The 59,973-nt window shown below is 43.8% G+C and overlaps 1 protein-coding gene and 1 pseudogene across 7 annotated transcripts; one reads left to right on the top strand and one right to left on the bottom strand.

Moving 5' to 3' along the window:
- Positions 1 to 6,468: 6,468 nt before the first annotated feature.
- Positions 6,469 to 7,087, bottom strand: LOC109488699 (annotated as a pseudogene).
- An 11,266-nt stretch (positions 7,088 to 18,353) lies between these two features.
- Positions 18,354 to 47,023, top strand: LOC100474857 (signal-regulatory protein beta-1). 7 transcript variants are annotated; one of them, XM_034641525.1, is made up of 6 exons: positions 18,355 to 18,538; positions 19,893 to 20,246; positions 37,830 to 38,144; positions 42,512 to 42,823; positions 43,408 to 43,519; positions 43,857 to 47,023. In XM_034641525.1, exons 1-6 carry the CDS (start codon positions 18,430 to 18,432, stop codon positions 44,017 to 44,019), a joined length of 1,365 nt encoding a protein of 454 aa, XP_034497416.1. In that variant the 5' UTR covers positions 18,355 to 18,429; the 3' UTR covers positions 44,020 to 47,023. The 7 variants fall into 7 exon arrangements, with proteins under 7 accessions (XP_034497422.1, XP_034497416.1, XP_034497421.1 ...); XM_034641526.1 differs by having other exon boundaries at positions 18,356 to 18,538; positions 43,941 to 47,023; XM_034641527.1 differs by having other exon boundaries at positions 18,356 to 18,538; positions 43,876 to 47,023.
- Positions 47,024 to 59,973: the final 12,950 nt, after the last annotated feature.

Here is a 59,973-nt window from a genome sequence, read left to right as displayed (position 1 = left end):
CAGTCAAAACTAGAGGCTCTGACGGCCAGGGTCACCGAGGCAGAGGAACGCGTTAGCGAATTGGAGGATGGGTTAGTAGAAGAAAAAACGAAAATAGAAGCTGGTCTTAAAAAAATCCACGCCCACGAATGTAGATTACGGGAGATTACTGACTCTATGAAACGATCCAATGTCAGAATCATCGGCATCCCTGAAGGGGTGGAGAAAAACAGAGGTCTAGAAGAGATATTTGAACAAATTGTAGCTGAAAACTTCCCTAATCTAGCAAGGGAAACAAGCATTCGTGTCCAAGAGGCAGAGAGGACCCCATCCAAGCTCAACCAGGACAAACCTACGCCACGGCATGTCATAGTGCAATTCGCAAATATTAGATCCAAGGATACAGTATTGAAAGCGGCCAGGGCAAAGAAATTTCTCACGTACCAAGGCAAAGGTATCAGGATTACGTCAGACCTGTCTACAGAGACCTGGAATGAGAGAAAGGCTTGGGGGGGCATTTTTAAAGCTCTTTCAGAGAAAAACATGCAGCCAAGGATCCTTTATCCAGCAAAGCTGTCATTCAGAATTGATGGAGAAATAAAGACGTTCCAAAATCGCCAATCATTAACCAATTTCGTAACCACGAAACCAGCCCTACAGGAGATATTAAGGGGGGCTCTATAAAGGTAAAAAGGCCCCAAGAGTGATACAGAGCAGCAAGTCACAACCGATACAAAGACTTTAAAGAGAAATGGCATCATTAAAATCATATCTGTCAATAATCTCTATCAATCTAAATGGCTTAAACTCTCCCATAAAACGCCACAGGGTTGCAGATTGGATAAAAAGACATGACCCATCCATTTGCTGTCTACAAGAGACTCATTTTGAACCCAAAGATGCATTCAGACTTAGAGTAAGGGGATGGAGTACCATCTTCCACGCAAATGGACCTCAAAAGAAAGCTGGAGTAGCAATTCTCATATCAGATAGACTGGATTTTAAACTAGAGGCCATAGAGAGAGATACAGAAGGGCACTATATTATTCTTAAAGGAAGTATTCAACAAGTGGATATGACAATTATTAATATATATGCCCCCAACAGGGGAGCAGCAAGATACACAAGCCAACTCTTAACCAAAATAAAGAGACATATAGATAAGAACACAGTAATAGTAGGGGACCTCAACACCCCACTATCAGAAATAGACAGAACACCCTGGCAAAAACTAAGCAAAGAATCAAAGGCTTTGAATGCCATACTCGACGAGTTGGACCTCATAGATATATATAGAACACTACACCCCAGAACCAAAGAATACTCATTCTATTCAAATGCCCATGGAACATTCTCAAGAATAGATCATGCTCTGGGACACAAAACAGGTCTCAGCCAATACCAAAAGATTGAAATTATCCCCTGCATATTCTCAGACCACAACGCTCTGAAATTGGAACTCAACCACAAGGAAAAACCTGGAAGAAACTCAAACACTTGGAGGCTAAGAACCATCCTGCTCAAGAATGACTCGATAAACCAGGAAATCAAAAAACAAATTAAACAATTTATGGAGACCAACGAGAATGAATACACAACGGTCCAAAACCTATGGGATACTGCAAAGGCAGTCCTAAGGGGGAAATACATAGCCATCCAAGCCTCACTCAAAAGAATAGAAAAATCTAAAATGCAGTTTCTATATTCTCACCTCAAGAAACTGGAACAGCAACAGAGGGACAGGCCTAACCCACTGACAAGGAAGGAGTTGACCAAGATTAGAGCAGAAATCAATGAATTAGAGACCAGAACCACAGTAGAGCAGATCAACAGGACTAGAAGCTGGTTCTTTGAGAGAATCCATAAAATTGATAGACCACTGGCAAAACTTGTCCAAAAACAAAGAGAAAGGACTGAGATTATTAAAATTATGACTGAAAAGGGAGAGGTCACGACCAGCACCATTGAAATTGCAAGGATTATTAGAAACTTTTATCAACAGCTATATGCCAAAAAACTAAACAATCTGGAAGAGATGGAGGCCTTCCTGGAAACCTATAAACTACCAAGACTGAAACAGGAAGAAATAGATTTCTTAAATAGGCCAATTAACTATGAAGAAATTGAGTCAGTGATAAACAACCTTCCAAATAATAAAACTCCAGGCCCAGACGGTTTTCCTGGGGAATTCTACCAAACATTCAAAGAAGAAATAATACCTATTCTCCTAAAGCTATTTCAAAAAATAGAAACAGAAGGAAAGCTACCAAACTCATTCTATGAGGCTAATATTACCTTGATCCCCAAACCAGGCAAAGACCCCCTCAAAAAGGAGAATTACAGACCGATTTCTCTAATGAATATGGATGCCAAAATCCTCAACAAGATCCTTGCTAATAGAATCCAACAGTACATTAAAAGGATTATCCATCATGACCAAGTGGGATTCATACCTGGGATGCAAGCATGGTTCAACACTCGCAAATCAATCAATGTGATACATCATATCAACAAGAAAAGACTCAAGAACCATATGATCCTCTCAATTGATGCAGAAAAAGCATTTGACAAAATACAGCATCCTTTCCTGATTAAAACCCTTCAGAGTGTAGGAATAGAGGGTACATTTCTCAATCTCATAAAAGCCATCTATGAAAAGCCTACTGCAAGCATTATTCTCAATGGGGAAAAGCTGGAAGCCTTTCCCTTAAGATCAGGAACACGACAAGGATGCCCACTCTCGCCACTATTATTCAACATAGTACTAGAAGTCCTTGCAACAGCAATCAGAAGACAAAAAGGGATCAAAGGTATCCAAATCGGCAAAGAAGAAGTCAAACTGTCTCTCTTTGCAGATGACATGATACTCTATATGGAAAACCCAAAGGAATCCACTCCCAAACTATTAGAAGTTATAGAACAATTCAGTAAGGTGGCAGGATACAAAATCAATGCCCAGAAATCAGTTGCATTTCTATACACGAATAACGAGACTGAAGAAAGAGAAATTAGGGAATCCATCCCATTTACAATAACACCAAAAACCATGCGTTACCTTGGAATTAACTTAACCAGAGACGTAAAGGACCTATATGCTAGAAACTATAGATCACTTTTGAAAGATATTGAGGAAGACATAAAAAGATGGAAAAATATTCCATGCTCATGGATTGGAAGAATTAACATAGTTAAAATGTCCATACTACCCAGAGCAATCTACACTTTCAATGCTATCCCGATCAAAATACCGAGGACATTTTTCAAAGAACTGGAACAAATAGTCCTTAAATTTGTATGGAACCAGAAAAGGCCCCGAATCTCCAAGGAACTGTTGAAAAGGAAAAACAAAGCTGGGGGCATCACAATGCCGGATTTCGAGCTGTACTACAAAGCTGTGATCACAAAGACAGCATGGTACTGGCACAAAAACAGACACATCGACCAATGGAACAGAATAGAGAACCCAGAAATGGACCCTCGGCTCTTTGGGCAACTAATCTTTGATAAAGCAGGAAAAAACATCCGGTGGAAAAAAGACAGTCTCTTCAATAAATGGTGCTGGGAAAATTGGACAGCTACATGCAAAAGAATGAAACTTGACCACTCTCTCACACCATACACAAAAATAAACTCCAAATGGATGAAAGACCTCAATGTGAGACAGGAATCCATCAAAATTCTAGAGGAGAACATAGGCAACAACTTCTATGACATCGGCCAGAGCAACCTTTTTCACGACACATCTCCAAAGGCAAGAGAAATAAAAGATAAAATGAACTTATGGGACTTTATCAGGATAAAGAGCTTCTGCACAGCCAAGGAAACAGTCAAAAAAACTAAGAGACAGCCCACGGAATGGGAGAATATATTTGCAAAGGACACCACAGATAAAGGACTGGTATCCAAGATCTACAAAGAACTTCTCAAACTCAATACACGAGAAACAAATAAACAAATCATAAAATGGGCAGAAGATATGAACAGACACTTTTCCAATGAAGACATACAAATGGCTAACAGACACATGAAAAAATGTTCAAAATCATTAGCCATCAGGGAAATTCAAATCAAAACCACACTGAGATACCACCTTACGCCAGTTAGAATGGCAAAGATAGACAAGGCAAGAAACAACAATTGTTGGAGAGGATGTGGAGAAAGGGGATCCCTCCTACATTGTTGGTGGGAATGCAAGTTGGTACAGCCACTCTGGAAAACAGTGTGGAGGTCCCTTAAAAAGTTAAAAATTGAACTACCCTATGACCCAGCCATTGCACTACTGGGTGTTTACCCCAAAGATACAGACGTAGTAAAGAGAAGGGCCATATGCACCCCAATGTTCATAACAGCATTGTCCACAATAGCCAAATCGTGGAAGGAACCGAGATGCCCTTCAACAGATGACTGGATTAAGAGGATGTGGTCCGNTGGTCCATATATACAATGGAATATTACTCAGCTATCAGAAAGAACGAATTCTCAACATTTGCTGCAACATGGACGGCACTGGAGGAGATAATGCTAAGTGAAATAAGTCAAGCAGAGAAAGACAATTATCCTATGGTTTCTCTCATCTATGGAACATAAGAAGTAGGAAGATCGGTAGGAGAAGAAAGGGATAAAGAAAGGGGGGGGTAATCATAAGGGGAATGAAGCATGAGAGACTATGGACTGAGAAACAAACTGAGGGCCTCAGAGGGGAGGGGGTGGGGGAATGGGATAGGCTGGTGATGGGTACTAAGGAGGGCACATATTGCATGTTGCATTGGGTGTTACACGCAACTAATGAATCATCGAACTTTACATCAAAAACCAGGGATGTGCTGTATGGTAAATAACATAATACAATAAAAATATTATTATGAAAAAAACTGCCAAAATAATATACTGTTTGTTCTAACCAACACATGATGATAGGCTCATGATCCTTTTATTAAATATTTACTAAAAAAAGAAAAAAATCAAGCTTCCATATATGAGTAGGTCTGATTAGAGGCTCTGTAATTTGTTCCAATGTTTTGGGGGTTTTTTTGTTCATCTCTCCACTAATAACCATTATCTTAAGAAGTACAGCTCTATTATAAGTTCTACATGATAAAACAAGTGATCCCACCTTATTCTCTTCTTGGCTATGCTTGGCCTTTTTCATTGACATGAAAAGTTTAGAATAGCTTTGTTAAGTTCAGCACACACACACTTTCTAGCATTTTCACTGGAATTGCACTATCAATTAGGAACTGAAATGTTTATATCTTTTTTTTAAAGATTTTTATTTATTTATTTATTTGACAGAGATAGAGACAGCCAGTGAGAGAGGGAACACAAGCAGGGGGAGTGGGAGAGGAAGAAGCAGGCTCATAGCAGAGGAGCCTGATGTGGGGCTCGATCCCATAATGCCGGGATCACGCCCTGAGCTGAAGGCAGACGCTTAACTGCTGTGCCACCCAGGCGCCCCTGAAATGTTTTATCTTGATAGATGTCTAAATATATATCTCTTGGCAATATCATACATATCTGGACAATATCATCTTTCCATCAATGAGCAAGATACACCTTTTCATTCATTTAGGTCTTCTATGTTATTGAATAAAGCTTGGTTGTTGGTACTCTTTTTTGGGTGGGGGGTGGCACAGGGGGTGTAACTTTATTGAAGAAAAGTCAGTTACTAGCAGAGCTATTAGTCAACCACTAACCCCACTGACAGCTGGTTGTCACTTAGTGTTATATTAAACAGTGTACTGGAAGATAAACTCATAGCTCCAAGCCTTTTAACAATTTACATGAAAATTACAAAATGTTTGAGACCCTATTTTGGAAAGGGTGTCTGACTTCCAATTTCTATTCTCTGTAGAACAACAACAGATCATTCCTTCAGACATGCTTAAAATACATCACACTTTCTGTTCTGCTGATGCTATAAATTCAATACCAGTTCTCCAGCCACATCAGTTATGAGCATAAAGTACATTTTATAGCTTCAAATCCCTAACAGTGGAAAGCTTAAACAAGAACCGATGCTAGAAAAATGTGGCTTCCTTTGATGTGACAACTGAGTAAGCCCCTTTCCCTCAGATGGTTCCTTCAGCATGTGAGAGTCCTGAAGAATGGTTTGAGTCTCATAACCAAGTTAGTGCCACCTAATACACATGCTCCATTTTTAAAACAATTCTGAATCCTGTGTTCTTGTCACTACTTCATGGTTTCCTAAAGCAGCTATTGTCAGAGGCTGGAAGAACCTAAGTCTTCTCAGATGAGCATGTGAATGAACAGAGGGAGGTAAACAAAACACGTATCGCATGGAGCATTGTTATACGCAAACAATGAATCATGGAACTCTGCATCAAAAACCAATGATGTACAGTATGGTAACGAACATATCACAGTAAAAAAAAATTTTTTTAAGTGAGGTCTGATGGAGAAGCAGCCAGATAAGAAAAGCAAAAAAGGGAGAGTAACTTAAAGTTCACTCCAGCTATAATGCAGGTAGCGTCACATGGCATACACCTGAGTCCACTCCCGAGATATGAAATACTCTGTTGTTGTACTTCTCTCCGTCCATGTTGTAGATCCGTGCGGTCTCTGGCACTAGGGGGTCATCTGGGTTTGGATCAATCACACAACAGGGAACAGATGGATAAAAGTAAGAATATTGACCTTAGAGTATCGAGACAAATGCTATCATTACTATTATTATTCAGATGATAAATTCTTGTAAATGCAATGTTAGGTGGTTTGAAGAGGTAGTGTGTAGGAAAATGAACTGTCAAAAGAACATACCACTTTGGGGACCTGGGAGGTTCAATCAGTTAAATGTCTGCCTTCGGCTCGGAGTCCGGGGATGGAGCCTCGATGGGCTCCCTGCTCAGCAGGGAGTCTGCTTCTCCCTCTCCCTCTGCCCCTCACCCCCCTCCACTTGTGCTCTCTCTAACTCTCTCTCTCTCTCAAATAAATAAACTAAATTAAATTTTAAAAGAACATACCGTCTTGACGTGCGCTGTCATTAGGTCCCGTAATTGTGGCTCACCAATGAAACATACCCCAGCTGGAGCTGCAGAACATTGTGCTGGTCAGGGGCCAAATCACAAAGTTCCTTATTAATCTATCCCAACACTACAGTCTGTGTATTCTGGCCCCTCGCTCTCTCAGTAGGTGTGTGCTCAAAGGTTCAGCCAAAACTTGATTATCCCAGCAGCAGGGAAGGACTGTCTCTTGTCTCATGCCAGTTCTGCCAGACACAGGTGTAGAGGGACCTCGGTCTCCTCCCTACACAGCTGGTGCCTCCCCAGCCCTAGGGGTCTCATTGCAGAACACCCACATTTCCTGTTAGAACGATTCCTGTATAATATATTGGATGCTATTACGAAATGGTATCATTTTAAATTTTTTTCATTTTCTAATGTTTGTTACAATTAATTTGTGTGTATTGATTTTGTATCTAGCAAGCTTGCTAAATTTTCATATTATTTCTAAAAATGCCTTATAGATTCTTTTTTACTTTCTCGATGCATAATGATGGAATACAGTAATATGGTAACAATTTAGTGTATTCCATCCTAACCTTATACCTTTTATATATCCTTGTGACTTAATTAGCAATCCAGAATCTCTGACAAAACATTAAATTGAAGTTGTGGTAGCAAGCATGATTATATTGATGCAAAGTTTCCAGTGTTTCACACTAAGTATGATGCTCATTATATTTTTTAAACTAGGATGAACCATATGATATTGCCAATATTCCACCATTTTGCATGGGACAAAAATAATAATTGCATATGGTTCAATCTAAGAGATTATCAGATTAAATAATTTGCTTCTATTTTCAGTTTGCTAAGAATTTTTAAAGATGAATATTGATATTTTAATGTTTTTCCTGTATCTATTGAGATGATCATATGGTTTCTTTTGTCTTTCTTTCAATTTGTAAATGCAATGAATTGTATGATTTGATTTTCTAATATTAATTTAATTCTCCATTCCTGGAATAAAACTAACTTGGTGATAGTGCACTATTTCATTTGCCAAAGTTTTGTTTGGGATTTTTATATCTATATTCGTAAGTGAGAATGATCTAGGATTTTCCTTCTTTATATTATCCTTGCTGGAATTTTGCTATTGAGGTTATGCTAGCTTCAAAAAATTAGTTGGAAAGAGTACCTTCTTTTCCTATTCTCTAGAAAAGCTTGTGTAAGATTGAAATTATACCAGTTGAATGTTTGGCAGATATTGACTATGAAATCATCTAGATCTAAAATTTTCATTATAGGGGGATTTTTTAAATTACTAATTCAGTATCTTTAATGGTTTGGGGACTCCTCATGTCTTATTTTTATTCAGTTTTTTTAAAGATTTTATTTATTTATTTTGGAGAGAGAGAGTACACAAGCTGGGGAAAGGGCAGAGGGAGAGGGAGAGAGAAAATCCTCAAGCAGACTCCCCACTGAGTGTGAAGCCCAATGCAGGGCTTGACCCCAGGACCCTGAGATCACGACTTCAGCCGAAATCAAGAGTCAGACTTGGGGCACCTGGGTGGCTCAGTCGTTAAGCGTCTGCCTTTGGCCCAGGGCATGACCCCAGGGTCCTGGGATTGAGCCCCACATCAGGCTCCCTGCTCCTCTGGGAGCCGCTGGGAGCCTGATTCTTCCTCTCCCACTCCCCCTGCTTGTGTTCCCTCTCTCACTGGCTATCTCTCTCTGTCAAATAAATAAATAAAATCTTAAAAAAAGAAAAAAAAGAAAAAGAGTCAGACTTAACCGACTGAGCCACCCAGGTGCCCTTTATTCAGTTTTGATAAATTACATTTTCCAGGTAGTTTCCATTTCTTCTAAATTTTACATCTTATATTGGCAAAGCTGTTCATGATACTCTCTTTTCATCATTTTAATATCTGCGTGATCTATATTAATGCCCCTTTTTCACTCTGGTACTGACTGCATTCCTTTCCCTCCCTCTCTCTCTTCATTCCTCCCTCTTCCTTACCTCATTCCTCTCTCTCCCTTTCTTATCTTCACCAGGAGATTATAACTTTCAAAGAATTAACTTTTCGTTTTGTCAAACATCTCTCTTTCATGCTTGTTTTCTGTTACATTAACTTCTACTCTTACATTTATTTCCTTTCTCTTCCCTATTTATTGTTTGTCTTTAAATTTTGCTTATGGTGTTTCTCATCATATATAATTTTCATCGTTACAGTCACCTTTACAAACCTTTAAAATTGACTTTACAAATCTGTGGGGCTTTTATAGGACCTTAAAGTTCTTTCTCATCTCAAAGACATTCTTTTATTTTTTTCCTCTAATAGTTTTATTAAGTTTTAGATTTAAGAATGTAATCTGTTTGGAATTTATTTCTGTGCTCAATGAGAATTATAAAAAGATAACTTCTTCAACACTACATGTTGCCTGGTGCACTTTTTTCACTGATCTCCAAATTCCCATGTATATGTGGGTTTTCCAATCCATTAGTCTTTACGTTAACAAATTGACTTGTATTCTCTGCTTACATTACATTTTTTCTTCATTCCCAATTATTATTTATTCATTATTGTTTCTTGTCTTATTGCATTGGCCAGGATTGCCAGTACATTGTTGAACAGATGCAGTGAGAGTAGGTGTCCTGTTGCTCAATCTAAAGGATATTTTTCTAAAGTTGCACATTAGAGATGATATGCTGTTTTAAGATTTTGGTAGATACATGTCAGTTAAGAAAGTTCCCCTCTAGGCGCCTGGGTGGCACAGTGGTTAAGCAACTGCCTTCGGCTCAGGGCGTGATCCCAGCGTTATGGGATCGAGCCCCACATCAGGCTCCTCCGTTATGAGCCTGCTTCTTCCTCTCCCACTCCCCCTGCTTGTGTTCCCTCTCTCACTGGCTGTCTCTATCTCTGTCGAATAAATAAATAAAATCTTTAAAAAAAAAAAAAAAGAAAGTTCCCCTCTATTCATAGTTGTCTAAATTTTACTAAATGAGAATGAGTTGCAGGACTAATCAATACCAAAAGTGAGAAAGATATAGAAATATGGTTTCTGAACAGAGAAACAATGTGGCCTAAGAAAAGAGTATAAGCTATGTGATCAGAGAAACCTGCATTCTAGCTCTGCCCATTGCTAGTATGTTCCTTGACTCTATCAGCCTCCATTTCCTTATGTATAGAATGAACATTATCATACCTAATCACAGAGTTGTCAGAATTAAAATTATATAAAACACATATAATACTGCCTGGCTTACCAACATTAACTGTATATTATTCTTCCTTTTTGTAGCCCCACCCTCTCTGCCTGTGGTATTAGGCCCCTTGGAGAGGGCCCTAATTGGGCAAGCTGTGAATTACAGCTGCATGTCCTATGGCTTCTTTCCCAAAGATATCACCCTGCAGTGGTTCAAAAATGGGAAGGAAATCTCATCCCTCCAGACCCACATTGTCCAGATGAAGAACAGCAATGCCTACAAAATCTCCAGTACCACTGAGATAGTCCTGACTCTACAGGACTTCTCCTCTTATGTCACCTGCGATGTGAATCACCTAAGCCTACATTATCCTCTTCAAAAGAATGCTGATTTATCTAAGACTATACTAGGTAGGTGACACCACACATGGTCAAGCTTTGACCTAGCTTTGGAGAACAGCTATCCCCAGATTTACTTTGATGAACAGGCCTAAATAATACTAGGATCTTCCAGCTATTAAGCACCTACTATGTGCAAGGGATTGCCACATGCTAAGTAGGTGCTAACTAAATGGCCCCCGAGTAATAAGCAAGGTGGATCTGATTGTTTCATGGAGTCTGAGCCTTAGTCCTATGCTGTTTCCGTTCCACCCAACATGTATGTTTTTGAACACCATACTCCAAAGAACAAGATAAGTGTCATCTGCAAGGCAAAGAAGTTCTACCCCCAGGACATACAACTGACCTGGCTGAAGAATGGAAATGTCTCCCAGATAGACAAGACCCTGACCCCCACCAGGAGCCGTGATGGACTGTACACTGTGCAGAGCTCGATCCTGGTGGACAGAACTAACCAAGAGGACACTGTGCTCACCTGTCGGGTAGAACAAGATGGGTGGCAGGAGGCCACTGCAAAAATGACATTTTTGGTTTCTTATCTGGATAAGTCTGAGAAGTAGCCAATGGCAAGACCTCCATGACTTACTGAAGAAGGCACCATCATCTTTCCTTAAAACTTTCTTTCCTAAATCATGAAATTTTAAATTATGAAAGTAAAACCTGCTCCTTCTCTCCCTCTCTCTCTCTCACACACACACAATCCAAAAATTATATAAATACATACATTAGAAGCTAAATATCTATTAGAAATGAAGTACACCCAATCCCACTCCCCAGAGAGATCTACTTAAGATGTGCCACATTTCCTCTTAGGTCTCATCTACCCACAAAGTGGATTTCAGGACCTGGGCGGTGGGAGGACGAGGTAATGTCTGAGATCCCTAAGCCAGGGGGTCTATGTTCCCTTGAATGACCTCTTCGTTCTTTAAGAATGGCTTCTTTCCAGGGGGTGTTTTAGTATTTCCTCAGATTCTGTTGAACCCAAATCCCATGCTGAGCAGTGCAGCTTTGAAACTCTCCCAACAGAAACACGTCTATACGCCACTTACCACCAGTGTAGACAAACACCACTGTGCCTGATGCGGCGTTATCTCATATTCCCCCGTTGGATGTCTGGATATCCTGTCCTTTCTTGATCTAGAGGGGGCAGCCATGATCAGCATCGCATTTCGCAGACATGGTTTGGACCTCTTACTGCTTTGTGAGCCTGGAAAGTTTCCTCAAATTTCTGAGCCTGAATTTTCTCACCAACCTGGAGATAATAATACCCATGTCATAGGACTACGCTGGGGAGCAAACAAGGTAGTACAAGATAAGTAAATGACTAAGGCTGCTCTCCTCTCTCCTAGATAAGGCCCAGCCCAGCGGGGTGAGATGACGTGTGTTTGCCTGGCTGAGTGGCTGCCTCAGGCTTCTGTGCCAGGCAAAGCACAGTGCAGGACGGACAAACAGTTGTCACTAATGATGCGAAAGTGAAGACCCTGGAGTATGGACTCCCATGCCCTCTGATGGCTTCTGTTGCCCACCCTTCCTTTTGTGGCCCTCCTCCTATGCCACAAGGTGCTGCTGGTGACGGAGGTCTCAACCCTTCATTCTGCAGGAAGCAGAGGGCCTGACTGAAAGTTGAGAGGAGGCTCGGGGAAGGAAGACAAGGTGGTGGCCACAGCCTGGCCCAGGTGCAGGCGAAGGTCAGGAGGAGTCAGTCAAGGAAGGGCCCACAAGGTCAAGCAGGGCCTAGGTGCATCTGGAGGTAAGAGAGGGACGCACACCTCTCACCTCCCTAGGAATTTCCTGGAACCCTCTTAGAAGCTCCATCTCAGGTGTAATAAGGGGGGAAACGGGACTGGATCAAGGGTTTGCAGATGTCTGAGGAACAGTACAGGGGTTAGGGCCCAGGGAGAGGGCAGTGTCTGATCTCACAGAGCTGAACATCGATCCCCCCCCAACTCCTCCCCAGGCAGAGCACAGATGCTGGGGCGAGTAGACACTCAGAAAACCTGCACTGACTGACTGAACAGACACATGGACGTGCTGCCCACAGCTGCTCCCTTCCTGGCACTGCGGGAACATCAGTCTCTGTTGGCCCCTCCCCTCCGGAGGAACTAGGCCTGAGAGGAGCAGTGGAGGTCTGAGGAGCTCCACATGCCTCCGCTCACTGGGCACCTGCCCTGCACACAACTGTCCACACCACAGCCCCCAGGGAGGGGTCTCAGGACAAGGGCTGGGGCAGCTGAATAAGAGACCTTGGGGGGACACTCATCCCACCTCCCTAGAAGGGGAGAATGAGGGGTCCTGCGTCACTCTCCTAAGTTCTCCTGAGCTCTGCTCATTTCCTTCTCAGCCCAGCTCTACCTTCTCCACCTTGGTGGGCAGGGGGGTTACAAAGGGAAGAAACATTTTATAGCATGCTACATTCTTTCTATCCCTGCTTTTAAAGTATAAATGCTCTAAAATGCTGTACTAGTTTTCCATTGCTGCATAAAAAAACTACTCCACAACTCAAGGCTTAAAACAACAAACATTTTCTCACGGTTTATCTGGGTCAGGAATCTGAGTGCAGCCTAACTGGGTCCTCTGGCTCAGGTGAGGTCAGGTGTCAGCCACAGCTGCTGTCAACTCAAGGCTTGACTGGGGGCTGGGAATGTGCTTCCAAGCTCACTTCCTGTTGACAGGGCTCACACTCTTGCCGGCCACTGTCTAAAGACACTGACTGAAGACTGGTCCATTGCCTCATGGATCTCCCCCTAGGGCAGCTTACAACATGACAGCTGATTTTCCTTAGAGCAGTGAGAGAGAGAGGATAAGCAAGACAGGAGTCACAGACCGTTTGAGACCTAATTTGGGAAGTGACATCCCATCACTTTTGCTGTCTTCTATTCATTGAGAACTGAGTCGCTAGGTGCAGCCTGCACTCAAGGGGAAGAGACTGCACTTAGTTATGAATTCCAGGAGGCAGGGATCATTGGGAGCCATTTTCAAAACTGTCCACCACATACGTCAAAAATCTTGGAAAGATTCTTGATCTTCTTTTCCCTCATACCTCATGTCCAAGTAACACTCCACGTCTTATCATCTCTACATTCAAAACAGACCCGGAATCCAGTCACTCCCCACCACCTCCAAGGTACCGCCTTGGTCCATGTCAGTGTCTACTCACCTGGATTATTGCCGTAGTCTCCTAACTCTGGTCTCCCTGCTCCTACCCATGCACACCTCAGCCTCCTCCCCTCAGAGCAGCGACAGATCCTGTCAGTCTTCAAACCCGTCAGTGCCTGCCAATCTCAAGGAAAGCCAAGGGGAGTCCATGACAGCCTACCAGCCCCTGTCCAAGCTGCCCCACCCACCTCCTGTCACGTTCCCACCTACACACTGGGCTCTCGCCACAGTGGGCCACTGACTTTCACAGTCCTCCTCAGGAACCTTGCATTTGCTCTCCTCTCATCATGGAACACTCTTCTCCAGATATCTTCATAGCCCCCTCCTTCACTTCTTTCAAATCACTCCCAAACATCGTGTTATTTTTAAAAGATTCTGACTGACCTAGGCATGCCTGGCTGGCACAGTGGGTGGAGCGTGCAACCCTTGATCTTGGGGTTGTGAGTTCGAGCCCTACGTTAGGTGTAGAGATTACTTAGTCTTAAAAATAATAATACTTTAAAAATAAAAAATAAAGACTCTGACTGCCCTATATAAACCATCTTCTTGCAAGCTGAGCATCCCCTTCCCCAGTACACAGTCATATACTTCGTGTAGCACTCTTACCATCAGACAGTCTATGTATTCACTTGGTGGTTACTACATGACCCACTTACATGCATGTGAGCTCCTTGGGGACAAGGGTATTGCCTTTGTTCTTTCTCACTGTTATATCCCCAGTGCCCAGAGCCATGGCTAGACCCAACAAGATGCTCAACAAAGACTTGTTGCATGAATGACTGGGTGCTTCTTCAGAGCTTTGATTATTTGGGGGGGGGGGTGCCTGCCTAGTTCAGTCAATAAAGAATGTGACACTTGGTCTCTGGGTCATGAGTTCGAGCCCCACGTGGGGGGTAGTGTTTACTTAATTAAAAACATTTTTTTTTCAAAGACCTTGGTTACTTTTTTCAATGTAAAATTGTTGAAAATCAAAAACTGTTCTCCACAAGTCGATTGTTTCTCACATTCAAAAGCCTTAGGTCTACATTCTATTGCCTTGGCTTTGAGCTTAAATGACCCAACCAGGAACTCAACCACCTCTGTGTTCTTACCTGTGCCACCCTCACCCTTACTAATGGTGCCTGAGTCTCACAGGCTAATCCTAATGGGAGCTTGGGGGAATGGTCTGTACATATGTTGCATGGAAATTTTGGGCGGGGGTCTTCTGTGTTAATATCCCAAGATTTATCCCACCCCACAGGCATAAGGCTTACCCCCTTTCCTTTCTGTGATACCTACCAGGAGAGCTAGGCACCAAAATAGAGACCCAAGGGCGCCTGGGTGGCACAGCGGTTAAGCTTCTGCCTTCGGCTCAGGGCGTGATCCCAGCGTTCTGGGATCGAGCCCCACATCAGGCTCCTCTGCTATGAGCCTGCTTCTTGCTCTCCCACTCCCCCTGCTTGTGTTCCCTCTCTCGCTGGCTGTCTCTATCTCTGTCGAATAAATAAATAAAATATTTTAAAAAAAATAGAGACCCAAGAAGTCTGCCTTTTTATTCCCTGGTAACATCCACCCAGTGGAGCTTCCAACACTAAGAGGACAGCCCAGCCCTGACCAAGTGGGGTCAGAATGAAGTAGCTGTGAAGCCACCACTGTGGTTCACTCAGTAAGTGTCAGGCTCCAGGGGTTTCCAGGGATGGAGGAGCCCAGGAAGGAGCAAAGGGAGGAGAAAACAGCTGTAAGATGCCAGGGAAGGTCAGCATCCTGTGGCTCTAGTGCTTCTGGGAAGAACCAGACCAGAGGCCGACACCTGGGGTCACCGCACACAGGCTTACCATGATCCACCATCCCCTCCTGAGTGTAAAAACACCTGTTGAGTGTTCTCAATGCGAGACAGAGCAGACCCAACCCCTGCTCTCGCTGAGGCATATACTCTAGTGGGCAAGCCAGACAGTGAAAATAAATACATGATTACAAATTCTGATAGGTAACAAAGGGTGCTTTGGGTCTATCTATAATGAAGAAGAGAAGTGGGTGGACATCCCCAGTTCGCGGAACAGAGGGAGGAGTATGGGGCCTGAGTCAGCGTGAAAGGCCAGTGCAGCTGAGCCCAAACATGAGAGCAGAGCGAGGAGGTGAGGCTGGCAGAGCAGTCAGATCAGTCAGGTGCATGAGGAGAACCCCATGTGACCATAAGAGCCCTGAGAAGCCATTGAAAGAGAGCGACAAGATCAGATGTCTCGTTTAAAAGTAGCACTCTGGGGGCGCCTGGGTAGTGCAGTCGTTAAGCGTCTGCCTTCGGCTCAGGGCGTGATCCCGGCGTTCCGGGATCGAGTCCCACATCGGGCTCCTCCGCTGGGAGCCTGCTTCTTCCCTCTCCCACTCCCCTGCTGTGTTCCCTCTCTCGCTGGCTGTCTCTCTATCACATAAATAAATAAAATCTTTAAAAAAAAAAAAAAAGTAGCACTCTGGCTCCAGTGTGATGAGAAGACCACATGCAACAGGGGAACAGAGGGGGAGGCGAAGTGACAGGCTAGCCAAGCAGATGTGACAGTGGAGAGACAGACACAGGAGGATTTAAGAAGTGTTTAGATGAAAAGATGTTGGGGGGGAGGGGTGTCATGTAAAATGACACCAATGTCTCCGGCTGGACTAAGTGGCTCACTGGGGGTGTCAGACCCTGAAATGGGGACACAGGCGGAGAGCCCGATGGGAGGTGAATGATGAGAAGAGTTTGCAGGTGCTAAGCAGACAGTACAATACAGGCATGTAGATGACTTGGCCACGGTCCTGCAGGGCCCGGGTGGGCGCAGGATTCCAACCGAGGTCCTATTGGCCCCTCAGTCTGTCTCCTAAGGCCACGTTCCATGGGCCCTGCCAGCAAGGAGCCCCAGGCCCAGTGAAGGAGGTAGACACTAATGAGTGGGGACGGGGAAGAAGGTTGCCGAGGGCAGCGTTAGAGCAACTACTGCTGTGTAACAGAACACTCCAAAACAGGGGTAGCAAACAACAATTTCATTATTTTTTTGAAGATTTTATTTATTTATTTACTTGAGAGAGAGAGTGAGCATGAGCAGGGGAAGACACAGAGGGAGAGAGAGAGGGAGAAGCAGGCTCTCCACTGAGCAGAAAGCCCAATGTGGGGCTTGATCCCAGGACCCTGGAATCATGACCAAAGCTGAAAGTAGACGCTTAACCGACTGAGCCACCCAGGTGCCCCAACAACCATTTCATTATGATCAGTGCTACCGTGGTCAGAAATTCACACAGGGCACAAGAATGGCTTGTCTCCTCTGAATGATGTCTGGGTGCTCAGCTAGGGGTGACAACTTCTAGGGTCTGGAACCATCCAGAAGCTTTCTTATTTACATGTCTAACGATTGATGCTGGCAACTGGCTGGACCCTTAGCTGGGCTTTCAGTAGAACTCCTACATGTGTGGTCTGTGTTTGTGCTAGTTTGGGCTTCCTCCTAGCCTGGCGACAAGATTCCAAAAAGGAGCATCACGGGAGAGCAGGGTAGAAGCACAGGGAAGTTCTATGGTCTAGCCTTGGAAGTTACCTCATACCATGTGTTCTCACAAGCCTGCCCAGGGGGAGGGGATATTTACCCACTCCTCAATGGGAGGCGTGTCAAGCGGCATGAGGAAGAGTATTGCGGCAGTCAGCTCTGCAAAATACAGTCTGTCACCACTGAAAAGAGGAAGTGGGTTGGAATAACGGAGCCAAAGGGAACACTCTGGCCAGTGCCTTGTTAAGGGTCCTACAGTCAAGCTCTCTCAGGGAGGACAAAATAAAAAGCTAGAATAACAACAGCACCTCAGGGTAAGAGGATGTATTTTATGAAAGAACACTCTAATCCCATCTCCGACCCCCCCCTTTGGTTCTGCCACTTCACATCATCCACATACAGTCAGCTGCTGGGATGGAGGCAAGGGCTGGGAGCAGTGGGGAAACTAAGTCACAGAAGGCAGGGTCCCACAGAAGTGAAGAGCTCACAGCTTCTCAGGCTCTGGACACAATCCTGAGTGCTGGTTGTTGCTGCTCAGGAGAAAAGAGGGGGTGCATTTTTGATGTGGGGTTTCTCCTTGTGCACTCCCTCTGCCCAGAGCTGGGCCCAGGGCCGGGGAAACAGAAGAGGCACCCCTCCTCCTCCTGGGCCTGGACTGTGTTGTTGTCGCTGAAGGATGAGCATGCTGGCGTCCCTTCCCCACCCTCTACACCAGAAGCCATCCTCGCCCTCCGAAGACCTAGCTCTTGGCTCACCTGAAGCCCCTTCCCCTGCAAGTATACTCTCAAAGCTGGGGCGTCCATCCGACGCGGCTCATGTTTACCACTGACCCCTCTGGGGTGGGGAAAACAGGGCCCCCCTTCCCTGGAGGCCCGCTTCCCAGGAGCCTTCCTCCCGGACAGCTGGGCGGTGCATCGGAGCCCACGGTGTTGCCCTGTTCCCAAAGACGGAAAACACCCTCGCTCTAGGGCGAGGAAGGGCCAGCAGGGCCTCTGACATGGACCAGGGGGGCCAAGGGACACAGCCCCTGCCCTAAAAGGGGGTCTGCCACATTTCCCCAAGCATCTTGGGAGCCTTCTCTCGGTAATTTCGTAGCAGAGTCTGATTCTTATTTCACAAGCTAGAAGCAGAAACTGTGAAAACCCCACAGCTCGTTCCACCCATCACTGTCACTTCCTCTTCCGTGAGGGACACAAGGCTTCCCCTCTCGTCGCAGAGTGGCATCCCGAGGCCTCTCCAGGATGACATTCAGACAGAGCGAGCTCCGGGCCACCACGATGCCCGCACCTGCCACCCCACCCCGCCTGCCTCGGCCCTCCCTGCTGCTGCCTCTGCTGCTGGGCCTCACAGGTGAGTGCCGCCCTCGGGGAGCACTGTGCGAGAATGCTCACGTGAGGGCGGCGGCCGAGGTACCGCTTCCCCATTGGCAGCGGGGTGGATGGATCTCAGTTCCAGGCTCTCCTTCTTCACTGCGGCTTCCTCTTGAAGACATGTCTCTAAATGTTTTCTTTTACAACAAATCCCCCCAGAATGCTTATTACTCGGAGGGGTCCCTTCCTCGCCCACTCAGGTGCAGACAGGATTTACCCCACCAGGCATTTCTCAGTGCGGGGGGGTGGGGGAGGGTTCCCAGTCCCACCTCACTTCCCACACTCCTGTCACCTGTGAAGCCTCCATGACCCCGTGTGGCTTGACTTGTAGGACCTGGGGCCATGCTGAGGGAGGAGGTGGGGGTGCAGCATCTGAGTCCTGCTGAAAACCCTAGGACCTGGGAGTCAGAGCTGCCCTAATTAAGGTGGAGATGATGACAGGTAGGTAGATAGGTAGATAGATCGCAAGTACTCCATATGCCATGCTGAGCGATTAGAAAACTGCTAAGTGGTACTATGTAGACTATTAAGTCTCCCCAAATCTCAGCATTCTAAAATTACATTCTTGATTGGGAGTTAATCCTGCTCCTTTCTCCCCAGAGCTGACCCCAGACCCCGCAGACAGGTGAAGCGCCCCTCCTCCTCCCCAGGGGGTTGACATCTCAGTTGAGAGGCTAACCAGTAAAGTGGTTAAAGGCACAGATATTTTTTGAAACGGATCTGCCAGAGTTCAAATCCAAGTTCATCACTTATACCCTATATTTGGCTTGGAACAAGTTATGAGTTTCTCTGTGCCTCCATTTTCTTGCCTGGAAGCAGGGATGACTAATAATGCCCTTCTCACAGAGTAGTGGTGGGAACTGAATGAGTCAGTTAGTGTATTTAAGTGCTTAGAGTGATGTCTGGTACACAGAAGCGTCTATGGAAACTCGCTGTCGAATCCTTCTAGGGTTTAGTGAATGCAGATACGAACACTGAAAATGGTCCTGCTGGTTCTACCCATTACAGCACTCACTCCGTGTCCTTGACAACCATGTCTTCCTTGAAAATTCACAGCACTGATTGGGAAAGGTTTGATCCATCCTGCTTGACAGAGGAAACCACCGAAAGCAAAGGACGGAGGGGCTTCCCCCAAAGAGCAGCAGGCTTGTCCGAGCAGGAGTCGGGCCTTGAGCCCACAGCAGCCTGACTCCCAGTCCACACACTCCAGGCCCTTCAGGCACAGTCCTGAGTGTTTTTCAACGGTTTCCAGTTTCAGTCTCACAGCAAAGCCGTAAGAGAGGTCCCCTGGGCCAGGCAGGGGACACCTGGTGCTGACTTGTGTTTCCCTCCAGGTGTGGCAGGTGAGCTGGAGCTGCAGGTGATCCAGCCTGACAAGTCCATGTCTGTCGCAGCCGGACAGACAGCCACTCTGCGCTGCACCGTGACCTCCCTGCTCCCCATTGGGCCGGTTGAGTGGTTCCGGGGGACAGGGCCAACCCGGGAGTCAGTCTACAATTTCAAAGGAGGCCACTACCCCCGAGTAACATATGTTTCAGACGCCACAAGGAGAAACAACACGGACTTTTCCATCCACATCAGTGACATCACCCCAGCAGACGCCGGTACCTACTACTGTGTGAAGTTCCAGAGAGGCAGCCCGGATGTGGAGTTTAAGTCTGGACCAGGCACCAGGATGTTTGTACCTGGTAAGTCCAGATCCCTGAAAACCCAGCCTGTTGCTCTAAAACAATCCACAAGTTCCAGGCTCTCAGCACAAGGCTCCCCCTTTGTCAGCCCTTGTGTTAAAGTTGAGTATAGAAGATGGGGATAGTGAGAAATCACAGCAAAGAAGTAGAGTTAAATACAATCCCAGGGCCCCTAGCAATAGAGTCCTACCCTTTAGAATCTCACATTTTCAAAAGCCATAAAACAGACCGGAAAGCAGAGTGAGTAGAATTACAGACACTGGGCCACATGGCCTGGATTCAACTTCTAATTCTGCCATTTTCAAGCTGTGTGACTTCAGTGACTTTCTTAAATTCTCTGTGCCTCCATTTCCTCATCTGTAAGATAGGGATAATAATAGTACCCGCCTCATAGATTTGTTGTGAGGAGTACAAATGTAAATGAGTTTATAAATGTAAAAACACTTGTTTTACATTTACATCTTACATTTATAGAAGATCACCCATAACATAATTATTGAATTAGTGTATATTGTCACTATTCAGCATATTAAAACCAATCAGGTATTACAGAGGGCACGTATTGCATGGAGCACTGGGTGTTATACGCAAGCAATGAATCATGGAACACTACATCAAAAGCTAATGATGAACTGTATGGTGACTAACATATAATAATTTTTAAAAAACCAATCAGACTTAAAAACATAATCTTAAAGGCATGGAACCATGGATTCACAGAAACAAAGAATGAAAGAATTGTTGAAGCAGAAAATTATAAAAATTACATTTGGGAATGTGGACTATGTAATCCATATATTTCTTAAATTTTGCCCTGGAGTCTTTAAAACCTGTGTATTTTTGGATTTGGTCCTGGCTGATAGAATTGTGTCTCAAGACAAAGCCCACAAGACTCTAAACAGCATCTCTACAGCGGAGCCTGGGAAGCAGAGCAGTTAGTGCAGGCCTGTTCATACTGATGACTTAATGATCATGTTGTTTTCTCCGTAAAAAAAAAAAAAATGAGTGTGATAACTTACTCTAACAGAATAGAATGGAAACACACATCAACAGAATTTGAATTAAAATTTTAGCACCTCAGGGCCACGGAGAAGCAAAGGGAACTGGTAGGCAGTCTTCTGAGACAAAGAGAAGGTCATCTGATTTTCAAGAATCAAAAATAAAAAGCAAGTGGGATGTGAACCATTTGAATGAGATCAGCATGAGATCTATACAGGCAGCATTAGATGCTAGAAGACAAGGAGTGGTACCTTCAAAATTCTTAAGGAAAATGATGCCCAACTTAAAATTCTAGACCCAACCAGTCTGCTCAATTCGTGACATCACCAAGAGATACCTTTCAATGTACCCTTTCTGTTTTAGCAAGATACAAAGTTAAACAAAGAAAAGTAAGAATGGGAACCAGAAAAGGGAACAGGAGACTCCAAGATAAGAGCTGTGCAGGAGGCACAGAAATAGCCACTATGCCATTCCAGAACAGGAGGACTGAGGGCTTTAAGAGGGACATCTCAAAAAGATTGAATTGCTAGAACATTAGTCTTCAAACTCATGCCCATTTCTAATATTATTTAAGAATATATTGAAGTATTGCCAATGCTTTCAGGAAGGAGAAAATAATAGAAAGCATACAAATTATAAAGGAAGTGGAAAAACTATCTCTCTTTGTAGATGATATGGTATCTGGAAAACTTTACGGACACAACATTAAGCTATTACAAACTATAAGATACTTTGTAATGTAGCAAGTTATACAATCAATAAACAGAAATCAATAACTTTCATATAAGTAAAGGAAAAGCAGTTAGTAGATATAATGGAATAGATGACCACATTCACAATAGCAAATTTAACACTTTGGGCACCTTCTATCAAAACAGTGATAGGGACTGGATTCACTTTCCCACAAAAAATCCTGGCAAACTACATGAAACAATGGTTGACAAGACATTGCACAACAGTGTTCAAAGGACAGTGATCCCTGAGAGATGAGAGACAAATGACATGGAACCCAAGGTCGCCTCCAGCTTACTCTGTGAGAAAGCTTCCGTGCCACCATGCAATAGAAGAGAACTCAGATGGAGCATGGAGGTCTCCTCGAGTTGAAAGAAGGAGCTAGAAGTCCAAAAAGGGCAAAGTGGCTGGAGTTTTCAGAGGAAACACCAAATATGAGAAAGCTATACAGAGAGAGAACTCCAAAGATCTTCAGTATTTGGCTGAGTACTGAAGAGTGTGTTCATGAGAACATACATGCACATGAGTATAATATGCACATGGCCTCAAGGGAAGATATCCCTGGAGCTCACGTAAGGCCAAGAACGGTGCCTGTTCCCACCAACCTGAGTGAAAAACCTCATAATTCATGGGGCATCTGGTAGAGTATGCAGAAGGATTCTGCCTCAGTAAGAGAAAAAAGAAAAAAAAAATTACCCCTAGACCAAATGAAGTTATGGTCCTGCATCGCAAAGCTTAAATACAACGCATGAAAACATCAAATTGTTTCCAGGTAATTTAACCAGGCCCCAAAACAAGTTCAAGTGCATTTATAGGATTACAAAATATCCAACACCAAACCAAGTAAAATTCACAGCTTCTGGCCTGCAATAAGAAATTACCAAGCTGACAGATGCTAACTACAGGTATCATGGGGAGCACAGAACAATATATAGAATTATGGGATCACTGTGTTATACACCTGACACTAATATAACACTGTATGTCAACTATACTGCAATAAAATCTTTTCAATTACCAAGCATGAAAGAAACAGGAAAACACAATTTATAATGTGAATCAGTCATCTGAAACCTAGCCAGAAAAGACAGATGACAGGATTAGTACGCAAAGACATTAAAGTTAGTATAACTACACTACGTATAGTCAAATAGATAGACGAAGGACTGAATATGTGAAGTAGAGGCAGGAAAAATGTTTTCAAAGATCAGTATTGAACTTTTCGAGACGAAAACTGCAACACCTAGATGAAAAATATAGACTGGATGGGATTCATGGCAGATGAGGCACTGAAAAAAATTAATGAACTTAAAATACAGCAACAGAAACTATCCAAAAGTATACACAAAAAGGTAGAAGACTGAGAAAAGATAAAGAGAGCATCAATCAGCTATGGGAAAACCTCAAGTGGCCTACTAAATATGTATTAGAGACTCGAAAGGAAGAAGGGGACAGAAAGAGTATTTGAAGAAATAATGGTTGCATTTTTCCAAATATGATGAAAACTATGAACCCGTGGATCCAAAAATCTCAGGGAACCCCAAGCACAAGAAACCTGAAGAAAACTACAGAAAGTGCATCATACTCCAATTGCATAAAATCAGTAATCAAGAAAAGATCTTAAAAACAACCAGAAGAAAAGGGAAATATTAGATACAAAGGAACAAAGATAAATTTGACAGCAAATTTCTCATTGAAAAATGATGTAAGCCAAAAGATAGTGGAGAAACATCTTTAAAGCATTTTTAAATGAGATAATATAACAATCCTAGATGTTTATTCACCCAATAAGAGAGCTTTAAAATACATGACACAAAAACTCATAGAATAGCAAGGATGGAGAGACAAATCCACAGCTCTAGTTTCAGATTTCAACACTCCTCTTTCAATAACTGGTAAGACAAGTAGGCAGAGCATCACTAAGTACGTAGAAGACTGAACAGCATCATTAAACAATCTGAATTAACTGACATTTATAGAACACATCACCCCAAAACAGCAGAATACACATTCTTTTCAAATGCAAAGGGAACACTTACCAAGATGCATCATATCCTGGGCTATAAATTGTCTCAGTAAATTTAAAATGAGTCAAGTCATACAAAATGTGTTCTCATTGGAATTATATTGATAATAACAAAATGATCTCTGGAAAATCCCCAGATATTTGGAAACAAAATGATACACTTCTGAAAAACATGTTATCAAAGAAGTATAAGGAAAATGAGAGTATATTCTAAACTGAATGAACATGAAAGCACAACACACCAAATTTGTGGATGCAGCCAAAACAGTGCTGAAGGGGAAATTTTTGGCACTAAATGCCTGTATTAGCACAGAAGAAAAGTTTCAACTTGTGACCTTAAAAATTAGAACAAGAAAAATGAGTGAAACCCAAAGTAACCAGAAGAAAGGAAATAATAAAGAACAGAGCAGAAATCAGAAATAGAAAATGGAAAAGTAGGAGAAAACCAGTAAAATTAAAGGCTGGTTCTCTGAGAAAATCAGTAAAATTTATAAACTCTAGCCACACAGTCAGCCAAGAAAAAAGAGAGAGTATACAAATTGCCAATATCAAGACTGAGAGATGGGGTGTTAGGCTGGCTCAGTCAGAAGGACATGTGACTGTTGATCTCAGGGCCATGAGTTTGAGCCCCACCCTGGGTGTGGAGATTACTAAAAATAAATAAATAAGTAAACTTAAAAAGAAAGAGTGAGGGGCGCCTGGGTGGCACAGCGGTTAAGCATCTGCCTTCAGCTCAGGGCGTGATCCCAGCGTTATGGGATCGAGCCCCACATCAGGCTCTTCTGCTATGAGCCTGCTTCTTCCTCTCCCACTCCCCCTGCTTGTGTTCTCTCTCTCGCTGGCTGTCTCTATCTCTCTGTCGAATAAATAAATAAAATCTTAAAAAAAAAAAAAGAAAGAAAGAGTGAGAGAGGTAACATCCCTACAGCTGCCACAGATATTAAAAAGATTATAAGGAAACTTCATGAAAAATTTTATACCTATAAACTCAACAACTTAGATGAAATGCACAAATTCCTTGGAAGATACGGGCTACCAAAGCTCACTCCAGAAGAAGTCAATAGCCTGATTATTTCTATATTTATTAAAGAAATTGGATTTGTAGTTTAAAAAACCTCCCACAAACAGTCCAAGCTCAGATGACGTCACTGAGGAACTCTACCAAACATTTAAGAAAGAAATGCTAACAATTATACACAAATTCTTCCAGAAGACTGGAGAGAGAGTGATGCTTTCCCATCAATCCTCAAAACCAGCATTACTGTGATACTAAAACCAGATTAAAAAAAAAACTTGAGGCCAATATCCCTCATGAACATAGAATTATTATAAAGCTACAAAAATCCTACAGTGTAGTATTGGCATCAAGATAGACAAGTAGAGAGGGGTGCCTCTCTAGCTCAGTCAGAAGAGCATACAACTCTTGATTTTTGGGGTCATGAGTTTGAACCCCACACTGGGTGTACAGATTACTAAAAATAAATAAGCAAAAGACAGACAAATAGATCAATGAAAAAGAACAGATTCCAGAAATAATACCATATATATAGTCAATTGATTTCCTAAAAGAAAAAAAAAGTAAAGGCAATTTCATGATGAAAGAAGTCTTCAACAATAGTGGTGGACTGATTGGAACATTAGTAAGCAAACCAATGGAACAGAATAAAAACTCTAGTACGGTTCCTCCCACCACACCCCAAAATTAATTCCACATGGATCAGATATTTAAATAATGAAACTGTGCAAGTATGAGAAGCAATCATGTCTGGATTCTTTTGTAATCCAGAAATGGGGGAAACCTTCCCAACTATAATTCAAAATGCAGAAACAAAAAGAGAAAAAAAATGACAATTTGATCATTTTGTACAAAAGAAACTTGTGCATGGAAGTGTGTGTGCGTACACTATTTTGCAACTTGTAATACAAAGAATCACCCCTAATGTATATAGAGAGCTTCTAAAATTTTACAACAAGCAACTTTATAGAATTATGGGCAATAAATATGAAAAGACAATTTACAGAAAGTGAAATAGAAACATCTCCTAGATATATAAGACTATGTTCAATCACCCTCACATAAAAGGATATGCGATTTAAAACTACATTGGAACACAACTTCTCACCTCTCTACTTCGCCAAAAATCCAAAAATTTGACAATATGCTGTATTGGAGGAGCTGTGGGGAAACTGATACTTCCATATTTTGTATGTAGAAATTCAAAATCATGTAAGTCATAAGGAAGTGGATTTGGCAATACTTAGCAAAATTACATATTAAATATATATACATACATTACCCTGTGACCTAACAATCTTACTTCTAGGGGCGCCTGGGTGGCACAGCGGTTAAGCGTCTGCCTTCGGCTCAGGGCGTGATCCTGGCTTTATGGGATCGAGCCCCACATCACTCCTCCGCTATGAGCCTGCTTCTTCCTCTCCCACTCCCCCTGCTTGTGCTCCCTCTCTTGCTGGCTGTCTCTATCTCTGTCGAATAAATAAATAAAATCTTTAAAAAAAAAAAAACAATCTTACTTCTAGAAACTTATCTCAAAGATATACTAACAAAAGTGCAAGATGATTTATGGTTAGGCTCTTGATTACAACACTGTGTGTAAGAATAAAAGACAAGCTGCTAAATAAATTATGGTAGAGTCACCCATTGGAGTACCGTAACTTTAAAAAGACATGAGAAGTCAGCACTTTGCTTCAGCATGACCCACAGGATATCATTAAACAAGAAAAGTAATGTGAGGAAGAGTGTGTGGAGCACACTATCTTTTAGTTAAGAAGAGTGGGAAATACAAACATATCCATATTTGGTTATATTCTTTTAAAAGAGGAATAAAAGCGCAGAGGACCACAGGGGAAGGGAGGGAAAACTGAATGGGAAGAAATCAGAGAGGGAGACAAACCATGGGAGACTCTTGACTCTGGGAAACAAACTGAAGGTTGCGGAAGGGGAGGTGGGTTGGGGGATGGGGATAACTGGGTGATGGGCATTAAGCAAGGCCTGTGATGTGATGAGCACTGGGTGTTATATGCAACTAATGAATCACTGAACACACAACAAAAAATAATGATGTGCTATATGTTGGCTAATTGAATTTAAATAAATAAATAGGAAAAAAAATTTACCTATAGGGGAAAAAGGCAACAGGGTAGAAGGGACAGGGATGAAAGTTAGACTTCTCTGACTGTCCTTTGCCTGAGGTTTTGATTTTATAAACATATGCACATTTTAAATAATTAATAAACAAAATTAAAAATTATAAAATTCCTAATATCTAGATTGTTAAATCTAAAATTTAACTAATTAGCCTAACTATATATTGATGGTTTACCCAGATAACGAGAAATTATTTCAAGAGACTTTGAAACATAGGGTTTTAGCTTAGACTCACCAAGCAGATCCCGAGACAAATTATTTGAGTGCAAGGAACCCCAGTAGGGAAGTGGTGAAGTCAGACAGTTAGTGAAGGGTGTGTCATCAAGTCCACCACCACTGTGGGCAAATGGAGCTCAATCAGATGAGAAACTATGGGAAATGATACAGAACGTGTCTCAGATGTAGCCCTCTTGAAAGGAAAGGAGTTTGGGCTAATTATATACCAACTCCCTCTCACTCATAGATTGACAGCTGTTCTCAGAGGGTGTTAGATGCCCCGTATTTCCAGTGTTCCATGTGCACAGGCAACCTGCCATAAAAGCAACCTTCTCAAAAAGCATTCAGGAGAAAACATGCATGTACGGGCATTTGGAAGTAGTCCTGAGTGCACTGGAGTGGTCAAGCTCAAAGAATCTGGATATGCACTGGAGAATGCATGTTACAAATAATATGTATCTATATCCTGAGTGAAACATATCCTAAGAACAAGGAGAACCATGAAGAAACCCAAAACTCTATTCAATAATTTGGTAATAATATTTGGTGTTGGTGTTTATAAGTATTGCATGTGTTGTAGGATAAAGCAAATAACTCTTTTGATGTCCTCAGAAACTGGAATTTGCAGGATGAGAGACTGATACAGAGAAGAAACAAAGAAGTTAGGTTTAAAAACTGCATTTTTTAAAAAGATTTTACTTATTTATTTGAGAGAGAGAGAGCACGTGAGAGAGAGAGAGTGCACACAAGCAGAATGGAGGGATAGAGAGGGAAACAGACTCCCAGCCGAGCAGGGAGTCTGATGCACAACTCGATCCCAGGACCCTGGGATCATGACCTGAGCTGAAGGCAGTCGCTTAACCAACTGAGCCACCCAGGGGCTCTAAAAACTGCATTCTTAAAATTGGATTATAACTATCAGAATTAACCTGTTTCATTGTCTCCCTCCTTAAAAAATACTTACTTCATAGCCCTGTCCCCCAAAAGGACCTGGAAGCAGTGACAAGCTAGTAGTAATGAGCACTGCTACTACACAGATTATGATCTCTTAATAGCACTTCCACAAAAAAAAACAACCAGGGCTGCATAGGGTAATGACTGATTCCGGATCCTGGACAGGAAATGGGTGAAATGGGCATGAATATTTTGTTGTGTGAAAAGCAAGGAAGCTATCGGTGTCTACTGAAATTATATAAAAAACTCAGGAACTAATTTCAAGGAGGCGTCCACTGGCCAAAGATGAGATGATTTGAGCATTAGAAAGTACAAAGGAAACAGTCAACAAAACCAAGAGGCAACCCACGGAATGGGAGAAGATACTTGCAAATGGCACTACAGATAAAGGGCTGGTATCCAAGATCTATAAAGAACTTCTCAAACTCAACACCCAAAAAACAAATATTCAAGTCCAAAAATGGGCAGAAGACATGAACAGACACTTTTCCAATGAAGACATAAGAATGACTAATAGACACATGAAAAAATGTTCAACATCATTAGCCATCAGGGAAATTCAAATCAAAACCACACTGAGATACCACCTTACACCAGGCAGAATGGCTAAAATTGACAAGGCAGGAAACAACAAATGTTGGAGAGGATGTGAAGAAAGAGGAACCTTCTTACACCGTTGGTGGGAATGCAAGTTGGTACAGCCACTTCGGAAAACAGTGTGGAGGTTCCTCAAAAAGTTAAAAATAGAGCTACCCTATGACCCAGCAATTGCACTACTGGGTATTTACCTCAAAGATACAGACGTCGTGAAGAGAAGGGCCATATGCACCCCAATGTTCATAGCAGCAATGTCCACAATAGCCAAACTGTGGAAGGAGCTGAGATGCCCTTCAACAGATGAATGGATAAAGATGATGTGGTCCATATATACATGGAATATTACTCAGCCATCAGAAAGGATGATTACCCAACATTTGCATCGACATGCATGGAACTGGAGGGGATTATCCTAAGTAAAATAAGCCAAACAGAGAAAGACAATTATCATATGGTTTCACTTATTTGTGGAACATAAGGAATAGCATGGGGGACATTAGGAGAAGGAAGGGAAAAATGAAGTGGGGGGGAATCGGAGGGGGAGATGAGGAGACTATGGACTCTGGGAAACAAACTGAGGGCTTTGGGGGGTGGGGGTGAGAGGATGGGCTAGCCTGGTGAAGGGTATTAAAGAGGGCACATATTGCATGGAGCCCTGAGTGTTACAAGCAAACAATGAAATCATGGAACACAACATCAAAAACTAATGATGTATGGTATGGTGACTAACATAACATAAAAAAAATTTTTTTAATAAAATTAAAATTGAAATAGATTGACATCTATCAATCCATGTTAAAAACCCAGATTTTATAATGATACGAAAATAAAAGAAACTTCATTGGTCACCTCTGGGGGCTACTAAGGCACCAACTCATTGTTCTGAAATCCAAAGAATAGGAAGCAAAGGCATTTTTACCCTGCCTTTCCTATACGAACTATATGTCAGAATAACCAAAAATTGTTGGAAGGAAAAAATAATTTCAACTGATAGAGACAGAAGGAATGGTAGCATTAGTCAGGCACCAGTGTGCAACCCCTGGTGGAATGATGGGTCTAGACATTATTATCTACATTCGTTAAAGACATTGGGCTAAAGGCTGGTAGAGAACTTCACAGCAGATAGATCAAGCTGACAACGCCCAAAGCCACTAGTCAATCTGAACACCATGAAAGGAAAGAGCCAGATACCACGCGCCTCCTAACGTAATGCATTAGGAAGTTGTTGGCAACACCTGTGAAGCATTCTTGCCAAAATTATGGTTCTAACCAACTAGATGTTTTAGATTTAACTGCAGGCAATATAAGGGAAAGAGGATTATTTCAAATGATACAACAGGAATATATGCAGGAATATGGAAAATGCTGCAGGTTTTTCCAGGAGACTTGGGATTTTTCAATAAATAGATGTTAAGAAAAATAAGAGGGAAGGGAAACTCTTTTAGAAAAGGAGATGTAGAAGATGGCGGAGGAGTAGGGGACCCCTTTTTCAGCTGGTCCCCTGAGTCGAGCTGGATAGGTACCAGACCAGCCTGAACATCCACGGAATCAGCCTGAGATGCAGGAAGATACATCTGGATCTCTACAAGTGAACATCTCCAGCGCTGAGTATTGAGGAACGAAGTGGGGAGCCGTGAAACCACGCACAGATAAATGGAAGGGGGAGGGAGCCCGCGTTTGGGCACCGGGAAGTGGTAGCCACCTGCGCGGGGGAGCGGGCGGACTCGCGAGACTGTGAGCCCCCGTGCCACCGGACTTCTCATGGAACTCCAGTGTGCTCACTGGATCCAGACTGAGACTGGGAGCTCCGGGAGCACGCGGGGGCGGCTGGCGGCTGGTGGCTGGCGGTGTTAGAAACACAAAGGACAGAGACGCGCCGGCACTGGAAGTGAGGGCTGGGATGCCAGGTGTGGGGCGCACATCCAGGGACGCTGCAGGGTTGAGCAGCACCAACAGTAACAGAGTTAAAGTGGCCAGAACATCAGTGGAGAACGGGCGGTGATCCCTCTGTTCTGAGACAGAGGCTGAGATTCGGCCGCTGCTGCTCTGACTTTCAGAAGAGGCACAGCAGACCGCCAGGGAAAGCCGCCAGAGAACAAAAGCCTGGAAATACCAGCTCACAGCGTGCCCATTCCCATACCCCCTCGCAGGGGACAAGGAGAATCTACCCAAACAGGGTAGCCTGAGTATCGGCGCGGCAGGCCCCTCCCCCAGAAGGCAGGCGGAAAAATCAAGAAGCCCACATCCCTAAGATCCCTATAAAACAAGGGCGCATGGCCTGGGTCCCGGTCAATAATTTGGGCTCTGGACAACCCCGCAACCTCTCCTCATCAGAATGACAAGAAGGAGAAATCCCCCCCAACAAAGNATGACGAGAAGGAGAAATCCCCCCCAACAAAGAAAAGACAATGAGTCTGTGGCCTCTGCCACAGAAATAATGGATATGGATGTAACCAAATTATCAGAAATGGAATTCAGAGTAACAATGGTCAAGATGATGAGTAGACTTGAAAAAAGTATTAATGAAAATGTTAATGAGAATATAGAATCCGTAAGGGTGGAAATGAGATCAATCTAAATGGCTTAAACTCTCCCATAAAACGCCACAGGGTTGCAGATTGGATAAAAAGACATGACCCATCCATTTGCTGTCTACAAGAGACTCATTTTGAACCCAAAGATGCATTCAGACTTAGAGTAAGGGGATGGAGTACCATCTTCCACGCAAATGGACCTCAAAAGAAAGCTGGAGTAGCAATTCTCATATCAGATAGACTGGATTTTAAACTAGAGGCCATAGAGAGAGATACAGAAGGGCACTATATTATTCTTAAAGGAAGTATTCAACAAGTGGATATGACAATTATTAATATATATGCCCCCAACAGGGGAGCAGCAAGATACACAAGCCAACTCTTAACCAAAATAAAGAGACATATAGATAAGAACACAGTAATAGTAGGGGACCTCAACACCCCACTATCAGAAATAGACAGAACACCCTGGCAAAAACTAAGCAAAGAATCAAAGGCTTTGAATGCCATACTCGACGAGTTGGACCTCATAGATATATATAGAACACTACACCCCAGAACCAAAGAATACTCATTCTATTCAAATGCCCATGGAACATTCTCAAGAATAGATCATGCTCTGGGACACAAAACAGGTCTCAGCCAATACCAAAAGATTGAAATTATCCCCTGCATATTCTCAGACCACAACGCTCTGAAATTGGAACTCAACCACAAGGAAAAACCTGGAAGAAACTCAAACACTTGGAGGCTAAGAACCATCCTGCTCAAGAATGACTCGATAAACCAGGAAATCAAAAAACAAATTAAACAATTTATGGAGACCAACGAGAATGAATACACAACGGTCCAAAACCTATGGGATACTGCAAAGGCAGTCCTAAGGGGGAAATACATAGCCATCCAAGCCTCACTCAAAAGAATAGAAAAATCTAAAATGCAGTTTCTATATTCTCACCTCAAGAAACTGGAACAGCAACAGAGGGACAGGCCTAACCCACTGACAAGGAAGGAGTTGACCAAGATTAGAGCAGAAATCAATGAATTAGAGACCAGAACCACAGTAGAGCAGATCAACAGGACTAGAAGCTGGTTCTTTGAGAGAATCCATAAAATTGATAGACCACTGGCAAAACTTGTCCAAAAACAAAGAGAAAGGACTGAGATTATTAAAATTATGACTGAAAAGGGAGAGGTCACGACCAGCACCATTGAAATTGCAAGGATTATTAGAAACTTTTATCAACAGCTATATGCCAAAAAACTAAACAATCTGGAAGAGATGGAGGCCTTCCTGGAAACCTATAAACTACCAAGACTGAAACAGGAAGAAATAGATTTCTTAAATAGGCCAATTAACTATGAAGAAATTGAGTCAGTGATAAACAACCTTCCAAATAATAAAACTCCAGGCCCAGACGGTTTTCCTGGGGAATTCTACCAAACATTCAAAGAAGAAATAATACCTATTCTCCTAAAGCTATTTCAAAAAATAGAAACAGAAGGAAAGCTACCAAACTCATTCTATGAGGCTAATATTACCTTGATCCCCAAACCAGGCAAAGACCCCCTCAAAAAGGAGAATTACAGACCGATTTCTCTAATGAATATGGATGCCAAAATCCTCAACAAGATCCTTGCTAATAGAATCCAACAGTACATTAAAAGGATTATCCATCATGACCAAGTGGGATTCATACCTGGGATGCAAGCATGGTTCAACACTCGCAAATCAATCAATGTGATACATCATATCAACAAGAAAAGACTCAAGAACCATATGATCCTCTCAATTGATGCAGAAAAAGCATTTGACAAAATACAGCATCCTTTCCTGATTAAAACCCTTCAGAGTGTAGGAATAGAGGGTACATTTCTCAATCTCATAAAAGCCATCTATGAAAAGCCTACTGCAAGCATTATTCTCAATGGGGAAAAGCTGGAAGCCTTTCCCTTAAGATCAGGAACACGACAAGGATGCCCACTCTCGCCACTATTATTCAACATAGTACTAGAAGTCCTTGCAACAGCAATCAGAAGACAAAAAGGGATCAAAGGTATCCAAATCGGCAAAGAAGAAGTCAAACTGTCTCTCTTTGCAGATGACATGATACTCTATATGGAAAACCCAAAGGAATCCACTCCCAAACTATTAGAAGTTATAGAACAATTCAGTAAGGTGGCAGGATACAAAATCAATGCCCAGAAATCAGTTGCATTTCTATACACGAATAACGAGACTGAAGAAAGAGAAATTAGGGAATCCATCCCATTTACAATAACACCAAAAACCATACGTTACCTTGGAATTAACTTAACCAGAGACGTAAAGGACCTATATCCTAGAAACTATAGATCACTTTTGAAAGATATTGAGGAAGACATAAAAAGATGGAAAAATATTCCATGCTCATGGATTGGAAGAATTAACATAGTTAAAATGTCCATACTACCCAGAGCAATCTACACTTTCAATGCTATCCCGATCAAAATACCGAGGACATTTTTCAAAGAACTGGAACAAATAGTCCTTAAATTTGTATGGAACCAGAAAAGGCCCCGAATCTCCAAGGAACTGTTGAAAAGGAAAAACAAAGCTGGGGGCATCACAATGCCGGATTTCGAGCTGTACTACAAAGCTGTGATCACAAAGACAGCATGGTACTGGCACAAAAACAGACACATCGACCAATGGAACAGAATAGAGAACCCAGAAATGGACCCTCGGCTCTTTGGGCAACTAATCTTTGATAAAGCAGGAAAAAACATCCGGTGGAAAAAAGACAGTCTCTTCAATAAATGGTGCTGGGAAAATTGGACAGCTACATGCAAAAGAATGAAACTTGACCACTCTCTCACACCATACACAAAAATAAACTCCAAATGGATGAAAGACCTCAATGTGAGACAGGAATCCATCAAAATTCTAGAGGAGAACATAGGCAACAACTTCTATGACATCGGCCAGAGCAACCTTTTTCACGACACATCTCCAAAGGCAAGAGAAATAAAAGATAAAATGAACTTATGGGACTTTATCAGGATAAAGAGCTTCTGCACAGCCAAGGAAACAGTCAAAAAAACTAAGAGACAGCCCACGGAATGGGAGAATATATTTGCAAAGGACACCACAGATAAAGGACTGGTATCCAAGATCTACAAAGAACTTCTCAAACTCAATACACGAGAAACAAATAAACAAATCATAAAATGGGCAGAAGATATGAACAGACACTTTTCCAATGAAGACATACAAATGGCTAACAGACACATGAAAAAATGTTCAAAATCATTAGCCATCAGGGAAATTCAAATCAAAACCACACTGAGATACCACCTTACGCCAGTTAAGAATGGCAAAAATAGACAAGACAAGAAACAACAATTGTTGGAGAGGATGTGGAGAAAGGGGATCCCTCCTACATTGTTGGTGGGAATGCAAGTTGGTACAGCCACTCTGGAAAACAGTGTGGAGGTCCCTTAAAAAGATAACAATTGAGCTACCCTATGATCCAGCCATTGCACTACTGGGTGTTTACCCCAAAGATACAGACGTAGTGACGAGAAGGGCCATATGCACCCTAATGTTCATAGCAGCATTGTCCACAATAGCTAAATTGTGGAAGGAGCTGAGATGCCCTTCAACAGATGACGGATTAAGAAGTTACGGTCCATATATACAATGGAATATTACTCAGCAATCAGAAAGAACGAATTCTCAACATTTGCTGCAACATGGACGGCACTGGAGGAGATAATGCTAACTGAAATAAGTCAAGGAGAGAAAGACAATTATAATATGATTTCTCTTATCTATGGAACATAAGAACTAGGAAGATCAGTAGGGGAAGAAAGGGATAAAGAAAGAGGGGGTAATCATAAGAGGAATGAAACATGAGAGACTATGGACTATGAGAAACAAACTGAGGGCCTCAGAGGGGAGGGGGGTGGGGGAGTGGGATAGGCTGGTGATGGGTAGTAAGGAGGGCACGTATTGCATGGTGCACTGGGTGTTATACGCAACTAATGAATCATCGAACTTTACATCGGAAACCGGGGATGTACTGTATGGTGACTAACATAATATTATAAAAAATCATTAAAAAAAAAATTAAAAAAGAAAATGAGATGTAAAAGACATAGCAAGGGGTGCCTGGCTGGCTCAGTCAGTACCGCATTCCACTCTTGATCTCAGGGTCCTGAGTTCAAACCCCACATTGGGCACGGAGCCTACTCAAAAAAAAAAAAAAAATAGCAAAAAAATGTAACATATGGATCTTGTTTGCATCCTGATTCAGACAAACCAATTATAAAATGATATTTGTGAGACAAGCAGGAAAATTTGAATACTGACAGGTATTGGATAATATTAAAAGAATTATTGTTAAATTTTAAGTGTGATAATGGGATTTTGATTATGTTTAAAAATAATTTTTTTTAAGAGGGGAGAGGGAGAGAGCACAAGCGGGGGGTGGTGGACAGAGGGAGAGGGAGAGAGAGAATCTTAAGCAGGCTCCATGCCCAGCATGGAACCCAACATGGGGCTGGACCTCACAACCCTGAGATCATGACATGAGCCGAAATCAAGAGTTGGACACTTAACCAACTGAGCCACCCAGGCACCCCTTGGTTATGTTTTAAAAATAATTCTTAACTGTGAACAAAATGACAGTGTCTAGCTTTGCTCTAAAATACAGCAGTGGAAGGTAGAAGTAGAAATGAAACATTTGTTGATAATTGGTAAAGTCCCAGGATGAGTACTTTGTATTTTTCTTTTGAGAGAGCAAACATGTTTGAGCAGTGGGGGGCGGTGGGGGAAGGGAGAAGAGAGAATCTTAAAACAGGCTCCACGCCCAGCATGGAGCCAGACTTGAGGCTTGATCTCATGACCCTGAGAACATGACCTGAGCCAAAATCAAGAGTTGGACACTTAACTGACTGAATCACCCAGGAAACCGTGTACTTTGTATTTTTAAGGTGTGTTATAAAGGGTTGTTTTTTTTTTTTAACCCAAGCCTGTATACTCTCTGAAAAGTCTTTGTGCATTCCCGGGGGGTTCATGTACCCTGAACTGAAGTCCACTACTGTACTTAGCAGTATCAAACAATCTGGAAGGCGTTATACCTATCTGGCAGAAAGTTTAGGAATGAATTTGTCATAGGTTCATAAAAACTAAGCAAATAAAAAGAATAAGACAATTAGGGGCACCGGGCTGGCTCAGTTGAAAGAGCATGTGACGCTTGATCTCAGGGTCATGAGTTCAAGCCCCACATTGGGTGTAGAGATTACTTAAATAAATAAAACTTAAAAAAAAAAAAAGAAAGAGACAATTAAAAACTGTGAAAGCAAAAAGCTGTACAAGAAAGGAAATGTAATCATGATATATTTCATGGCCCAGTTATGAACAATGCTCTTTTGGTCATAATAATATAAATGCTGAATACTGATAAAATAAAAGATTTTGATGTGTCTGTGATAAGAGGATGTAAGGAAAGGAAGTGTGAATGGCAGGTGGAGGGAGATGTACAAGAGCTAAGCCAGAGTAGTAGGTATCTTCATAATACATAAAACTGAAAAAAAGATAAATAATTGTATATGAATCTTATTTAGAAACACAGAGAGGGGGCACCTAGGTAGCTCAGTCAGTTAAGCATCCAACTCTTGATGTCAGCTCAGGTCATGATCTCGGGGTCATGGGATCAAAGCCCACGTCAGCCTCCACGCTGAGTGTGGAGCCTGCCTGAGATTCCTTCTCCCTCTACCCCTCCCTGCTCACACTCATGCACTCTCTCTCAAAAAAAAAAAAGAAAGGAAGAAAGGAAGGAAAGAAAAGGAAAAAAAAAAGAAAATAGAAACACAGAAATGTCCAAAGAATCAGCTAAAATAGTTAAAAGTTGTTGGTCTGTAATTTTTTTCTAGAAGCGAAAGCAAGGGATATGATGTTTTTAGTTCTATACCTTATATGACTTCTTAAACAATGTAGCTCAGGAAGGAGGGGGGAGTGGGAGGGGAAATTACAAATTCTGACCCACATTTTAACATGATCGCCATGGTCTGATGTCCAGTGCTGCTGGCAAAGGTTGAGAAGCAGTCAGTGAGGTCAGCTGGCAAGCTGTTACAGAAAGAAGTGTCCTAATGAAAATTACACAGAGGAGAAAACTGGAGATGAGACATTGGGGTACGTCTAGCTGGGTGAACCCTAAGGGCGGGTATCACACTAGAAAGTAACTTGCCCGGGGATGTACTGTATGGTGACTAACATAATATAATAAAAAATCATTAAAAGAAAAAAAAAAGAAAGAAAGTAACTTGCCATCTTCATTTTTCTCTCTTCTCTCCCAACTTTGCCTTGACCAAAGCTAAGCCCTCCCTTCCAGAGATTTCTGGCCCCTCCAACAGAGCCAGCCCAGGCCAGAGAGTGAATCTCACCTGCACAGCAACTGGCTTCTTTCCCAAAAACATATACCTGAAATGGTTTGAAAATGACATGGAGTTACCAGCCTTACAGACCCTGGTCTTCCTGCCTAGAGACGCTGGATCCTACACCATCATCAGCACAGTGCTGGTGACCCTTGACTTATCCTCACTCCACTCCCAGCTCACCTGCCAAGTGGCTCACAGTATGTTGCAGCGCCCCCTCAGTAGGCACGTGAACATCTCCAAATTCCTGCAAGGTAAGGGCCCCCACCCACCCAAATGGCCAACCCTTGGTGACCACCACCGGTTCCCTTTTTGGAGCCCTTCACCGGCATCCTCCCATTTATTCTTCACCAAACCCCATGTGAGATGGGTACGAGGTTCCCTATTTTACCCGACCATCCTCTTTTTACGAGATGCCATGGTCGGGTCCTTCTCTTTCAGAGCTCCCTTCGCTCTCTTGTATATGGGAAGTGGAAGTTCATTCATTCATTCAATAAGTGTTTAGTGAGCACCTGCTATGTGGGAGCTTATTCTAGGTGCTGGGGATTCCATGGTAAACAGAACAGACCTGATTCTGCTCTACTGAGCTCACAGTCACATATGCCCCATCAACAAGATGCAAAAACTATGCAGCTCTAACTTTTTTAAAAGGATTTATTTATTTGAGAGAGAGAGTGTGGGGAGGAGGAGCAGAGGGAGAGGGAGAGAGAGAGAGATCCCAAGCAGACTCCCCACCGAGCACGGAGCCCAATGCAGGGCTCAATCTCATGACCCTGAGATCGTGACCTGAGCCAAAACCAAGAGTCAGACGCTTAACCACTCAGCCACCCAGGCGCCCCCCACGGTTCGAACTTATAACATGTGCTATAAGAGAAAAGAACTGAGTATTAAAATAGATGAAAACTGGAGAAATGTAGTTCATGGAGGAAATGCCATTTTGGAGAAGTGATGTTTGAGCCATGGCATGAAAGATGAAAGGGGGTCAGCCAAGGAAAAAGTGGAATGTTCCAGTAAGAAGAAACAGGGTATGCAAAGGCCCTGTGACGGGAGCAGGGAGCGAGACATGTTTGAGCAGCAGAGGGGAGGAGGAGGTCCATGTGGTCAGGACTTAGTGAGAAGGGTGCATGGAGAAGGAGGAGGCTGGAAAGAGAGGGGCAGGGACCAGACCACACAGGGCTTCAAGCCACAGCAAGGAAGTTTCTCCCTCTTGCATGGTCCACGTGAACTCCTAACACCCTTGTGCAAACCACCTCGCCGCCATTGCTTTGCTGCCAGTCGTTGCATTTGAAATATCCTTCTTAAACCCACCCCAACATCAGGGGAGGGGACAACACAGGGGACAATGCAAGACTACGCCCCTGCCGTCCTTGCTCTGACTGCATAAAGATGAAGCCGTTACTGTAGTGTTCAATATGGAAGGACAAGGGAAGGAAGGAAATCACCCTCCCTGCTCTGAAAGTCCACAGCCTGGCCTTCGCAAGGGTGTCCCCAAGGGGTCTGCACTCTCCTCAGCCACCACCACCCAGCAACCTCAGAGGGCAGAGACCCATTCACCTCCTGCGGATGGGCACTTCCCTTCCAGGGCTCCAGAGCCCCAGTGCTCCTTCCAGAGCAAAGCAAAGGAAAACCCATTAACAGCATCACAATCCCCACAACAAGCCCCCTCCCATTGGAGATAATTTGTGGTACCAAGATAAAGAGTTTAGCTCCTCATTTCAGAAATGCCTCCCTCCCTAAATAGTAGTCTGCCCTTATATCACAAGAGGGTTTCAGCTTGGAAACGGAACGCTAGCCTCCACCTAGAGCATCCCAAAGAAGCTATGTGTCCGTGCTTCATGCAGATGAGGAAATCAAGGCTCAAAGAGGTGAAATGACTTGTCCAAGGTCACCCGGCTCTTAAGTTCATGAGCTGGAATTTGAACCCAGTAATACACCTCTTGGATGACCATGTCGGACCTCCTTCCTGTAAGAAGTCCCCACACAGAGATACCAGAGCGAGGCAAGGTCCCCCTTCCCCCAAGGAAGGTGCTCTGGTCATGGTCAGCTAAGAGGTGGGCATTGTGTTGCTCTCTGCATTCTCTCCAAACCTGGCACCTCCTCCTTCCCCATACCAATGAACAGACACTCACTCCACCAACCCAACTGTCCAAGCCAGAGACCTGTTTTACCCAACCCATCACCAAGTTCTATCAAATTCACTTCTCACAGCCCTCTGACCCCATCCATTTCTTCCTAGTGTCACTGCCCAGGTTCATCCCCAAGTTCAAGTCAACATCATCTCTTACCTGGACGCCACAGCCCCTTCTCTCATATCCACCATTACCCTCAACAGTGCAGCCCCCAAATCCCCAGCAGTCAAAGACATTTTATAAAGGAAGCCAAGTCTTGTCCCTTGGACAAGGGACTCTTCCTTTCCTTAAAACCCTTTGGCGGCTCACCACTGCTCTAATAAAAATAAAACAAAATAAAATCCTTATCAGGGCATTCGATAGCAATCTTCAAACATTTTTGTTCATATAGCCCTGAGATAATTCTGAAGAACTATGTAGTTCCTCATATATTTTAAAGTTAACATCCAGAATTGTTCATCACAGACTTAAATAGTTGCATGGGCCAGAACCCCTGGAATATTACAAATGTTACATCTCTCTGAAATGTTCAACGGAAAAATAAAGTCATGTTGATTTGATTTCCACCATCATCCATTACGACACACATAAATATGCTCTTCTTTAATAATCAGGAATTTTATAACGTTCCTTTTTCTTCCTAAATTTGTATTTCCATTCGAATTCCTGGGGAGAACTTTATCCTACTGTAAATATATTTTATATTTGAAAGTCCTTATCGACCACATCACACATATCATAGAGAACTATGAGAAAACAGAGAACTACCATAAATATATATATATTGAATTTTATATATAAAAAATAACATAATTTATTTTTATATATGTATTATAATACATTATAATATCATAACCATATATATAATATTAATATAATTAATATTATATATAATATATATATATAGAATTTTCAAAACTTTTTCTTATGACCATAGGCTCTAAGTGTTAAAAAAATTCTTTTGGTGAATTACACAATTGATCCAAACAATCTATATATCCAACAAATTCTGATAAACAATTATTAGAATAACCATTAAAATGTTACCAGAAACGCAGCTCAGTAAGCTAGATGGGGGAGGTTATGATGCTTTGATTAAAGTAGGCTTTCCGGCCAGCAGGATTTTGAACCGTCCTTTTATTTTGTGTCCCAGAGTCTTTACAGCAAGGGCACTGCAGCACAGCTGGATTCGGGACGTGTGGGAGGAAGGCATTCCCTCTGTCATGTTGGGAGAAGGACTGAGGAGTGGGAGACAGGAGTAGGCATTCTCAGGCAGATCAATTTCAGGAAAGAATCCTATGAGGGCTCAGGATCTGGAAACTGATTGTATTAAACTACCAAAGTATGGACTCCTTAGGATGTCATTATGCACCCCCAGGAGTAAGTGTAGCACCAGTAAAGGCAGACAGTGTTCACCGCCACTGGCTGTGAATTTGGCTTCCTCTCGCCCATGATTCCCCCTCCCCCTCACTCACTCTGATCACCGTTCTGTCCTAGGACACGCTAGGCTTCGCCTCAGGGCCTCTACCCATGCCCTTCCCTCTGCCTGAGGTGCACCTCCCTACACCCAGGCTCTCCCAGAGCCTTCCTTCCTCTGGCCCTCCACCAAACCCTCGCCTGATGTTCCAGTTACCAGGACTGCATAACAAATTTTCCCCAAACATATTCCAATGCTCTCAGCTTGCTCCAAATCTCCCAAATTATTATGCTCACATATTCTGTAGGGCAGGAATTTGGAGACAGCCTGGCAGGGATGGCCTGTCTCTGCTCCATGGTGTCTGGGACCTCACCTAAATGATTCCAAGGCTGAGATCATCACAAAGCTGCCTCACTAACATGTCTGGCCCTTGGTGCTGGCTCCGGGCTTGGGGCTTCAGTTCTTCTTGACATTGGCCTCTCCTGATCGTCTTTCCACATGGGCTAGTTTGAGCATCCTTGTAGCTTAGCGGCTGTGTCCCAAAAGTGAATGTCCCAAGAGTCCCAAGGAGAAGTCACATCAACTTTGACGTCCAACCTTAGAAGTCACACTGTCACCTCTGCTATACTCTCCTCATCAGGCAGGCCCCACCCAGGTTCCAGAGAAGTAGACTCCCCTTCCGGTGGGGAGTGGCAAGGTTCTGGGAGACATCTGGGGACTCGCTGTGGCCATTTCTGGGAAAACACAATCTGCCACAAATAGTTAACTCCTATTTATCTTTCATACTTCTGCTGAAGGGTCACTTCTTCCAGAAACTCTTCCTTACCCTGCCCCATCTCCAGACCAGGTCATGTGCCCCCGTGTAGGTTCCCAGAACCCCTACAAGGATCACGTGACCGCTTTTCTTCTCCCTGTCCTCCCCGCCAGAAGAGGAGCTCTGTGAGGCAGGGACTCTGTCTGTCTTGCTCACTGCTCTATCCCAATAACCAAGGGCAGTGCCTAGAAAGGTAAGGATGCTCCTTGAGCGTCTTTTGCTTGAGCGAAGGAAAGAACAAAGGAAGGGCTATTGTTTCAGTTATACCCACAGTGACTATATTGGCACACCGGGTCCCAAGCCTCCAGCTGGCCATCCTCACCTGCCACGTGCAAAGGTTCTACCCCGAAGTCATACGAATCACCTGGCTAGAGATGAACGGATGCTTTAAGGCCTGTGAGGCTCCCGCCCGCACCAGGAACCCAGACGGCACGTTCAACGAAGACGGTCATATCCTGGTTTACACCTCAGGGAACAAAACGCAGTTTACCTGCCAAGTGCAGCAAGAGGCCCAGCCCCTGCTCCAAGCCAGCGTGCCCCTGAGTGAGCTCAGAGAAGAGCCAGCGTGTCTGGGTGAGTAGCGGGGAGGAATAACCAAGCAGTTCAAGGTGCAGACCTGGACACAGACATGCCAGGTTCCCATGCTGGCTCTGCCATGTTGGCATGTGTGACCTTGAGGGAGTCACTTCCCCTTTCTGTACCTCCGTTCCTTCATCTGTAAAATGGGACAGCAATTAGAGCAACCTCTGCAGAGTGTGTTGGGTTAGGGACCAAATAGCAGTAAGCTCGGCCTTCGCCACGCAGCTGGATCCTGACCACGCCCCCACAGACGGCACCAGCTCTTCCAGGGAATAACTAAGTTCACATGAATTATCTGCCCCCATTGCCACCCACCCTCTCAAAAGCCGTTCAGAGTCAACAATTACTGAGTGCCTATTAGGTACCCTGTTTGGGTGTTCTCATTTGATACAGAAACGTTCTAAGGTGTATGCTATCATCCCCATTTTAAAGACAAGGAGACTGCAGCTTAGAGAGGTGCAGGGATTCCCTCTCTGTCCAAGGTGTAGTCTTGGTACCTGAGTCTGGGGTGAGGCTGGGCCTGCCCAGGGGTTGCATGGTGGGAGCCGGAAGCCACGTTCATCCTGGTATCTTTCCAGATGCCAGAGCATCCAGCTCCCTGTCTGGAATCCTCATCCTGCTTGGCTGGAAGTTGTTTCCCCTGACAGCACTCTGCATCATCTATGTCCTCAAGAGAAGAGTCCCTTCCAAGTAAGGGAGACCTCAGATAGGGGCTGGGCTTCCCTCCGGGGGGTGGAGAGACTTCAGGCCAACAGGCGGCTCTGTGAGGAGAAGCCACGCAGCATTTCCATTTCACACCGACCTTGGAGGCACATGGAATCCAGAGTGTCCCTAAGGGCCGCACCCCCATCCCTTCAGCCTGCTCCTCTGCCCCTCACAGCTCCAGGCTGAAGGTGCACAAAGATGCAGGCTCCCCGGGTCTGGGTAGGGGGAGCGGGGAGCGCTGAAGGAGGGAGAGTTAATATGGCGACAACACTCCTGAGGTGGTCTTGTGAGGAGAAGTCTGAGAACAAGGGCTTTGTCCCAGCTTCCTGCTTCCCCTGCAGGTCACAGACACAGCAAGGCCCTCCTCAGTGACACAGGACCCTCAGTCCCCTCCTGTTTTATTCAGGAGGACTGATCCAGGAGAGGCCCTGGCCGTGAAGTCTGCAGCCACTACCAAAGCTTCTCCCGCCTCACCAGCCTTCTGAGACCTGGCCTGCACCGGCTGTCCCTCGCTGTGTCCTGCAGCCCCCAGAGAAAGGGAGAGCCTGGACCGGGAGGGTCAGTAGTGAGAGGTATGAAGGAAAGAAGCTTCTCTGGGGATTCTGGCCATGAAGTTCATGAACAAGAAACCCAGTAGAGACAAAACAATTTCCTACCCAGGGAGAAACACAAACCCGCGATTCTGAAGGCCCCTTCCCAACTCCTCAAGGAAAGCCCATGGTGGGCACCCAAAATGGTATGACACCTTCACAGCTCCATCATTAAAATGGGATTAAAAGAAACATTTATGGCCAAAAAACATATGAAGAGATGTCCAATCTCATTAGTAATCAGGAAAAGCCAGAGCAAAACCACACTGAGATCCCACTTTGTTCCTACTCCAAAAGAAAAGATAAAGAGGCAACTGGCTCCGTCTTATGTTGCTGATAGGTATGTAAAAATTGGCACTGGTGCTTTGGAAAACAGTTTGGAAAATTTGAACTTGAACATTCACATACTCCATAACCTGCTATTTCCGCCTTTAAGTTATATATATTCCCCAGAGAAACTCTTCACATGTGCTCCCGGAGGTATATTCAAGTATATACATGGTAGCATGGTTTCAAACTAGCAAAACCTGAGAGAACGATCCAAACGCGCATCCACAGGATGATGGGTGAATAATTCAGTACAATCCCAGAATGGAACGTTATACAGCAATAAAAATGAAGGAACACAATAATACAGATAAGTCTTAGCAAAAAAATTTAAGGAGTAAGCCCCAAAAGATTTCATACAGCATGATACTATGTTTATAAAGCTAAAAACAGCTAACAGATGGTTTTTAGGGATACATATAAATATGATAAACCCATATTTTTTCCAAAAGGATGAACTCAAGATTTTAAATAGTAGTTACCTGAGGTGGGGGAAGGGAAAAGGATGAGAAGGGTGGGTATGTATAGGTAGATGGAAGTTAATATCAGGATTCTAGCTTCCATGCTGGATGGTGGCTTCATGAATGTTTTTATCATCATACATTTAAAATGGAAAGAATAACAATATAAGATTGATAAGTAGGTATATCAATAGATAGGTAGAGAGATGGGCAGATTATTGGAAGGAAAGGAGGGAGGGATGGGGGTGGATGGATGGATAAGAAGATTAATAAAAGAGGGCCATGCATGGATCAATGATGAGGGTGTGATGAAGCAAGAATTGTGATAGGTACAATTCCACGTACTTAAGATCCAAAGGAGAAATAAATAGAAGGACAATCCCTAAGGAACCTCCAAGTTCCCTTTATTACCACATTTACAAATCCACCTTAGGAGGAAAGCATAGTTAATGGGTGTCACCAGGGTGTCTAGCACTTCTCAAGCAGTATCTTATTTCATCCTCATACCAGTCCCACAAGGTAGGCACCATTCCCCACCCTGCAGGTGAAGAATCTGAAGGAAAAAAAAAAAAAAAGAATCTGAAGGAACCGACTCAGTGTTACTCAGATGACAAGTGGTGGAACCAAAAAGCCCGGATTCAAACTCAGCTCTGCTCAGTGCTTTCCAGGGAGCCACACTGCCTACTGTCTATGGACAGATGGGGAGACCTTGATCCATCCTCATTCTACTACTTCCCGATGTCCCAGGCCTGCTGTTCTACACGAAAGCCCACTCTGTGCCTCCAAGTAGGGAGCAGAAGGGAAGAACACATGCACTTTGCCAGTCGTGGAGTAGATCTAGGGTTAGTCCTGAGCCCCAAAATAGCCCTGGTAAAGATCTGGGGGAGGTAGTGTAGGCCAAGTTCTGGAGAAAGGCTCTCTGTAGAAGGATGAACAGGCATCCTACTGTGTTTGTTTCACTGTGGTCTTGAACCTTCGTAGTCACAAAAATAGGGGTGCTGAGCCCAACCTCCATTACCCCTTAGACATGAATCTCCTCTTCAACGTTTTCTACTCGCAGTAGAGAGGCTTCCACTTGAACATCCCCATCCCCAGACTCCCATGCTGGGAGCCTTGGGATGTCCTGGCCTCCCTCCCCACACACACCTCCCCCCAGAAGCGGGCCAGGAGAAGGATGAGGCCAGCAAAGTGCCTAGGGAGCAAAATTTACAGGGACACTCTCTCTGGGTTGAGCAAGGACTTGCCACGTCCTATTTTGGGTCCTAGACGCCCTAGATGTCGAAGCCCCATGACTTCTGCCCTCTCCTGTTCGTCTTCACGGTTGCTCAGCCCCTGATCAGCATATACCTCGATCACACTAATAGCCTCCTTACGATTCTCACTCTGGAGTCTCTAAGCCATACACTTCAAAGACCTCAGAATGGTCTTTTCCAAACATTTGCTCATCTATACTTCAATTAAAAAAAATACATTAAAAAAACCTTCAAATAGTTCCTTAGTCCCTAAATCATACCTCAAGAAGGTGACAGCGACTACCCCAGGTGTCCCATATTTTGTCACCAGAGGGAAAATGAAGCAGTCAGAAGAGTCCCAGTTTGGACATGATGATGCCTCACCCCTTTAGGAGAGAGCTCATGTCCTGAGCAAGCCTGTAGCTTCCACGCAAATAATGGCTCAATGCAAAGAAGGTGATGCCTTCCTTTATTCCACAAATATTACTGAGTTTATACAGGCACCGTTTAGACACAAGGAAACACTGGTAAACACTGGTAGGGATGGTCCTTACCCTTACGGAGTTTACAGTCTGATGAAGACAGACACAAAAGAAAGAAGAGAGGGAAGGCGACAGGGAGGGAGGGAGGAAGGGAAAAAGCAGGAAGGAAGAAAGAAGAAAATGATACGTGTCCTGAAGAAAATAAAAGGGTGCACAAGATACTGCAGATTGCCACGACAGAGAGCTCCATGGAATCAGGAATTAAATGGCAGCTGTCTAGAAAAAAACAGTGGAGAAAGCCTTTCTGAAAAGGGACTATTTGAGCTGCTATCTGAAAGTTACAAGAGTCCGGGGAAAGACACTCCTGTTACGGGAACCCATTGCACCAAGACCTAAGGTATGAAGGAATTGGGAACCTTCAAGGAAGAGGAAGGGGGCCAGTGGGGCTGGCATTGGAGAGTAGTGGGACACGGAACAATGCTGAAGAGATGGGTGGGAGACAATCACAGAGGGCTGTTCACCATGGTGGGGAGTTTGGATTTCATTCAAGGAAGAATGGAAAGACATTAGAGTTTTAATCCACAGAATAAATTACAAAATCAGATATACACTTTTTAGAAATCACTGTGACTCCTGGGAGGTAAGCAGATTAGAGGAAAGCAAATAGTCAGAAAATTCAGATGTGAGGTTATTGCAGCAAACTGGGGGCAAGGAGGAGGGTGGCTGGGTTATGGAGATGCCAACGGAAGGAAGGGAAATTGACTCACGTGCGCTGTACGTGTTTGAAGACTGAATGTGGAACGTAATGGAGAGGAAGTCATTAGGAATGGCTTCCTGGCTAGGCTGAGCGATGGATGAGATGCAGAAGGCAGGTGGAAGGTTTGGTGGTGGGAACTAAGGGTTCAGTTCTGAACATGTTACATATAATGTTTATTCATCATCCAAGTGCTGAGGTCGAGTAGGCAGATAAACATATAGGTCTGGAGTTCAGAAGGGTCAGAGCTGGAGAGAGATTTTTAGAGTCATGGGATCTGTAAAGCTGGTTGCTGGGGCGGTTGTTCCTTCTCCATCCTTCTTGCCTCCCAAAAGCCCCTGCACACAATACAGACTCCAGGCTCTGGTACAAAAGGGGTACTTCTGTAGGCATGACTTGGAAAGGGAAGCAGAAAAACACAATGTTTCCATCTATCACGATGGCATGAGTGTATATATTTTTTCTCTTGCATTTTCATATGATCTCTGCAGGGGCTGAGAATGTCCCCCTTCTCCCCTGTCACCGTGGGCTAACCTGGTGATTCTCAGTAATCTCACTGGACACTGGGGAGAGGACAGCAAAGAGAGTGACTTATAAGAAAAATATTCACCGGGGCGCCTGGGTGGCACAGCGGTTAAGCGTCTGCCTTCGGCTCAGGGTGTGATCCCGGCGTTGTGGGATCGAGCCCCACGTCAGGCTCCTCTGCTATGAGCCTGCTTCTTCCTTTCCCACTCCCCCTGCTTGTGTTCCCTCTCTCGCTGGCTGTCTCTATCTCTGTCGAATGAATAAACAAATAAAATCTTTAAAAAAAAAAAAAAAGAAAAAAGAAAAATATTCACAACTGGGCAGTGAAACAACTGAAAGATGCTGACACTTTCACATCGTGGTCAAGCTGAGCTGGAAAAGGTTCTCATACACCTAGTTCAACCCTTCCACCCCAGCCCCTGCTGACCAATAGGGAAGTTGTGTCCTGGAGAAATTAGGCAACATGATTAACCTAATGCAGCCAAGCTGTGATGCAGCTCTCAAGTCACTGTTGCAAGTGCGCAAACAGTATTACATTGGGGGGGCACCTGGGTGGCTCAGCCAGTTAAGCATCTGACTTTGGCTCAGGTCATGATCTCAGGGTCCTGGGACTGAGCCCTACATCAGGCTCCGCACTCAGCAGGTAATCTGCTTGCCACTCTCCCTCTTGTGATCTGTCTCATTCTCAAATAAATACTATCTTTTTTTAAAAAAAAAAAAAGTATTACCTTTTTTAACTTCTCCATGATTGAACATAATTTTTATTTTAAGCACCCTTTCCAGGGACTTAATCCTGACATTCAGGTTATCCTCAGTCAAATCAGGGCTCCCCCAGTCTCTCCATCCCCAGTAGTGTCTAAGTTGCCTCTGTGACATCAGTCTCTGCAGGCACGTGCTACCTCGTCCATCACCCTGTGCTGCCTTTAACCACAGATCCACACAAGTGGTGCTAGAATTAACTTCTTCCTGATCTCGGGGCTTCCCTACACCGCTCACTTTCAGCTTTGCCTACAATCCTAAACACATTGGAAAATCTGGCTACTCTGGGACCCCAGGAAACTCTGCAGGGTGGTCTCAGGTCCTCTCCACCCAGACAGAGCACATATCCTGATCTGTTCTATTGCCAGGCCAGACTGGGGGCAGGAACTCCACAAGCCATGTCACCAAGAAGGCAGGCTCTGGTCCTAACTCTCCAATTCCACCAAACTGGAGCTGGGATTTGCAGGAGGAGCAAGTCGCAGGACCCTTCTCAGGGCCCCACCAGTGTTGGTTCCCTCCAGCTCCCCTCCTCTCCTCCACAGATGGGGCAATGTTGCCTAGTCTCAGAAGTGAGTGTAAGGGGGTGAGAGGGAAGTGGGAGGGAGAGATTGCCTCTACAGGAGACTGTGTTTTTCCAAACTTTCGCATCTTTCATCTGGAACTCAGCCTGTGAAACTCAAAGATGCATTTATACTCTAGTTCTGCAATGACAATCTCCGTTGAGACAGATGCATTACGTTTCTCTGCTCCCTAACTTGGCCATGATAAAGCACAGGACACTGAGAGAAAGGCATTGGTAAAAACTGGGCTGCAGAGCTCTGCAGTGACACCAACAGGCATATTTTATAACTACATGTCAGAAGTCTATACTTCTGAAGTCCAACACATCTCAACTCTGAACATACCATTGAATTGTACATTTTAAACGGGTGAATTTTATGCTGGGTGAGTTATGTCTCAATAAATCTATAAAAAAGATGAAAAGGCTACAAGAACGTGGGGATATTGTATAAAATTACCTCGCTTCTTTTTTTTTTTTTTTCGTAATAAACTTCAATTTAACTTCGGGGGAAAATATCTAATGCATGCAGCCACCTAAAATACCGATTCTCTCAACAACACATAACACCAAATCTCTATGTGTCTTGTTCCTACAAATTTCCAACACTCTTCCATTATTAAAATGTGGGAAGAGAGAAAATAATGAGTTTCATGAAAACCATTTGGCAATCTCATTTTCACCCAGATTCCCGGATAGAATTGATCTCAGGCTTGGCAGAGAAAGAAAAGAAAAGAAAGAAAAAAGAAAAGAAAAGAAAAGAAAAGAAAAAAGAAAAGAAAAGAGAAAGGAAAGAAAAGAAAAAGGAAAGGAAAGGAAAAAAAGAAAGAAAGAAAGAGAGAGAGAGAAAGAAGAAAGAAAAGAAAAGAAAAGAAAAGAAAAGAAAAGAAAAGAAAAGAAAAGAAAAAAGAAAAGAAAGTAAGTAAGTCATGTAGAGGGCAAATTCAGACAGTGGGATGTATTAACTCGTTCTCAGAACCTAAAGCTCTGAATCTCCTGCCGATAGTTTCTATGATGCATTAATAATGGTAAGTATTAGATTCGTCCATATAAGTTTCTTACCAGATCCACTATCCGTGCAGAGACATTTAGCAGAATTTTCTTTCCCCCTGAAGGCGGCCATGGTCCTCCCTTCACATCCGATTAGTCAAAATCTCAATGTCTGCCTCAGCTCGACAATTACTCAACCAATCACTGGCCAGGAGGTGGGGCTCCCTAACTGATGCAGCCCAATGAAGACCCAGCTCCCGGGGCTGGGGAAGGACCTACCTAGGTATCGCGAAACCCACTGCAGGACAGAATTGGGGGGTTCTATTAGCGAAGCGGGAGGAAGACGTGGCTCTGGAGAAGTCCAAACAAGGGACTCTTCCACAGAGCGGGTGGGGAATCCAGTGAGCAGTGGAAAAATGCACCCTGTCAGGAGACAATGCCCTGGAGGTGTGGGGACCTGGGGGCCAGGGGCAGGGTACATGCCAGATAAGATTTGACTCCAAGAACCAGAGTCCTTTTTTTTTTTAACGATATTTTATTTATTTGTTTGTTTGTTTAGGAGACAGAGCGTGAGCGGGAGGAGGGGCAGAGAGAGAGAGAGAGAATCCCAGGCCTACTACTGCTGAGCAGGAGCCCTACCCCTCCTGGGGCTCAAGCTCACGACCCTGAGGTCTCTGTTCTGAGCACTTTACGTGTATAAACTCATAACAACCACGTGAGATATAGACAATGAGGAAATTGGGGCACAGAAAGGTTCAGTAACTTGCCCAAGGTCACACAGCTGGTAAGTGGCTGGCTGGAATTTGAACCCAGTCATTCTGGTTCAAGCGCTCTTGCTTTTAACCACCACATAGTCTCCTTGGAGGCTCTTGTTCAGTCCAGGGACCTTAAGTAACACTGACAGCCCAACAACTCCTAAATTTTGTTCTCCAACTGGGACCTCTCCCTTAGATCTTACATCTAACTGCTTCCTCAGTAGCTCCACTTGGATGCACAATAACATCTCACACTTACAGTTTCAAAATCTGTCCTTCTACTCAACCCCCCACAACCTGCTCCACCCACAGACGTTCCCATTTCAGCTCACGGCAACTTCATTCCTCCAAGTGTTTGAGCCAAAAATCTAGGAGGCATCCTTGACTCTTCTCTCTCATCTCACATCTTTTCTATCAGGAAACCGTGTTAATGCCTCCTTAAAATGTATCCAGAAACTGACCACATCGCTCCATCTCCACTGCCTGAATTCACCCACCATCCTCTTTCCTGGATTGCTGCAATTAGCTCCTCACTGTTCTTCCTGCTTCTGTCCTTGCTTCTCTTACCCATTTTCGATATAGCCAGCAGAGGATCCCTTTAAAACAATAGTTAGTCCTTCCTCTGCTCCAAAACTTGCAATAGCTGCTCATATCACTGAGAGTAAACGTCAAAGTCCTTACCTTGGCCCCCATGGCTTCTCACCACCCCCTCTCCTCATCTCCCTTTTGTCACTCTGTGTTTTTTCCATAAGAATGATCACCTTCCTAACACACTGCATGATTTACTTATTTACTTTATTTATTCCATATTGCCTGTGTCCCCCCACACACCCCCTCCAACTATATGTTGTCTAAAAAAGCCTCACTTAAATTCTAAAGATATAGGTAGGCTGAAAGTGAAAGGGTGGAAAAAGATATTCCATGCAAATGGGAACCTAAAGACAGTAAGGATGGCATACTTATATCAGATAAAATAGATTTTCAGAAAATAAGCCGCAAGAAACAAAGGCCATTATATAGTGATAAAAGAATCAAATCACCAGGCAGATATGACAAAAATTCACCAAAAAAAAATAGATTTAAGACCTAACTATATGACCTAAAACTAGAAACTTCTAGAGAAAAACATAGGGGAAGAGCTCCATGAGGTTTCTCTATGATATTTTGGATGACACCAAAGCCAAGACAACAAGGCAAAAATAGGCAAATGGGACTACACCAAGCCTTAAGACTTCTGGTGTATCAGGCCGCCTGGAGGGCTCAGTCAGTGGAGCATTCCTCTCTTGATCTCAGGGTCATTGATGGGGGAACAGAAGGCAAGCTGAGGACAAAGCAGAAACTGACACCCCGCAACCCCCACCCCCCGCATGGGATGTATGTGACATTCCTCAGGCACGCCTGGCTGCCCTAAAGGACAAAGAAATAGTTAACCTATAGAGACCACAGTCCTCCAAGACTTGAGTCTCCTTCAGTTTACAAATGTCTTGGCGATCTACAAAAACAAAGCATTTCTATCAATAACCTAGCTTCCAGAAGGAAATGTAGATACAATTAAATGTCCTTACAATCTGCAGCCTCCAGGAAGTTCCTGACTATCTTCATGTTAACGCCTTACTAGAGGGATAAACAACTTTAACTTGACAATGGCAAGGCCTCCAGTATCCTGTGAGTCGTCTTTAACATGTGAAAGTACTCTCTTGAAACCTCCCTTTTTCCTTACTTCCCCCAACCCCATAGTATATAGTCGGCCACCCCTCACAACCCGGGGCAATAGCTCTTTCTGCCCACGGGTCCTGTCCCCATGCTTTAATAAACCACCATTTTGCACCAAAGACGTCTCAAGAATTCTTTCTTGGCCATAGGCCCCAGATTCCACCCCACTGAAACTCACCTATATCCCACAACCTCATCATCGTGAGTTCAAGCCCCACGTTAGGTGTAGAGATTACTTTTTTAAAAATTTTTTAATTAAAAAAAAAAACCAACTTCTGTGCATCAAAGAAAACATCAACATGAAGAAAAAGCAGGCTATGGAATGGGAGAAAATATTTGGAATCATGGATCTAGAAGGGGTTAATATCTAGAACATATAAGAAATTTCAACAAAACAACAACAAAAAATAACCTGATCAAAAATGGGCAAGGATTTGAATAAACCAACATCTCCCTAAAGAAGACATACAAATAGCCAGCAAGCATATGAAAATAGATGGTCAGCCTCTCTAAACACAAACGCAAAATCAAGAGTCAGACGCTGGGGAGCCTGAGTGGTGCAGTCAGTTAAGTTTCTTTTTTTTTTATTTTATTTTATTATATCATGTTAATCACCATACAGTACATCCCCAGATTCCGATGTAAAGTTTGATGCTTCATTAGTTGCGTATAACACCCAGTGCACCATGCAATACGTGCCCTCCTTACTACCCATCACCAGTCTATCCCATTCCCCCACCCCCTCCCCTCTGAAGTCTTCAGTTTGTTTCTCATAGTCCATAGTCTCTCATGTTTCATTCCCCCTTCTGATTACCCCCCTTTTCTTTATCCCTTTCTTCCCCTACCGATCATCCTAGTTCTTATGTTCCATAGATGAGAGAAATCATATGATAATTGTCTTTCTCTGCTTGACTTATTTCACTTAGCATTATCTCCTCCAGTGCCGTCCATGTTGCAGCAAATGTTGAGAATTCGTTCTTTCTGATAGCTGAGTAATATTCCATTGTATATATGGACCACAGCTTCTTAATCCAGTCATCTGTTGAAGGGCATCTCGGCTCCTTCCATGATTTGGCTATTGTGGACAATGCAGCTATGAACATTGGGGTGCATATGGCCCTTCTCTTTACTACGTCTGTATCTTTGGGGTAAACACCCAGTAGTGCAATGGCTGGGTCATAGGGTAGTTCAATTTTTAACTTTTTAAGGGACCTCCACACTGTTTTCCAGAGTGGCTGTACCAACTTGCATTCCCACCAACAATGTAGGAGGGATCCCCTTTCTCCACATCCTCTCCAACAATTGTTGTTTCTTGCCTTGTCTATCTTTGCCATTCTAACTGGCGTAAGGTGGTATCTCAGTGTGGTTTTGATTTGAATTTCCCTGATGGCTAATGATTTTGAACATTTTTTCATGTGTCTGTTAGCCATTTGTATGTCTTCATTGGAAAAGTGTCTGTTCATATCTTCTGCCCATTTTATGATTTGTTTATTTGTTTCTCGTGTATTGAGTTTGAGAAGTTCTTTGTAGATCTTGGATACCAGTCCTTTATCTGTGGTGTCCTTTGCAAATATATTCTCCCATTCCGTGGGCTGTCTCTTAGTTTTTTTGACTGTTTCCTTGGCTGTGCAGAAGCTCTTTATCCTGATAAAGTCCCATAAGTTCATTTTATCTTTTATTTCTCTTGCCTTTGGAGATGTGTCGTGAAAAAGGTTGCTCTGGCCGATGTCATAGAAGTTGTTGCCTATGTTCTCCTCTAGAATTTTGATGGATTCCTGTCTCACATTGAGGTCTTTCATCCATTTGGAGTTTATTTTTGTGTATGGTGTGAGAGAGTGGTCAAGTTTCATTCTTTTGCATGTAGCTGTCCAATTTTCCCAGCACCATTTATTGAAGAGACTGTCTTTTTTCCACCGGATGTTTTTTCCTGCTTTATCAAAGATTAGTTGCCCAAAGAGCCGAGGGTCCATTTCTGGGTTCTCTATTCTGTTCCATTGGTCGATGTGTCTGTTTTTGTGCCAGTACCATGCTGTCTTTGTGATCACAGCTTTGTAGTACAGCTCGAAATCCGGCATTGTGATGCCCCCAGCTTTGTTTTTCCTTTTCAACAGTTCCTTGGAGATTCGGGGCCTTTTCTGGTTCCATACAAATTTAAGGACTATTTGTTCCAGTTCTTTGAAAAATGTCCTCGGTATTTTGATCGGGATAGCATTGAAAGTGTAGATTGCTCTGGGTAGTATGGACATTTTAACTATGTTAATTCTTCCAATCCATGAGCATGGAATATTTTTCCATCTTTTTATGTCTTCCTCAATATCTTTCAAAAGTGATCTATAGTTTCTAGCATATAGGTCCTTTACGTCTCTGGTTAAGTTAATTCCAAGGTAACGCATGGTTTTTGGTGTTATTGTAAATGGGATGGATTCCCTAATTTCTCTTTCTTCAGTCTCGTTATTCGTGTATAGAAATGCAACTGATTTCTGGGCATTGATTTTGTATCCTGCCACCTTACTGAATTGTTCTATAACTTCTAATAGTTTGGGAGTGGATTCCTTTGGGTTTTCCATATAGAGTATCATGTCATCTGCAAAGAGAGACAGTTTGACTTCTTCTTTGCCGATTTGGATACCTTTGATCCCTTTTTGTCTTCTGATTGCTGTTGCAAGGACTTCTAGTACTATGTTGAATAATAGTGGCGAGAGTGGGCATCCTTGTCGTGTTCCTGATCTTAAGGGAAAGGCTTCCAGCTTTTCCCCATTGAGAATAATGCTTGCAGTAGGCTTTTCATAGATGGCTTTTATGAGATTGAGAAATGTACCCTCTATTCCTACACTCTGAAGGGTTTTAATCAGGAAAGGATGCTGTATTTTGTCAAATGCTTTTTCTGCATCAATTGAGAGGATCATATGGTTCTTGAGTCTTTTCTTGTTGATATGATGTATCACATTGATTGATTTGCGAGTGTTGAACCATGCTTGCATCCCAGGTATGAATCCCACTTGGTCATGATGGATAATCCTTTTAATGTACTGTTGGATTCTATTAGCAAGGATCTTGTTGAGGATTTTGGCATCCATATTCATTAGAGAAATCGGTCTGTAATTCTCCTTTTTGAGGGGGTCTTTGCCTGGTTTGGGGATCAAGGTAATATTAGCCTCATAGAATGAGTTTGGTAGCTTTCCTTCTGTTTCTATTTTTTGAAATAGCTTTAGGAGAATAGGTATTATTTCTTCTTTGAATGTTTGGTAGAATTCCCCAGGAAAACCGTCTGGGCCTGGAGTTTTATTATTTGGAAGGTTGTTTATCACTGACTCAATTTCTTCATAGTTAATTGGCCTATTTAAGAAATCTATTTCTTCCTGTTTCAGTCTTGGTAGTTTATAGGTTTCCAGGAAGGCCTCCATCTCTTCCAGATTGTTTAGTTTTTTGGCATATAGCTGTTGATAAAAGTTTCTAATAATCCTTGCAATTTCAATGGTGCTGGTCGTGACCTCTCCCTTTTCAGTCATAATTTTAATAATCTCAGTCCTTTCTCTTTGTTTTTGGACAAGTTTTGCCAGTGGTCTATCAATTTTATGGATTCTCTCAAAGAACCAGCTTCTAGTCCTGTTGATCTGCTCTACTGTGGTTCTGGTCTCTAATTCATTGATTTCTGCTCTAATCTTGGTCAACTCCTTCCTTGTCAGTGGGTTAGGCCTGTCCCTCTGTTGCTGTTCCAGTTTCTTGAGGTGAGAATATAGAAACTGCATTTTAGATTTTTCTATTCTTTTGAGTGAGGCTTGGATGGCTATGTATTTCCCCCTTAGGACTGCCTTTGCAGTATCCCATAGGTTTTGGACCGTTGTGTATTCATTCTCGTTGGTCTCCATAAATTGTTTAATTTGTTTTTTGATTTCCTGGTTTATCGAGTCATTCTTGAGCAGGATGGTTCTTAGCCTCCAAGTGTTTGAGTTTCTTCCAGGTTTTTCCTTGTGGTTGAGTTCCAATTTCAGAGCGTTGTGGTCTGAGAATATGCAGGGGATAATTTCAATCTTTTGGTATTGGCTGAGACCTGTTTTGTGTCCCAGAGCATGATCTATTCTTGAGAATGTTCCATGGGCATTTGAATAGAATGAGTATTCTTTGGTTCTGGGGTGTAGTGTTCTATATATATCTATGAGGTCCAACTCGTCGAGTATGGCATTCAAAGCCTTTGATTCTTTGCTTAGTTTTTGCCAGGGTGTTCTGTCTATTTCTGATAGTGGGGTGTTGAGGTCCCCTACTATTACTGTGTTCTTATCTATATGTCTCTTTATTTTGGTTAAGAGTTGGCTTGTGTATCTTGCTGCTCCCCTGTTGGGGGCATATATATTAATAATTGTCATATCCACTTGTTGAATACTTCCTTTAAGAATAATATAGTGCCCTTCTGTATCTCTCTCTATGGCCTCTAGTTTAAAATCCAGTCTATCTGATATGAGAATTGCTACTCCAGCTTTCTTTTGAGGTCCATTTGCGTGGAAGATGGTACTCCATCCCCTTACTCTAAGTCTGAATGCATCTTTGGGTTCAAAATGAGTCTCTTGTAGACAGCAAATGGATGGGTCATGTCTTTTTATCCAATCTGCAACCCTGTGGCGTTTTATGGGAGAGTTTAAGCCATTTAGATTGATAGAGATTATTGACAGATATGATTTTAATGATGCCATTTCTCTTTAAAGTCTTTGTATCGGTTGTGACTTGCTGCTCTGTATCACTCTTGGGGCCTTTTTACCTTTATAGAGCCCCCCTTAATATCTCCTGTAGGGCTGGTTTCGTGGTTACGAAATTGGTTAATGATTGGCGATTTTGGAACGTCTTTATTTCTCCATCAATTCTGAATGACAGCTTTGCTGGATAAAGGATCCTTGGCTGCATGTTTTTCTCTGAAAGAGCTTTAAAAATGCCCCCCCAAGCCTTTCTCTCATTCCAGGTCTCTGTAGACAGGTCTGACGTAATCCTGATACCTTTGCCTTGGTACGTGAGAAATTTCTTTGCCCTGGCCGCTTTCAATACTGTATCCTTGGATCTAATATTTGCGAATTGCACTATGACATGCCGTGGCGTAGGTTTGTCCTGGTTGAGCTTGGATGGGGTCCTCTCTGCCTCTTGGACACGAATGCTTGTTTCCCTTGCTAGATTAGGGAAGTTTTCAGCTACAATTTGTTCAAATATCTCTTCTAGACCTCTGTTTTTCTCCACCCCTTCAGGGATGCCGATGATTCTGACATTGGATCGTTTCATAGAGTCAGTAATCTCCCGTAATCTACATTCGTGGGCGTGGATTTTTTTAAGACCAGCTTCTATTTTCGTTTTTTCTTCTACTAACCCATCCTCCAATTCGCTAACGCGTTCCTCTGCCTCGGTGACCCTGGCCGTCAGAGCCTCTAGTTTTGACTGTATTTGGCCCACTGAGTTTTTAATTTCTGTCAGATTCGCTCTCATTTCTGCCCTTAGGGATTCTATATTCTCAGCAACGCTTTCTCTGATGCTTTTTTCAAGTTTACTCATCATCTTGACCATTGTTGCTCTGAATTCCATTTCTGATAATTGGGATACATCCATATGTATTAATTCTGTGGCCGAGGCCAATTCTGTGGCAGAGGCCACAGACTCATTATCTTTTCTTTGCTGGGGGGGACTTCTCCTTCTCGTCATTCTGATGAAGAGAGATTGCAGGGTTGTCCAGAGCCCAAGTGTTGACTGGGACCCAGGCCGTGCGCCCTTGTTTTATAGAGATCTTAGGGATGTGGGCTTCTTCCTTAAAGAGTTTATTTATTTATTTGAGAGAGAGAGAGACAGTCAGCAAGAAAGGGAACCCAAGCAGAGGAGTGGGAGAGGAAGAAGCAGGTTCCCGGTGGAGAAGCCCGATGAAGGACTCCTTACGGAGCGTTGTGATCACACCCTAATCCGAAGACAGGTGCTTGGTGACTGCGCCACTCAGGCGCTCCGGGTTGTGGGCTTCTTGATTTTTCAGCCTGCCTTCTGGGGGAGGGGCCTGCCTGCAGGTACTCAGAAAACCCTGTTTGGGTAGAGTCTCTGTGTCCCTTGCGAGGGGGGATGGGGATGGGCACCCTGTGAGCCGGTATTTCCGGGCTTTTGTTCTCTGGCGGCTTTCCCTGGCGGTTTGCTATGCCTCTTCTGAGAGAGCAGCAGCGGCTGAAATTCAGCCTCTGTCTCAGAACAGAGGGATCGCGGATCGTTCTCCACTGATGTTCTGGCCACTTTAACTCTGTTTCTGTTGGTGCTGCTCAACCCTGCAGCATCCCGGGCTGTGCGCCCCACACCCGGCGTCCCAGCCCTCACTTCCAGGGCCGGCACGTCTCTGTCCTTTGTGTTTCCAACCCCGCCCGCCGCCAGCCGCCCCGCGCGGGCTCCCGGAGCTCCCCGTCTCAGTCTGGTGTCTCACGGGTGCTGACCGCGAGTCCGCCTGCTCCCCCGTGCAGGTGGCCCTCCAGCCGCCAGCCGCCCCGCGGACGCTCCCGGAGCTCCCGGTCTCAGCCTCGATCCAGTGAGCACACCGGAGCTCCGGAGCTCCGTGAGATGCTTGGTGGCGCACGCTCCCGGCTCACGGACTCAGTCTGCTGTTTCCAGAGTGCGGGTCCGCGGTCCGCCCACTCCCCAGTGCAGGTGGCCCGCCAGCTGCCCTGCGCACGGTGCTCCTGGAGCTCGCGTTCTAAGTCTGCTGTCTCGCGGGTGCCGTCCGCGAGTCCGCCTGCTCCCCCGTGCAGGTGGCCCGCCAACCGCCAGCCGTCCCGCGTGCGCTCCCGGAGCTCCCTTCTCAGCCTGCTGTCTCAAGCGTGCGGGTCCGCGGTCTGTCCGCTCCCCCTTGCAGGTGGCTACCGCTTCCCGGCGCCCTGACACGGCGGCTCCCTCCCCCTTCTGTTTAGCTTCCGATATCTGTGCGCGGTTTCACGGCTCCCCGCTTCGTACCTCGATACTCAGCGCTGGAGATGTTCATTTGTAGAGATCCAGATGTATCTTCCTGCGTCTCAGGCTGATTCCGTGGATGTTCCTGCTGGTCTGGTACCTATCCAGCTCAACTCAGGGGACCGGCTGAAAAAGGGGTCCCCTACTCCTCCGCCATCTTAACCTCCTCCCCCAGTTAAGTTTCTAACTCTTGATTTCAGCTCAGGTCATGATCTCAGGGTCGTGAGATGGAGCCCTGCATAGGGTGGTGCCATACTGAGCGTCGAGCCTGCTTAAAATTCTCTCCCTCTGCGCCTCCCCCCTGCTCGGTGAGCGTGCTCTCTCTCTTAACAAAAAAAAAAAAA

The sequence above is a fragment of the Ailuropoda melanoleuca genome, chromosome 13 (assembly GCF_002007445.2).
Source record: "Ailuropoda melanoleuca isolate Jingjing chromosome 13, ASM200744v2, whole genome shotgun sequence".
Taxonomy (NCBI): Eukaryota; Metazoa; Chordata; class Mammalia; order Carnivora; family Ursidae; genus Ailuropoda; species Ailuropoda melanoleuca.
The sequence above is the reverse complement of the archived record's forward strand: the minus strand, read 5'-3'. Positions and strand labels throughout refer to the sequence as shown.

Coding starts and splice junctions, on each gene's coding strand:
- LOC100474857 (XM_034641525.1), top strand. CDS start 18,430: ATGACATTCAGACAGAGCGAGCTCCGGGCCACCACGATGCCCGCACCT. Junction 38,145..42,511: donor CATCTCCAAATTCCTGCAAG/GTAAGGGCCCCC, acceptor CTATTGTTTCAG/TTATACCCACAGTGACTATA. Junction 42,824..43,407: donor AGAAGAGCCAGCGTGTCTGG/GTGAGTAGCGGG, acceptor GTATCTTTCCAG/ATGCCAGAGCATCCAGCTCC.